The 72089-nt window shown below is 34.0% G+C and overlaps 5 protein-coding genes across 10 annotated transcripts; 3 read left to right on the top strand and 2 right to left on the bottom strand.

The window, feature by feature from the left end:
* Window positions 1-11086: 11086 nt before the first annotated feature.
* On the top strand, window positions 11087-17366 carry LOC120190442 (cation-chloride cotransporter 1-like). Of its 2 annotated transcripts, XM_039193521.1 has the most exons (13): window positions 11088-11377; window positions 11461-11610; window positions 11768-11846; window positions 12404-12495; window positions 13321-13435; window positions 13637-13737; window positions 13898-13959; window positions 14116-14340; window positions 14587-14701; window positions 15045-15239; window positions 15366-15766; window positions 15877-16038; window positions 16172-17366. In XM_039193521.1, exons 1-13 carry the CDS (start codon window positions 11220-11222, stop codon window positions 17260-17262), a joined length of 2946 nt encoding a protein of 981 aa, XP_039049452.1. In that variant the 5' UTR covers window positions 11088-11219; the 3' UTR covers window positions 17263-17366. The 2 variants fall into 2 exon arrangements, with proteins under 2 accessions (XP_039049453.1, XP_039049452.1); XM_039193522.1 differs by lacking the exon at window positions 15877-16038 and having other exon boundaries at window positions 11087-11377.
* Window positions 17367-19580: 2214 nt separating this feature from the next.
* On the bottom strand, window positions 19581-23231 carry LOC120190255 (KH domain-containing protein At1g09660/At1g09670-like). 3 transcript variants are annotated; one of them, XM_039193355.1, is made up of 8 exons: window positions 23104-23231; window positions 22859-22983; window positions 22417-22502; window positions 21654-21793; window positions 21317-21451; window positions 21126-21242; window positions 20223-20309; window positions 19581-20077 (listed from the first exon to the last, which is right to left on the bottom strand). In XM_039193355.1, the coding sequence occupies exons 2-8, from the start codon at window positions 22960-22962 to the stop codon at window positions 19919-19921; spliced, it is 828 nt and encodes a 275-aa protein (XP_039049286.1). In that variant the 5' UTR covers window positions 22963-22983; window positions 23104-23231; the 3' UTR covers window positions 19581-19918. The 3 variants fall into 3 exon arrangements, with proteins under 3 accessions (XP_039049286.1, XP_039049284.1, XP_039049285.1); XM_039193353.1 differs by having other exon boundaries at window positions 20166-20309; XM_039193354.1 differs by having other exon boundaries at window positions 20166-20309; window positions 22859-22986; window positions 23104-23230.
* A 2338-nt stretch (window positions 23232-25569) lies between these two features.
* On the top strand, window positions 25570-33197 carry LOC120190026 (embryogenesis-associated protein EMB8-like). Its single transcript, XM_039193156.1, has 14 exons — window positions 25570-25869; window positions 25991-26077; window positions 26173-26234; window positions 26325-26431; window positions 26523-26612; window positions 26738-26860; window positions 27409-27486; window positions 28034-28119; window positions 28206-28254; window positions 28466-28522; window positions 28590-28720; window positions 29070-29153; window positions 30216-30285; window positions 32880-33197. The coding sequence occupies exons 1-14, from the start codon at window positions 25598-25600 to the stop codon at window positions 33195-33197; spliced, it is 1614 nt and encodes a 537-aa protein (XP_039049087.1). The 5' UTR covers window positions 25570-25597.
* A 1819-nt stretch (window positions 33198-35016) lies between these two features.
* Window positions 35017-39300, top strand: LOC120190059 (ATP phosphoribosyltransferase 2, chloroplastic-like). The gene is made up of 12 exons (XM_039193185.1): window positions 35017-35389; window positions 35639-35698; window positions 35799-35912; window positions 36242-36307; window positions 36392-36499; window positions 36630-36713; window positions 37005-37106; window positions 37239-37352; window positions 37443-37523; window positions 37668-37787; window positions 38872-39105; window positions 39267-39300. The coding sequence occupies exons 1-11, from the start codon at window positions 35144-35146 to the stop codon at window positions 38965-38967; spliced, it is 1191 nt and encodes a 396-aa protein (XP_039049116.1). The 5' UTR covers window positions 35017-35143; the 3' UTR covers window positions 38968-39105; window positions 39267-39300.
* Window positions 39301-40499: 1199 nt separating this feature from the next.
* On the bottom strand, window positions 40500-48576 carry LOC120189939. Of its 3 annotated transcripts, none has more exons than XM_039193071.1 (10): window positions 48464-48576; window positions 46874-47283; window positions 44113-46831; window positions 43942-44022; window positions 43174-43326; window positions 42901-43064; window positions 42053-42200; window positions 41812-41934; window positions 41240-41327; window positions 40500-40926 (listed from the first exon to the last, which is right to left on the bottom strand). In XM_039193071.1, the coding sequence occupies exons 2-10, from the start codon at window positions 47152-47154 to the stop codon at window positions 40724-40726; spliced, it is 3960 nt and encodes a 1319-aa protein (XP_039049002.1). In that variant the 5' UTR covers window positions 47155-47283; window positions 48464-48576; the 3' UTR covers window positions 40500-40723. The 3 variants fall into 3 exon arrangements, with proteins under 3 accessions (XP_039049002.1, XP_039049001.1, XP_039049000.1); XM_039193070.1 differs by having other exon boundaries at window positions 44113-45956; window positions 45987-47283; XM_039193069.1 differs by having other exon boundaries at window positions 44113-47283.
* Window positions 48577-72089: the final 23513 nt, after the last annotated feature.

Below are 72089 nucleotides of genomic sequence, written 5' to 3' on the forward strand. Positions count from 1 at the left end.
CGTTTTCCTGATGCATATAGAAACTTAGTGGAATTCTAAAAATATCAATCTGAAATGTCTGATTGGATCGGTTAGAAATCGATTATCTTCAATAAGATCTTATTATTGGAATCCGATCAAATTGCACAAGTTCATGTTATCCATATTGATAACTACAAAATGCATCTGAAAAATAATTGGATTCTCTAGTGTGTTCCTTATATTTTGAAAATTTATTTTATTGTTTTAACATGTGGTACACTGAAATCTATGTTTACTGTTTTATGGATGCACCGACTTAACGGTGATGGCTTATGGATTTGTATCATTATATAAATTGTATCTTGGAGATACAGGTTTGTAAAGTACAGCTCTGATCAAGCTGGAAAATTTTTATGGACCTAATGTGACTCTTAGGTAGGCTCTACGGCCTTGAGATCATTCTCGGGTAGGCCCTGCAGCCCTAAGATGTGTTCTTAGGTAGGCCTCACGGCCCCGAAATCTATCTTGGGTAGGCTCTCAGGCCTTAAGATGTTCCCTTAGGTTAACTCTTTGTAAGATGGTTTTAAAATACGAGTTTAAAAAGCTCCACTACAGTATGGTTTATGGGATTTTACTGAACTATCATTTGATTAGTGTACCTATTATGGTTTTCTCGTACTTATGGAACACACTAGGCATCCTATTTGACCTCATGAAAACGTGATAGTATGAAAGGTTTCTTATGAACTGAGATTCATGGCTTATACTCGATGAACTTTTAAAGGAACCCCAGATTATTCCGGCCACTGGTATACGCATGATTCAAAAAGGAAATTATGGCTTCCCATTTATCTGCATATCATGTAGCATCATCTGGTAGTTCTGTATTACTGAGCTTTCTGAAGCTCACTCTATTACTCAACATTGCAGGTTAAAAGAATTATACCAGTGCAGCTATCGACATCAGTAAGGGAGTTCTTCTGGCGTTGTTTTCAGAGTATGATACATGTGATTAAGGGGCATGTAATTTTATTTTTTTTATATACGAGTCTGAAAATCTATTTTATTTCTTAATACTAATAAATGATTTTATACGTTACATGTTTTAAGAAAAGTTTTAAATTTTCCGCTATTTTTATAGTGGGTTGCTCCGGTGGCCCTAATGTGACACTCCAGATCGGATCGGGTTACCCGCATCGGTCTGAGGGGGTTACAAAAGAAGTACCAAAGAATAAGGTCGAGAAGAAAATTAGGTGATGTGGGTTCTGCAGCAGTCAAGGACATAACAAACTAACATGTCCTCAAGTCAAACTCAGTTTGGAAACAAGCACACATCCTACATCAACTGATTTTTTCGAAGACGAATGGAATGGTTATTCAGTCCCGCACATGATGAAAATTATGTTAGTGACATCTGGAATAATGCAGATGATCTCCATATATCGTAAGTATCAACATGTATAAGAAATATGTACAACAACCTATTGCTAACTTTTGTCATTTCATAAAAATTACATTCAGATACAACAACCTATTGTTGACTTTTCACATCTCATGCATAATTACTCCTACTATGTATAAGAAACATATATAACAACCTAGTGCTAACTTTTCTTATCTCATACATAATTACATTTAGATACAAAATTATAAATTGAATACAAAATTTCCCTTACATTGACATCATCGCTTCCTTTTGTTATTCATGTGTCTGATGGCAGCTCTTGTCACATGCTCTCTTTGTTTATTTTGATCATGACTTACAAGATCGTTTAATATTTGTATACGATCTCATTCTCCAACAATCTATATTCAAATTGTCAATACGTTAACTACTACAAACCATAACATTGAATCTACAACTTTTAACAATTTAACCGCAAATTAATTTTTCATTCCACTTATAAAATCACCAGCTGCCCCTATAGAACCGATCGATTTCATCCGCATAATCACATATATGTCGCAATAATATTTGTTACGAAATTTGAATACCACACATGTCAATTATGAAACCTGCATAAATTGCGCTTTCTATTTATGATAACATCTCATACCCATTCAATTGCTCATTCATCTTATGCTCCACAAATTTGAATTGTTTCAATAGAACCTTTCCTAGAGAGCCAAATGCTTCTACCCAAATACGTTCCTTATTATATCTATCTAACATTGTTATCTGCATTAGAAAATATCAAGTTATAATCTAAACAAATTAGGCATTATAATTTACATAATTTCCTTTCATATATACCAATCTCTTAGCAACCTTCACTATCTGTTTGGCCGCTGGAGATGAAAATAGACTATCATATACCGTTACAACATGTTCTACCATATCCAACACCAACAAATACCAATGAAAACCCTCGTAGTTTATTGTGATCAGGATCTGCAATAAATTTCACACCCAATTTGAAAAAATTCAACATTATATATCAAAAAAACATCATTTGCAATTCATATGGTGTCTTACCTTGTCACGCTCGGTGAATTTCACATAGTCATCTAATATGGAAACCTAAAAGCTCACAATATCAGCAACAGTTACGTTATCGTTGGCATCCAATGCATGTTGCTGCATTTACATGACAATCATTATTAATTTACCGTCTATAACACTACTTTTCAACATTTGTTAATTTAACTCACAGCTAAGTGGTATGGAAGGTAGCAAATCTTCCCAAGTAACTTTTTCGACTTCTAAACTAATGTCCACTCGACCAAATGAATAACCTAAGAAAAATAATTAAACAATCAGAACATATTCACTCACTAGGTTTTAACATTTTTTTACTTTTTACTTACCGCACCGCCAACCCATTCCATAGGCTTCAACGTTGCAACGTCAGATACACTAGCAAATTGATCTCCCATTGAGATTACAACATGTCTGTATGAAGCATTAGGATTAATATTTTGCAGTGACATAATTAATATCACTCACAAAGCAATATATTTCACTTACGATGATTCTAACCCACTATTCCATAAATAATCACACATTGCAGCCTCGTAACCACCAATTCCGCTTGAAATTTCCGCTTTTTCAACCTACAATTTTGCATACAATTTTTTGTCACAACAACATAATAAAAATCAAATTAAGTTTTCTTTTATTCAGCTTACCTTCTGCTTCTTCTTTTTCGGTGCAGGACATTCTGAATCCAAATCTGCATCAATAACACTCTCCGGTGCATAAATCACATCCATCACTTTCCTCCTAACTTCCTCCATCTTTTCTTCTTCCTCCATCTTTTCTTCTTCATATTTTTTCAATTCATCGTATTTCTCCTCTACATAACTCTTCATCTATTTTATTTCACCCTTCATTTTTTCCTCTTCATCCAAGTTTTTCTCAACCACTCCCTTCACCCCGTAAGTTCACCCCTCAAATCCACAACTTCCTTCACCACTCCATCAATTTTTCCACCCATCACCATCTTAACTTCACATTTCAACTCCAAAACTTTTTTCACAACTCCATCTATTTTTCCACCCACTTCCCCCTTAAGCCTCTCCATTGCCTCTTCTAATCTTCATTGTATTTGTGAAATATCAAAAAGGAATTTTTTTACATCCGCCAACTCAGACATCAAAACGTCGAATTTACTTTGTTTTCCCTTACCGTCATCCCCTCTACTACCATCTCTTCTTCCTCCTCTACTACCTCCACTACATCCACTTCATCCTCTGTCGCCTCTGCCTCCTTGCCAATAACCTTCAAAATTAAATTACAACATTAATACATTGATTATATTATTAATATTATTTAATTACATTTATTACCCTTTTTTTCTTCCTCGATCTATCCAACTTCAACTTCGCCATCACTCTAACCACATCTTCCTTCCCCCATGTACGGATGTATGCCACTCTATTTCTTTCATATACGATACGCTATTACAGCCTGACCAAAAATCGAACAGTGCAACCTACAATTATAATAAAATTTATCATTTTATATAATAACTATACTAGCATTTTATTTTAAAAAAAACAAAAATGTTATTCAACTCATTTACCTCTAAGATTGCTATGCACCCTTTGAGGTATCTCTGGCTACCCTTTTGAAAGCTAATTATTGATTCAATCAATCTCGAATGGACATATTCGGCCCAATTGAATTCACCATTCAAGCCTTCATCGCAAATCAACTTCATATTGTCCTTGTTCGTTGACGTATCACCCGTTGGACAAAGAAAGATTCTGATAAGTTACAATAGAACTCGGGCCTTCAGGTCATCCCCCTTGTAAGATCCACTTTTGATTTCCTCTTCAAGTTCAGCATATATCACCTTGTGCTTTAAATCATATTTGGAGGCAAGTGCTTTCCAGTTCTTACTCTTAGTGACTTCTACAACATTTTTACCTTCATTTTCTACCCCAAGACGGTTGCAGCATATGGGACCCCAACGAAAATGAATAATCACCATATTTAGCAATACATTGTTGGACATCGAATTGCTCCATCAAGGATCGACACAATTCCCTCCAAATAGGTCGATCCCTTACTCATATCAACTATCCAAGCCCCATTTCTTCCAGCACATTCAACTGATCCTTCTCCTTAAGGTGTTCAATTAATGAATTCACCTTTTTTATGCTGCACCTTGTCGACACTTCCAACATTTTTTAACAATATATAATGTTATTGTTCTTATATATCTTGGTATCAACGTATTTACAAGTTTAATAAATACCTTCTTTTCATGTTCTTTCCTCAATGCTTTGTATTCTTCACTATCCATCTTTGACTGTGTGATGTAAGGTTCCTTTTCAGCATCACTCATCGACTTCCATTTCACCAACACATCATTTTTCACCTAATATTAAGTATAAACGTTTCTTAATCAATACATTAATGCTAAATAATACTCAATGTCAATTTCATTTTACATATTGGACCGATGTGTTTGCCAACTTCCTTCATCCTTTGGGATTCGGTCATACTATCAACATTTAAAATTTGTAATCAATTTAAAGTTCTTAAATACTTTAATCCAATTATCATTTCAACAATAATAACAAAAAACATTGGTACTTACTAGAAGTACATATATTCACCCTTTGGTTGCTTTCGACTCTCAGCCTTAATTTCAAAGTCATCTTCGCCACCAACAATTGCAAGATCCTTTGACTTCATTTTTCCTTCATATATCAGTTTACGCAAATCAAATCAAATACTAGTTACATACACTTTATTCAATATACAAATATTGATAACTACTCTTGTAGTAAAATGGTTTCCTTTAAAAGAATTTGAATGGCCACTACAACAAGTGTTGGCACATTTATACAACCTACAATATCATTTTCTACCTATAATATTATATACATGTATCCATATTTATTTTCTACCTATAATATTATATAATCGATCTCAAATCCTTCTTGGCTTCGATTCGAAATCCCCAAACCAAACCCCAATACCCTAATCTCTATTTACTTCAAACGAATGGGAACACTCAATACTCCAAGTATCGGCACAGTTTGTAATATCCCGAAATCCGGGTCAGTGACTAAAATAAGAATTTTTGAAATTTGGTGATAAAAGTAAAATAGTTAAATAGTTTAATGACTTATTGGAAATATAGTTAAAGGTTGTTTGGTAATTATTGAATGAATTAAAGGGCAAATTGGTCATTTGAAAAAAAGGAAGATATTTTCCCCTTTTATAAGAATGAATCACGTGGGGGGGGGAAAGAAAGAGTTATCTGGAAACTCTCTTCTTCTTCTTCTTCTTTCTCCCGTATCTCTAAGCTCAAAGGTAAGTTTCTGATTTCTTGATTATTTGTTGATTTAAAGGTTGGGTTATGATCACTAAATGATAATTAAGCTTAAGGAAAGCTTAATTTGTTCATAAACAACAAGATGAAAGATATAGGAGAGATTAAAGATTTTGAGTTCTTGAATCAAATCTTGGAATAGAGATCATTACTCATATTGGAAGACAAATTTGACTTGTCATCAACTTAATTAAAGGATATGAAGTGTCAGAATTCGATTTAAAACATGTTGGAAATTGAGTGAAATTCTTAAATTTTATATGGAGAATTGGATTTCTAAGTTTTAAAGGTATCAAATGGATAATAATTAGTTTAAGTAAGTGTATGCAAGTTAGGGATATAAAAGGAGGTGAAATATAACGTGTAGAGAAGATTATAAAGAGATTTTTGTGCTTAAAATGACATTTCTGGACTATGTGCATCGATGCACATTCAATGTGCATCGATGCATCAATGATAAATCCCAGAAATTGTTCAAGGTGTATCGATGCACTAATTTAAAATACAAACATTGAATGCCATCAGTGCATCAATGCATAAGGAGTGCATCGATGCACCCCCTTAAATATAAACATCGAATAGGATTTATGCATCGATGCATGGTGTGGTGCATCGATGCATGCCTTCATTAAAAGATGAAATTAGCTTTTCCCTTAGTCTAAGCAGTGGTAGATTATAGTACATCGATTGGATGCTGATAGTATAAATATATGAATGTGTAGATATTGATCGAGAGAAAGTTCCAGAATGATTGAAAGATTAGAATTGATCCAGAAAAGAAAGAAAGCCATAGGAGTAATTGATAGCAAGTGAGGCCAAGGTGAGTGCATATTAGATTGTATATGATATAAAATGGAAATAAGACTTGCGACAAGTCTATTTCCTATAGTGTTATGCATAAATTCATGAACATTAACAGGTGTTTGTTATGAATTATATGTTGTTGTAGGTATGATATGACTTGTATGAATATATCTTTATATAATGAATAATATGTATAGATGATATATGAATATAAGAGATTAAGTGAATGAACATAGATGATATGCATGATTATATAAGAATAAGATATGATATATATGTTTATGAGAAACCATGCAAGTGATATGAACTATGTGAAATATGATACAAAGTGATGTGATTATATGGTCACAAGAGATAAGAGACAGGTGAAAGTGAACTATGTGATTATATGAATATGTGACATGATATATATTATTAATGCCCATGTTATATGTAAAGAGAACTAGAGGTATAGTTGGCATGCCAAGAGTTGAGGGTCTACGTGGTCCTTCAGGACATATATGTATCCTTTGGAACATTTACAGGGTCTTTTGAGACAGATTTGATCCACTGGAATATATATATGGTTCTTAAGGAGTGGTCCTTCGGGACAAATACAGTACATAGGTCCTTCGGGACAAATCTCATAGCCCCTAGTGGGACCCCACACGAGCTGTGGTGACAGCATAGTGCACAACCTCCATAGACTCACATATCTACAGTTCTCAGAAATGTACATGGGCTAGACAAAGATATAACAATAAATATATTACATGTGAAGAATATGTTTTTGTGATATATGTTGATATGTGTATTGCACGAATCATATGATAATATGTGTATTATTTGGTTACACGAAGCTTACGTTGGTTAAAAAGGTTAGGTTCAAGAGGATATGATCAACACATATAAATGATAATAATATGGATAGTAAAATAAGATTAATGAAGTAAATGATGAGTGTATATTTGATTATACGTAATGTGATATTGTTTTGTGTGATAGCATAGTATGATATGTTCATGCATGGTTAAGAAGTTAGAGTTTCTGTTATAAGTTTAATGCCTCACTAAGTCATAGACTTAGCATGTGAGTGTTTCACACGTAGGTTCTGGAAAGCAAAGTGAGAAGCTAAGAAGAGCAAGACAGGTCAGCATTTTCCTTACAAAGTTTCAGATCAGAAAATAGACGATTTAAATGTGTTTGGTTACTCTGAACATAGTTGGCATGTACTAATTGATTGAGTTGAATATGCTTTGATCGATCTTGGTTATTTTGGTCAATTTGTGTAAATAAACAGCTTTTATTTTAATGAAAGTTTTAAATTTTCTTTGAATTTTGTCAAGAGTAAAAGTTTGAAAAGTCAATGTGACACCCCAGACTCGTATTAGGGTCGGATACGGGTTGAGGGTGTTACACAGTTATACAACCTATAATATCATTTTCTACCTATAATATTTAATAAAAGTATGAATATTTCTATTTTACCTAGAATATCACTTTCTACCTGTAATCGGTCACAAATGTTTCTTTACCTCGAAAACACCAAACAACATATACAAACCCTATTTCTGATTACTGTAATAATAAATAACTAGAGTTTCGACAACATACTTTTCGATTCGACTGCAACAACAAACAAACAAACTTCGCTTTAGAAACGCCTTCTGAAATGCAGCAACAATTACGCTTCGATTTCAAAAACTCATCCGTGTTCTATCTATTTTCAGAGGAAATTTAGCTATGCCCTTTATATTTTCACCGAATATGTTATTTATATTTAATCGATACAATTACCCAAGTGTCGATACTTTTATGTTAGGTGTCGATACTTTCGATAGGATATTTACCTATTTCTTTAAAAGTATCGATAATTTATTACGTGTACTTATTAAAGTATCTACACTTTTAACATATCCGGTAGCGCTTAACCGGTTTTGTCATATTTTTACCTATTATATTGTTATGGATCGATACATTTTTATAAAGATCGACACTTTATAGGCGGTATTATTGCTTCTCTTTTAAATTACAAAAGTGTCGATACTTATATTAAAGTATCGATACTTTCAACATATTCGGTAGCGTTTTACCCGTTTTGTCATTTCGAAATCGGTTTTGTCATATTTTTACAAGTTATATTGTTATGGATCGATACATTTTTACAAAGTATCAACACTTTATAGGCGCTATATCTGCTTCTTTTTTAAATTCCAAAAGTGTTGATACTTTAAAGTATCGACACTTTCAACATATTCGATAGCTCTTTACCGGTTTTGTCATATTTTTACATGTTATATTGTTATGGATTGATACATTTTTATAAAGTATCGACACTTTATAGGCGCTATTACTGCTTCTCTTTTAAATTCCAAAAGTGTCGATACTTATATTAAAGTATCGACACTTTTAACATATCAGGTAGCTCTTTACCGATTTTATCATTTCGAGATCGGTTTTGTCATATTTTTACATGTTATATTGTTATGGATCGATATATTTTTTTAAAGTATCGACACTTTACAAGCGCTATTATTGCTTCTCTTTTAAATTACAAAAGTGTCGATACTTATTTCAATCTAATTGATACTTTCAACATATCCGGTACCACTTAATCGGTTTTGTCATAATGAAATTGGTTTTGTCATATTTTAACCTATTATATTACTATGGATCAATATATTTTTTATTTGTATCGACACAAACCGACAAGCTAAGTTTGCCGGTTGCCAAATTATTTAATATTTCTTCATGATTTACACCTACAACATTATTATTACTCAATATTTCCGATAGCGCTAAACCTTATTTGTTAAATATCTTTTCATGTGTCCAGTAACACTATATATTAGCAGTATATTAACCCGTCTTTCCTGAGACAACCCCTTATTTTTACCTGCTTTATTTTAGACTTTGTTATTGCCACTGATAGGCCTGTAAATGAACTGAACGTTCAGCAAACTGTTCATGAACTGTGCGGCGGGAAGTTCGTTTATGTGCGTTTATTTATTAAATGTATGAATATGAACAAGATTTTGTGTTCGTTTAATTAAATGAACGAACACGAACATAAGTCTCGTTCGTTCATTTACGTTTGTGAACGTTCGGTTATGTTCGCTTATGTTCTTTCATTTATGTTTAACTCAATCTTCTTAAATCAATTTTGATGACCAATTTGTAAGTATCTTAAAAATATTAATTAATCTGATATTCTAATGACCAACTCCATAATTAATCCAATTTTATTTGGATATTAAATCCAATATGTTAACCCGTGAGGCACCTCGCACCTATATTCATTTCCTCCCTTTTTTCCCAAACTCTAGTGTTCACTAGAGAGTGGAGACGATCGGTGAAAGCTTCAAAACAAGTTATATTATAGTGCAATCTGAAGTTTTACAGGTTTGTTTTCATCTATTTCTCTGTTTTATTTGGCTTAATAGTTTATATGTAAAATTATTGCGGGTATCTTCACATCTAAAACTCAAGAAAACATCGCACTTCTTTCTAGAAATAGATGGGAAAATAAAGGTAACAATCGGAAGTATATGAGCATTGGTAAAGAGAAAAATATATAGAATTTGTCAAAAAAATAAAACAAAGGGTTCTATGCAATTTTTGAAAAAGAGTATAATAGCGGAAGTAATGGGTTTTCCAGAAAGAACCCATTAATAAGTAGAAAATACACTTTGACAATGAACTTTTGTTTTCATAGTTCTTGTGTGACCTTTAGTTGTAAAATAGACTTTAGGTACGTTAAAATTTTGAATGGTGGTTTAGCAATAATATCAGTTACGATATGTAGCATCGGAGGGATTTCGGATCTATGTTATTGCCTTGCAGTCCAATTTGTACCGTTCGAAATATTCATGATGTTAAATTTTTTACTCTGCCAATGGAAACCATTATTAACAAATCTCATTAAAGTCTGATATTGATGTCACAAAAATTTTAGCCGGCGAATTTATTAGAATAACGTAGTGGAAAATGATTGTTCATATGTAATCTTGGACAACTAAGATAAATGTTATAGCGTTAAATTAAAGTCGTGTGAATCATTTAATATCTTTAAAAGATCGATCGAAATATCTGATATCTTCAAACATTTCATCACTGCTAATCAGCTCTTACGCTATTTATCACTGTAGATTTGGTTGATTTGCATTGTCGACTATTTTTCATAAAAGAACAATGGAAGGTAGGGTCTCCAACGTTTATGTTCGTTTATGTTCGTGTTCGTTTATATTCGTGTTCGTTTATGTTCGTGTTCGTTTATTTGTTAAATGAATGAACATGAACAAGTTATATTCCTTAATGAACGAACATGAACAAAAAAAATCGTCTATGTTCATTTTCATTTATGTTCGTACATACCTCCGTTTGTGTGCATTCGATTCGTTTGCAGGCTAGCCACTGAAGTTCCAATTTAACGCATAAATATTTTACCTCACTTTAAAATACTTGAAAATGAAGTTTCCTCTTAGTTTCCGTAGTTTGTTTCTTCACATTTAAATAATTTTTCAAAGAAAGCCTCCATCCCCATCCCCTTAAAACACAAATTAATCACAGATCTGCTGCTGCTGCATTGCTCCTAGTTTATATCTTTTCATCATTGCCCATTTCACTTTTGGATCTCAATAAAACGAATTAGATCTGCAGTATATACTCCCAAATTAAAATCCAAAAATGGACAACGGAGATCTAGAAGGTGGCGGCGGAGACTTGCCCTTTCATGGAAAAGGCGGCGGCAAATATAGCCCGGTGGTGCCTCATGATCGCGCCGTTCTCGAGATGTCCTCCATGGAGCCTGGATCTTCCTCCTCCGATCCCAAATCTTCTGTCAAGTAATTCTCCCTTCTCTTTCTCTTTGGCCGAGAGTGTTTTTTCCTTCTTTAATCATATTCGATAATCATCTATATATTGGCAGGAAAAATAATGTAGGAACGCTAGGGAACTTGGATTCCGATGGAAGGGAAGGCTCGAATGCCGAAAATGGTGGAGCCAATGGTATCTACCGGGAAAATAAGTTGGAATTGTTTGGTTTTGATTCTCTTGTGAGTATTCTTGGTCTCAAAAGGTAAGTTTTCATTAATGCTTACTTTCTCATTTTTTGCTCAATAATTAGATGATGTTTGCTTCATTACTAATAGATAATTTTCGATTGCTGGACAACTTTACATTACACCTGAATTTTTTAACTTATGATTATTATCTGTTTTTGACTTGTTTTCCAGTATGACAGGAGAGCAAATTCCTGCAGTCTCCAGCCCTAGAGATGGTGAAGATGTTTCCATTACCAGTGGTCAACCAAAGGTAAGTGCTGCTTTTACTTTACCATGATTGATTACGGCTATACTGCCCTTCTTCTTTGGCATTATGTTTCATCAACTTCAATGTTGTTTTGTTGAGTGAGAGAATATAATTATAAGACATGGATAAAATAAGGGATATATTGAAGAATATGGTATAGTATGCCATTACCCTGTTATTAGTCTTTGAGCTTTTCTGTTTCATGGTATGATGAAAGAACGATAAGATACTAATTTAATCTCCTTCCTGCTAGGCATATATGTGAATCTTGTCCAAGTTCAAAACAAGTTAATGGAGTATTTAAAAAATAATTTATGTCGGTTGTTGAAGCTACGAACTGATGCCCATGTTTAATTTCCTTGAATTTGTCATTTATGTTTGACTCGGTTGAAATGCTAGCAAGTATTGATAAACTTTGTTTATGTGCACCAGCTTTATGAAATACTATGCAACGTATCAGATTATTTTTTGTTTCCTTGTCCTCTTTCTTAACTAAACATAAGAAACTGTTCTTTTTATCCTACTCATGCTGTTCCATGTTTTGTGCATATATTATGCAGCCTTCTGATGTGAAAATGGGTACAATGATGGGGGTATTTGTCCCATGCCTGCAAAGTATTTTGGGTATTATCTACTATATCCGTTTTTCTTGGTAAGTCTTATATCTTTTGATGTTTATTTTTTAATGTGTACCCATTATTATGTCTTGTTATGTATGTTTGTCACATGCTAGAACCCTCATACTGCCTCAGGCACAAGGCGCGAAAGTGAAAAATAAAGAACTAGCCTAAGTGATGTAAAGCACAATTTATGTATGTGCAAGTCTTGTATTGTGTGTTTGTATGTACATATATATGCGTATATAACACTTATAGTAAACTTTATGTATATAAACCTTAAGAGGTACAATAAACTCAAAAGTATGGTCTAGTTTATCTACAAAACAGCTATTTTTTATTGGTCAATATGCATGATTTCCTTATGGTCCATGTCTGTTGTTGAATACTCAAATATTGAGAAGTATAGAGTTTGATACTATCCTTTTCTTACAAAGAAATTAAAAAGAATTTTGACTAGGCGGGCTTTTTCCTTTCCCATTGCCTTATAAAAGGGCGTGCCCAGGCACACTAGACGTGCCTGATCAAATGGGCTTCATCCAGAAGGATCTGGGCCACTTGTATTCTCTAATGCTAAAACTCAAGGTGCAGGCGTGCCAAAATGCACACCTTGACAACACTGATGTGCACAAGTGTATGTACTAAATTAAATTGAATGCATGCTTTGTTTCTAATCAGTGGTGCTGGTTTTAAATTTAAGCTGAGCTTCTTTTGCAAGAAAATGAATTTCACAAAACATTGTGTTGTTTTTTTATTAATGCTGTAAGAAAAGGGCTTTATGCCCTTGAAATGGAACTAATGAAGTAAAATAGCTAAAATTTGATCATTTTTGTGCTAAGGTTCATTTATGTGAATTGCAGGATTGTTGGCATGGGCGGCATTGGCGAGTCACTTCTGCTGGTATCACTTTGTGGTCTGTGTACTTTCTTGACAGGAATATCATTGAGTGCTATTGCAACCAATGGTGCTATGAAGGTATACATTCTTTATAATTATATGTATCTTTGACAGTCATTTTAAGTTCTCATGTGACTGATATTTTAGAGATTGTGATGTCTTAAGCCAATAATCTACTTTGGAGTTGGATTCTATTGTTGTGTTACCTTGTTTTTGGAGATTTCTTTCACTAAATAATTGTGCGGTGAATTTAGTGATTTTCTTGTTGATTACTGCTAGGGTGGTGGTCCATATTATCTCATTGGTCGTGCCCTTGGTCCTGAGGTTGGAGTTAGCATCGGATTATGTTTCTTTCTTGGCAATGCAGTCGCGGGAGCTCTGTGAGTGTATCTTCTTGTCCTTTGCTTTTTTTATTATACTATTTTCTGTATAGCTCACAGTGAATTTTGCTACCTTGATAGGATAATGTGTTATGTATTTAACAACATTCAACTCATGCTAATACTAGTATCTTCCTTGTGCTTTTGGTTTTTGTTGTAGTTACGTTTTGGGAGCTGTAGAAACCTTTCTAAAAGCTCTTCCTTCTGCTGGAATTTTTAGCGGTATGGATTGATTACTATCAACAGCACAATTGGTAGTAACTTGGTTCTTTACCATATGTAGTGGTTGTTGGTAGCAATTGTCATGGTATAGATTTAAATCTGTTGGAAAGAATTTTGTACCAATTCATTTCTAATATTGTCTTGCCTGCAATGCAGAGACCACTACAAAGGTCAATGGCACGGTGTCGGAACCTATACAAAGTATAAGTACACACGACTTGCAAATTTATGGGATTGTTGTGACTATTATACTTTGCTTTATTGTGTTTGGTGGGGTGAAAATGATCAATAGGGTTGCACCTGCTTTCCTTTTACCTGTTTTATTCTCAATATTTTGCATATTCATCGGGATTTTTACGGCGAGAAAGGATGATCCTTCATGTGAGTGCTCTCTCTCTCTCCCCCCCCCCCTTTCCTTCTCATTTTTGCCACCGAAAAGTTGTAAAGGTGGTACGGTATGTCTGAACATAACAGTGTCACATTGGTTGTTGCAAGCCATATGCCATTGCTCAGAATCAATCTGAATTTTCTCCTTTGTTGCATGTGCATGTTTCCTTGTCATTTTCTTTCCTTTACCTGGATTTATGTGGATATGTGAAACATTGTTGCTTTTGATGCTTGATACAGCTGGAGTTACGGGCTTGAGTATAGAAAGCTTTAAAGATAACTGGAGTTCAGATTATCAGAATACAAACAGTGCTGGTATCCCTGATGCTGAAGGAGATGTGCACTGGAACTTCCAGTAAGAATCTTTAAGGCTCCTAGCATTGTAATTATTAGAGTTAAATTTTGATAAGGTTCTTGCATTGTGATAGTTCATGATCAAAGGCTGAGATTCTACATCTGGAGGACTATTTTTAGATAAACTTTCACCAACAAGCACACTTTCACCTAATTGTATTGGAATTTGTATGATATTGGAGGTCCAAAATTTCTCTCCCTCCACCTTTCTAACTATCAAAAGAAAAGAAATGATGTTCCCCTACTATTTAGTGCTGATATTCATTAACCAAGATTTATCTGAAGCCTGATGTAATGGATTTTTTTTTTGGAGTTTCTAACTCCTTATTTGTATGTTTCTTCAGTGCTTTGGTCGGTCTCTTTTTTCCAGCTGTAACAGGAATCATGGCTGGTTCAAATCGATCTGCCTCACTTAAAGACACCCAGCGTTCTATACCGATTGGGACGTTGGCTGCCACACTTACCACTACTGGTCTCTATTTAGTTTCTGTCTTACTTTTTGGAGCTGTTGCCACCAGAGACAAGCTTTTGACTGACAGGTATCATATTTTCTAGTCTCACACAAATTCTCCTTTGACTCTGCTGGTAATGTTTCCCATGTGCATTCTTTTATTTAGGATTTAAGGTTTAGGTATTCTTGTAATGCTCAACCACTTTTGATGCAGGCTACTTACAGCTACAATTGCTTGGCCTTTTCCTGCTATCATTCATATTGGAATTATTCTTTCAACTTTAGGTGCAGCACTTCAAAGCTTGACTGGTGCCCCTCGCCTCCTTGCAGCAATAAGCAATGATGATATTCTTCCTGTTCTCAATTACTTCAAAGTTGCAGACGGGAGTGAGCCTTATATGGCTACCCTCTTTACTGCCTTTATCTGTATGGGTTGTGTGATTATTGGGAATTTGGATCTTATCACACCAACTGTAACCATGTTTTTCCTTCTGTGCTATTCTGGTGTGAACTTGTCCTGTTTCCTTCTGGACCTTCTAGATGCTCCCAGTTGGCGTCCTCGATGGAAATTTCACCACTGGAGCTTCTCTCTCCTTGGAGCATCACTTTGTATAGGTATGCTTCATTGTGTTCAAGCAATCTTGTATTTAACATTTTGTGCCCCATATAGATGGAAAAATATTTGCATGGGAAACTGAGGGTCACAACTGTTCTGTTTGCCGCAGTGATTATGTTCTTGATCTCATGGTCATTTACTGTAGTGTCTCTGGCTCTTGCCAGCCTCATATATTACTATGTGAGCATTAAAGGAAAAGCTGGGGACTGGGGAGATGGTTTCAAAAGTGCCTATTTTCAGCTAGCCCTTCGCAGTCTAAGATCTCTGGGAGGTATGTCATATATTATGCATCTTTACCAATTGCATTTCTGCGTCTATATGCACGCTCTCGCTCTACTTGTATTTTATACATATTGACATGAGTGCTGCCTCGTGTTCCTGTTGACCTATCATTTTGTTTGCAGCTAACCAAGTTCATCCAAAGAATTGGTATCCCATTCCTCTTGTATTCTGCCGGCCTTGGGGTAAGCTGCCAGAGAATGTACCTTGCCATCCAAAACTTGCCGACTTTGCCAACTGCATGAAGAAGAAGGGTCGTGGAATGTCCATATTTATCAATATACTGGATGGAGACTATCATGAACGTGCTGAAGATGCCAAGGCTGCCTGCAAGCAACTTGATAACTACATTAATTTCAAGAACTGTGAAGGTGTTGCAGAAATAGTTGTGGCGCCTAATATGACTGAAGGCTTCCGTGGAATTGTACAGACTATGGGTCTCGGCAACCTTAAGCCCAATGTTGTAGTGATGCGATATCCAGAAATATGGCGTCGTGAGAACCTACAAGAAATCCCAGCCATATTTGTTGGTATAATCAATGACTGCGTTGTTGCAAATAAGGCAGTTGTCATTGTCAAGGGCCTTGATGAATGGCCCAATGAGTATCAAAGGCAATATGGTACCATTGATTTGTATTGGATTGTGAGAGATGGCGGTCTCATGCTTCTTCTGTCGCAACTTCTTCTTACAAAAGAGAGCTTTGAGAGTTGTAAGATTCAGGTCTTCTGCATTGCGGAAGAGGATACAGATGCAGAGGGCCTCAAGGCTGATGTGAAGAAGTTCCTATACGATCTTCGGATGCAGGCTGAAGTGATTGTTATAACGATAAAGTCATGGGATGTGCAACTGGAGGGTGGATCTCAACCAGACGAGTCAATGGAGGCACTTACTGCTGCTCAGAAACGGGTGGCTGATTACTTGGCAGAGATAAAGGAAACAGCAAAGAAAGAAGGGACCCCATTGATGGCTGATGGAAAGCCTGTAATTGTGAATGAGCAACAAGTAGAGAAGTTCCTTTATACAACATTGAAGTTGAATTCAACGATCTTAAAATATTCTAGAATGGCCGCAGTTGTGCTCGTAAGCTTACCGCCACCTCCAATCAGCCACCCAGCTTACTGCTACATGGAATACATGGATTTGTTGGTCGATAATGTGCCCAGACTTTTGATGGTAAGAGGGTACCGTAGAGATGTTGTAACTTTATTCACATAGTTTCTGGTTGATTATTGAATCGAGACTGTAATTGTGTTACTGTGCATATAGGCGTTGCCTTTTATTCCATCTTGTCAAAATGTTACTTTCATTCTTTTTCGGCCTTCCTGGCCAATGTCATTTTGTTATTTTATTTACTCTTTTATTTTATTTTTCTTAAAAAACATTTTGCGAAAAGTATCGAGTTTAGTGGAAAATAGGATGGTGGCGGACGGTGCAACAGGAGACATAGGAGTCGGGAGAAGACTATATCCATGCACAATAGATTATTTTATCACTGGGAACTGGGAAGTCGTTTAAGAGTTGGGGAAACTGTGTAAAAGTTCTCAGTGAGATTCCAAGCCGTTTCCATGGATATGAAGTCGATCCATTGCTCGGTTAAGGATGGGCATGAATTGGGATGAGTAGGTTTTTCGGTTAACTTGGTCTGACCCAAAATATACACCTGAAACCTGACCCGACCTGGTTTAAGAGTGATTTCACCCAACATTAACTCGATTAATCTTTTTAGATAAAATCCGAATCCAATTCGAACTCGAAGCAAATATATTTATAAAAAACTATTATTTTTATTCAATAAAAATAGGGATTTGATTAAAAATAATAATATGGAGAGGAGTATTATTACAATTATCTCCAACTATGCAAGGTATAATTATATTTTTTTCAGGTCGGATATTTTCATCCTAAAGTCGAATTCAATCTTACCAGACCCGAACCTGAAACTTTCTTTTTTTTTAAATCCGACCCAATAAGATAAGGTCGGAACCCGTCGGGATCAGGTCGGAACCCGTCGGGTTCAGGTCTTGTGCCCATCCCTATGCTCGATATGTATTGTCTTGGAAATTGATGCTAATATTGCAAAATGGTTGTATCCAAGACTTGGTTATGGTGTTTACCTTCCTCCAGTAAGTTCTACTCTCTTTTCTTCCCCATGTTCTTGGGTCATTTTAACTAAGCTTTATATGCTGGGGTCATACTTTTAGTATTGTTTCTTTTTAATTATACGGCAACAGACCCCATTTTAGTATTGGACTAAGGCAACTAAGTCATCTAAATAAAAACTTTGAGAAAAAAGAAAATGGCGATGATTACATATATTGTTCTTTTTAAGGAGGGTAAGACTATCTGGTGCACACTTAATATGGTTGTGTTTTTTCTGTGCATAATTTCTGTAAATGAATTGGTGCGAGCAGTAGAAGCATATGTGAATTTGGTGCAAACCATGCCATTGAATTGATAAATCAAGTTGGCATGCGTTAGTAACAGTCTTCTTAACGCTTGTTTTTAGTCTGATGATGTCATTTTGCACTGAATTTGTATTTTTGCTGGCCGAGGAAGCTGGTATTGCTGCACTGAAGAGCTCGCTTGGTGCTTTGAGCACTCATCTTGCTTTCAACACATTTCTTGTTGGGCATTTAGTCACCCTTGCTGATGTTATCATGATACGCAACCTCTTAAAAGTAGAATGACTTATTGTGTTGTAATATAAGCTGATGTTATCTTGACACGCAACCTCCTAAAAGTAGAATGACTTATTGTGTTGTAATATAAGTCGTCGTCTTAAAAGTAATTTCGTCTGAATTGGTATAATTACTATAATGGATATTGTCCTATCAGTTAACACATCTTTCTAAATTTCGTATACCCAAAGGGAGGAAGTGAAGCTCGTTTGTGTTGCTCTCTTCAACAAAAACATTTTCGAGAAGAATACCAATTAAGGAGAGAGACTATCCCTTTTATAGTAGTAGAAAAATAAAATTTTCAGATGACAACTATTCACTCCATAACCCGCTTCCCAAATTCACTCTCACTATTTACATTTCTCACAATCTCTATTTGGGTTTCTCCGAAATCATGAGCAAGAGTTTTAACTCAGGGTTCTTTCATGTTGAATGGTACTTCTGAACCATGCTTAATCAACCAAATGTCAAGAAGGTTCTTGGTGAAGTGAAGCAGGCTGTGGCTGTCTGTGACATCTAGGACCAAGTACAAAAGGAACGGGTGACTCAGATAATTGAAGATTGTGAGCCTTTGGATGGCGAAACTCTCCTGGATGCCAAGTGCTTTCAATGATAAATTAAGGAGGCAATTCTCATTTGTATCATTGTTTATTATATTACAAATCATCAATGCCAAAGATTCACCAGTTTGCATTGCATGTTCCACTATGCCCTGCAATCAGGCAGCCATGAATTCCTGAAATAACCATTTTTTAAGGCACCATTGCCGTTTGTTCAATGAATAGAAGCATAACCGGTACATTTAAACCATTCATGTTACACAGGTAGAGGCATGTGAAATAAACGAGAGATACAGAGATAATACTTACTATTAAGAAAAAAGACAATACAATGATTGTATCTTATAATGAAGGGAGCACGCATATGTAGAAATATACATAAAATATTGTAAGATTGTCAGAACAAAGAATGTTGGAGCACATCAGAAGCAGAAGGAACGTGGCTAAAAGTAATTAGGGGAAATGTTATTTTAACTAATGAAGTAGAGACATCAAACCTTAAGGGGAATGAATGATACATGAAAGAACAGGGATCTCATTGGAGATTGCCCAAAACTCAGAGTTCGACTTACATCTTCCTAACTCGGCCTCCCCAAGTTATGGCTATGATTTCAATTGATCATATGTCCACCGTCATCTTCCAGTCTTAGCCCGCTTCATTCCTGCACTGTTAAAGGGTGACATACTAGGGCTCATGCTTGGGCTCATACTCGGGCTCTCTTCCCTTAAGGTACCATTTAGCAAAGCCAACTCCCTAAGCTGCTGTTTCTTATAGCTATCTAAGGATTCATCCTGAAAATGTTGGAACGGAGGGATTAGAGAATAGAAATGGAAGGGTAACATAAAATATCACAAATTGCTTTCTGTTCATAAATCATACCACAGGTTTCAGAAGGTTTTTTAGTATTGCAACAGCATACTCCAAACGAGAATTTATCATGTCCTCGGGAAATTCAGCCTCCACCAACACATGCAGTGGCTCATTAAGGTGTTCGTATCCGGGTTTATCTTTCAGCTTCTCCTCCTATAGAAAAGTCAGCAGCCTGTTGTGAGAATTTAACACAAGTAAAGCAGAAAAGAAAGGGAAAACTTTATCTATATTTAAGCTGAAAATGTCAAAACTTGCTTATGCATCATTCTATTTGACAAGTTAGTTTATTTAGTAAAGGTGATCACTGCATTGATTGCTAACGATAGATACTACAACAATGTAAACGATTGAGGTTTCATTTGTTTGATGCTTTTACTTTTCGCTTTTGTTGTAATAGAAAAGTCAAGCTTGGAATACATGTGAACTAAAAATGAGTGATAAACAGCAAAAGGCCTTAATGGAACTCAAATAAACATGATACCAATATTGGATGCAAAGTACATCAAATGCAATCGGAGATGCAAATTACCAGAAAATGTGAAACTAGATGAGCAATTTTCAAAATCGCCTACAATTTCAATTTCCAGCATAGCACGAACCAAGTGATCTCGGTGGTTAAGGGGTTTGTTGTTACCCCTTGAGATCCCGAGATCGAGCACCGCGTATGCCAAGGGTATGAACGTTCATTGTCAAACGGTTGAAAGTCTCTGAACAAATATCACCTTGTATTCACCCCACAACATTGATTAAGAGGGAAAATATGGGGGAAAACAGGATATCATACTCCTAAGCCTAGCTAGACAACCAACCACACTCTAGTGTTCAAGAGAAAGTATATAAATACTTACATAGTTCCATTAGAATAAGAATCTGTACAAATGGCTGAGCAAGAAGTAGCTCAAGACTTAACTACACGGTTTTACCAAAATTACATGTTGGAAAAAAAGGAATTAAAATGATTGACTATACCTTTACAGAATCCTTGACAGAACCCTTGCCTCTTATGTACACCCTACACTCTGTCATGGCTTCAACTCTCTTTAAGGAGTTCCCTCGTGGTCCTAAGATTCGGCCAACAAAGTTAAACTGCAAGAACAGAGTCAGAACTATTATCTTAAAAAAGAAGAAAACTAAAACTTACAATTTTCCAGATAACTTACACTTGGATATTTATCCACAGGTACATCAAGTCTAACAACTCTCTTTACAATTGGTGTTGTAGGAGCTCTTGGCAAACCAGGCCAACCCATTGATGCAGCTTGAACTGGAGCAACTCGTTGCATGTGTCCATTTTCCTAAAAGAAGATACCACATTAATGGAATTTCATCTTCCTTTCATTTAACATTAATGAGAAGCACATTATTAAGCCCAAGAATAAATCACATTGGCGGACAAGGATATTGAATTTTTTTAAACTGATAAGCAATTGCAAAGTTTTATATAAAAGTTATTTTTAAAAACAATTTGGAATGCTTATAACCATTAAACAGTATTACCTCTGTTTGCATTACAGACCATCCCTCCAAGTCCATCGGTCTCCCGCTGGGATGTTGACCCAATAACCTGAAAGGACTATCATGCTCAAATCTCTCATGATCCACAAAACTAGGAGTAAGACCCGAGACCCTTCTGATCTCTGCAGTTAAATAAGAAAAAAAAACCTGATATATTGTCAAAACTACCTTAGTGGTAAATGTGGACATTTGGGGTTTATTTGTGGCATAGGCTACATGTTTTGGCAGAACTCTCTGAAGGAATGCTATCCAGTATGGTTATTTTAATTTTTAAAAGCACATAGAACCATCAAGTCTAAGAACACTTCGACCTGTAATAATTTAACATCACATGTTGCTAGTTTAGGATTATAAAGGTCAACTTCAGCTAGGTGGACAGTTAGTATTACGATATTACTTGTTTACAGTTTCAGTTCAATTTCATTGCAAATCGCTGTGTTTATTTCATCATGAGTGGTTTATTCTTGGAAGGAACTAACCAACAGTGCACTCATAATGATAAATCTATGATAAAATCTAGCAGAATGAAATTTATATTAATTAGAATAATAATATAATGTAGGTTTAGGCACAAGATTTTTACATCCTTGATAAATACCGGTACAGATAGCTTTACTTTGAGAGTTCTGTTCATTCAACAACAACAACAAAAAAACAACCACGACCAGTTTCCGATGATGCAAATGAGAACTGCTAATGAGTCATCTATTGCAGAAAAATGAAAAGAAAAAGAAAATTCAATAACCTTGATTAAGAAGCCTGGTACATAGAGGCAGTACTTGTGTAAAAGGTATCAACTTCTGTTTCTCTGCCGATAATTCAGCTAAATATCTGCCATCGTTAACTTGATTGTGAGGTAATATTGAATATAACGATGATACAGTAAGATAAAAACAGTATGTAAAGCACACGCATAAAAAATATGAGCATCAACCTGAGGAAAAACATAACCATCAATTAAACTTAAAACAATCAATCATACAAAAACAATATAAAAACAGGAATAAAAAAAACTTAAGTTTTCCATTGAACCAACTTCAAGAACCCATGTCAATCGGAACAAAGAAAGCACTAATACTTGGACCAATAAAAAAATCCCATCAGATCTTGGAGTGAAACTTCCCCAAAAGAACAAAAGGAAATATTAGATTGATTAAGTATTTTTGGTTACAAAAGAAAAATCTAACCTTTCACGATCCGTAGAAAGAGAAGAAGTCCTATGAGGGGAAGCCGGGACTCCAGATGGCGGATACTGAAAGTAACTCCCTGGTGGGATCCTCTCCCCCATCATATAAATCACCTTCCGTTATTCCTGCTTCATTCGTTCAATATATATATATATATATATATATATATATATATATATCTTATAAATCAAGAATCCAACGTATAAAACAAACACAGTGATTGAAGAAGAAAAACCCAGACTTACTTTGATAAAAGGAAAGTGGCAGATGGAGAATGCTAAGCAAAGGAGTAAATAGGGACAGAGATGCAAAGTCTGCTGCCCTTCTTTTTTTATGTGGAGCAGAGTGTCAATCAAAGAGAGACTAAAGCCCTACTCCCAACAACACTAAATGATGCTTCGTGGTGCTCCATAAGCAGCTCCATTTATACCCTCTCAATCTTTTACTGCACCCATTGTTTTTATTTTTCACTTTGTTTTTTTACAAAACCTTTTTATTGTTTCGTCGTGAAACATGTGAATTAAAATGTTAGGATTTAATCCTTTTGTTTATTTGTCATTCTCAAAATGATGTTAATTGTGACATAAAAAAATCTTACAAAATCTTCCGGGGTTGGTGTGTGTATATAAAAGTTACTTGCCATTGATTTCTTTACCTTATTAAAATTGGCTTGATATAAAAAAAAAGTTTTTCTAATATACACATTTTTTTCTCATTTAGATGTTTAAATTTTTATTATATCAATTCAGGTGTCTAACATTATAAATGTTATCATTTTAAATGTCTCGACTATTAAAACAACTCGTACATATGTCATATTCAAGTAATTTTAAAATTAAAAAAACTTAAAAATATTATTATATTTAAAAAAACTTAATTTCTCTAAAATTATCAAATAACCTCAATTCCCTAAAAATTCCTAAAATCAACATTAAAATCCCTAATTCTGACCCCAACCTTACCTCTTTTGTCGACCACGACTGACGACACCATCTTTGTCATCTCCATTGTCTGACGTTGACATCTTTTTTGTCAAAATGATCGTCGAGGTCATGTAGTGTAGTGATTTAGGGTTTATCATGACATATTTGTTCTTTGTTGGGTAGGGTTCGACGATTGTTTTTTTGGTGGTTGTTCGTTGAGTAACTGGTCGTCGGTGGAGGTGTGGTCGAGTGGAGATTCGATCGACGATAATGGCGGCGGGCGGCGTGGGTTTAGGGATTGAAATTAAGATTTTTAATGTTTTGGATTTTTTTAGATATAAGCTAATTTTGGAGGTTTTTTTTCAAAGAATATATATAATTTTAAAGCTTTTTATTTTAAAAAAATTAAAATTCTATAAATGTGACACGTGTCAGATAATGAAAATTTTCAATGATTGTTACATATTAGACGCTTAAAATGATAACGCTTATAACGTTAAACACATGGATTGACCAAAAAAGTTTAGGTAAAAAAATATATAATTAGAACACTTTTTTGTATTAATCCTTAAAATTTTAATTAATCTTTTTCAATTTTAAAAACTTACTTTATGATGTTAAAAGTCTTCGATTTTTATGGAAAATTAATTAAATTCTTAAAAGAAACATAAATAATTTATGGTATCAATTCATTTTTTTTATTAATAACCATTTATTGATTTTTACAATTATTTTATTATTTTATATCATGTATGGGATCATCATATATCACATAGGAGAATTCAGATGAATAATTGAGGTGTTAGTTGACACTTAAAATAAAAATTTACAATTTATTTTAAATTATAAAAATATTTTTTAAAATTATAAATTTGTGAATATTTTTTTATAAAATATTAAGCCTAAAAAATAATCCCCGCCCTTTAATTTAGATCATTAATATAATATGATTGTCATCAATTTCACAACTAGATTCAATTAATATATTATCTTAATCTAAAATTCAAAGTCAATATTTTTTCCATTGTAATCATTGGTCATAAAATAATACATTTTGAATTAAATGATAAAGAATTTGATGTTACTTAGATAAAATCTTACGTTCATATATTACAAAGAATATATATATATATAGGAGAAATTTGTCTCACCCTTTATTTAAGAATTTGACTTTGTTCAATTTCATATATAATCGATATCTATGTAATTATTGAATACCTAAAATTTAAAATTTATTGTCATGATTCATTTTCAATTGTCAATTTTATAGATTTACGAGTAAGAATCAGATTCACAATATAATAACAGAAACGAACTCTGAAATTTTAAAATTATCAAAATTAAATGACAGAAATCATCACATAATAGCCAATGACAAAATAAAATTTTTTTATTATCATGTCAGAATTTAAAAAATTATATTAATATTCTTTTAAATTCTTTTTATGTAAATTTATAAATTATTTTTTAAAATAAAATTATTATTAAAAACATTGAAAATTTTTAAAATAAATTTTTAAAATAAATTTTTAATTATAATTGAGAAATTAAATGAGATAATAATATGTCATATTTTTCTTTTGACAACTGTTAACAAAATCAAAATTTTAATATTTATTTTATAATTTTAAAAATTTAATATTATAAAAATTAGTTTAATATAATTTAATTATATTTTTAATATTAACACATATATTATCTTTGTTAGGATTTCTTTCCGATGAATAGATAAATGGATTTTTTCTTCTTCCATATCCATTTCCATTTTCACTCTCGATTTATTTCTCAAAATCACTTTGTCACTTGTGCCCCGGCAATGACAATGGATTTCGAAACGTTGGCGGCAAAGCCCTCCGTCGCCTCACCTTACGATCTTCTCTTCCAAGCGCTTACTTTAATTCCTACCTCACATTATTTCGTTGTCGCTCTCTTTATTTCCCTCGCATTTATGTACAGTTTTCTGGAGATTCATTTTCTTCACCATTTACGCACTCTTTTCAGAGGCGACCATGTTACTTTGACGTACAACTCTTGCTCCCACCTCTGCCAATCGCTCGTTTCCAACTGTACGATTCTTCGCGGGAGGTAAATATGATAATTATTTCCTTCTATATCTAGATCTTTCCATCAGTACGTTAAAGAATCGAATTTAAAGCTTTCATTCCTTGTTTGTTTTTATCTGTAATTTGTGAAATGATGGAGCAGATACTCGGCCAACTCCATGGCTTTCTAGTCCTCATCTTCAGACAGCTTTCTTGAGTCTTTTTGGAAAGGCTCCTTCAGTTGCTTATAGACGGTTAGTTCAATTCTTTAACGATTTTCTTTTGCTTCACTATTTCCAACCTTGTTGTTTGGATAAATAATAACGTACTAAGTGTTTATTATTCTTAGACAATTGTTCATTGCTTTGGATGGTGGAACGATTACTCTGGACTGGCTAACTTATTCTGATAGTAAGTATTTTTTTTTCTTATCCGCGTGATTTTATTTTGTTTATTTTTAGATTTTCGATATGGCCTTACTTTCGATATTATGAATTACAGTCGCGGAGGGTAGCTCCCGCGTGATTGATAATTCAACTGCTATAAAACGTGATAAAACACCGATCGTGATTGTGATTCCTGGTTTAACCAGCGATTCTTCTTCTCCTGTAAGTTCAATTCATTCTTTTTTTTTCTTTCCATGTTTATCTCATTTGTTTACTTTAAAGTACTTAAAGAAGTTTGGCATATTGTGGACAGTATGCGAAATATCTTGCATTCAACATGGCAAGAAACGGTTGGAATGTTGCTGTAAGCAACCATCGTGGGCTGGGAGGTGTATCACTCACTGTGAGTTTGTTGTGGGACCTTTTTTGCTTATATTCTTCTATTCATCTAGTTCTTGTGAGAAATTAACATCTTCACATTTGTGAACTCCAGTAGCTTATACGGGTTTTTTTAACATTTATTTTCAGTCTGATTGCTTTTATAACGCTGGATGGACAGAGGATCTGCGGAAAATCATTGACCATATTCATTGTGAATATCCTGAAGCTCCTTTATTTTCTGTTGGAACTAGCATTGGCGCCAATATTTTGGTGAATTAATTTTTCCAGTGCTTTGGTTTTTATGTTATCGGCCATCATAAAATTGGTTAAGTTTTAGAACTTGAATGTCATTTTCAAAAGTTTCCTTGGAAGTGATAATGCTTTTAATCATCATTTCGCTAACTGCTCCAGCTTTGAGCATGTAGCAGTTAGAATTGATATTACTTAAAACCCTTACATTAATGTTTATCTTTTTGTTGGTGTGCTCCTAGCAGGTTAAATAAAAGAAATGTCAATTATGATCTTGAGTTGAATTTTGATTCCCTGTTTGAAAGATGAGTTAATCCATTTTATAAGTAACATTATAGTTATCCCTCTTGATGCTGTCTAGATAGCAGTGAACCTTTTTTTTTTCTGTACAAACAATTGTGTTTAAGATCCATCCTGTTCATAGGAATGTCTTTTTCCAGTTTGACAAATTGTTTTACATGTTGGCAAATTCTCATAAATTTTTATTTCCGCATATAGGGTTGTTATATATATTGTTTGCAAAGCCAAATTTACGTTTTCTCCTCACTAAGACCGAGTTCCACTTTCAGGTTAAATATCTTGGAGAGGATGGGACTAACACTCTTCTTGACGGTGCTGCAGCTATATGCTCCCCTTGGGACCTCTTGGTTAGTATCTCTGTCTATCATACCACCAAATTTCTTATCTCTATTCGATCAGCAATTTTCAGTTTTAGAGGGTTGGGGCTATACTTTTCTTTCACCTTTGACCCTTCCTCATTTCTCTTTGTTAGATTCTATCACACGAATGACAGGACATATTTTTCCTTAAAATGGAGGGGGAGGGGGGGAAGAGGATAATCAAGAACTATTAATAATAAGAAAACCTGGCTTTTGATAGGATCCCTGTGTTGGGGTAACTGCTCCTTAAAACCCTTGATAAACAGGGAAAGTTAACAGCTATTTGATTGATTTGGTGCCACATGGTCTAACCATGAAACCAAGTAATTCCTTTCACTGGTTATCAAATGAAAAGATGCTGCATCATTTGAGCTTAAATGTCAACATTTCTTATTGCAGATATAAAGGTAGAACCTTCTACTGCTGCCACTAACTATTGTGAAGTTTATCAAGGATGGCTGAAGTGGCAGCAGTATGATCACTTTCTGGTTAAATCTCTGTTACTTAGGGTATGTTCTAAATTGCTTCTCCGCAGATATGTGACAGATTCATCAACCGTCGACCCATGCAGAAGATATATGACAGAGTCCTAACACTTGGCCTGCAAGGTTATGCACAAATGTATGTCTGTATTACTTCATTTACAGTATCAGATCACTTGTTTTAGAGTTAGTCTTTACATGATTATACTTTGAGCTTTCATACAGGCATCGGTCTATCTTATCTCGTCTTGCAGATTGGGAACGCATTAAAAAGGTATTCAAAATTTTGTTAATCTATAAATAAAAAGCAACCTAGTCGAGCACATAACTGAATTCTTTTAGAGGGATAATACTAATAATATCTTGCACTAAATCAAGAAATGTCTCATCTAGCATTTTCTTTTCATTAGTCCTAACATATCTGATTTTTTCCCCTTTTCATAATGAAAGATCTCCTAATTGATCTCTCTATTCTGTTCTCACAGTCAAGTTCTGTTAGGGACTTTGATAACCATGCTACCCGTGTTCTTGGAAAGTTTGAGGTACAATATTATTATTTCATCTTCTTTCCGTATTTCCAATTACTAATAAGGTCAGCTTGTGTTCTAGACCGTGGATACATTTTATAGGCGGTCAAGCAGCATTAATTATGTAGAACACGTGTCGGTTCCTCTCCTCTGCATCAGTGCTTTAGATGATCCAGTGTGTACCAGCGAAGTTATTCCATGGGACGAATGTAGGTAGGAATTCACCTTTGATGATATACCTCTCTATAAAAGCCTTTTCCCATTTCACTTGGGGCACTTAGCCGAATAAACAGTTTATCTATTTCCCGTGGAGTCAAATAACAGCTATTTGATTCCTTGTTGTAATTGTAGATTTATACGTTCTAAATTATAGTTCAACTATAATATCCTACTTAGTTAAGCATCACATATTAGGTTGAATGGGTACTTTATGGGCTACATGAATGTGAGGGTAGACAGCAGACTTTGTTTTTTCTGATATCAGTGTCTTACTAGTATCAGGTGACAACATTAGACTTTATGGCCCTCTTTTAAGCTAACCTTTAGTTTGATTTATTTATGGGGTCAATGAAAATATTATCCTAGCTACTACGCAACATGGAGGACATCTGGCTTTTTATGAGGGGATAACAGCATCAAGCTTATGGTAATTAATCTTTTTTCTCCCATGATAGTAATAATTGACATTTCCCACAATATATAAATTTATTTTTTTACAGGCATAATTACAAAAAATACGTCTAACGTTTGATTAAATAGTCATTTTGACCCATTCCTTTTCTTTAAACATTTTAACTTCCAACATTTCATTTTAAAACAAAAAGCGCCTACATTCACAAGAAATTTCCCTCCTTGTTTGAGGGGATAATGTTTTATGTAATTGTTTAATGTTTTACATATTTATATAAAATTTTAAGAAATTCATAATAAATGTCAACAATCTCTAGAGCTGAGATTAAAAGCTCTCAGTTGACACCTTCTCTCTTCACTAGGTTGTGGTTTCAATACCAACAAAATTCCCTTTCCCCTCCCTAATAGGAATTGTTAAGAAACAAATCATAATAAATTCACAAATATCGTTTACAGACAACATACTCATTCGTTTACAGATATGTATGGTGACTTGTTTTCTGTTTCATACTTCAAGGACATTACAACAGTGATTCCTTCAGAGATGAAAACATATCAGAAGTCAAAGGACATACAATGAAAAAGACGAGAACTAGTGTGTCTTTGTTTTCAAGAAGGGTTAAAATCTATATTGCCCCGACTCTTTATTTTTCTTAAACCACTCGTGTCGTGTAGATATGAGGATATGTTCTCCAAGAATCCTCCAAATATATGGAAAACGTAGAAAAATCTAACGAAAACATACCCGCATCAGACACTTGTATCCGAATCTGAACAACGTAAGTTCAAATATGGAGTTATGGTGTAAGGCTAGATCCAGAGAACCAAACATTTGATTGATAATCTCGGCGTCATGTAGGGGCATGACATTAAAGAGAATGACGGATAATTATTAAAATTAAAAAATTACTGTTTATGATTGTCATTGAGCGCCTAATGAGACATGTTATATGTTCTTGCATATTTTTGTCTTTTTTTTATATAATTTTCTTCAGATACTTGCAGCTGTGTGTGATTATCTTGCGAGTTGTAATATAAAGCTCATGTTGTTCCGATTCTCTTATTCGTGTCGTTGCAGGTGGGTAAGAGCTGTTGATGAGTTCTTTGGTGTTCTGAGCACAAACCCATATATAAAAGAAAGTCGGAAGGTAATAGCTTCAGTATTTTCGTTTTATAGGTGTAATCTCAAAAAAAAAAAAGGAGTAATTTCCCTTTTATTATTCACATCAATTATATATGTATATATACAAGTGTAGAGACTCACTAGGTAACATTTTTAATTAATCTTTTAATACCCAAAATTTAGCTTATAAACTAGTTACACTTCTCTTCAAGCTGCAATATATATATTAATCATGTCTAACTTGTTACATAGATAATTAATCCAGTTTCCGTTAAACGTATTTATAAGAATATCACCTAATTGATCTCTAATTTTCACATAATTTGTAGTAATCAAATCATGTTGGTTCTTTTCATGAATAAAATGATAATCAATCTTAATATACTTTGTTTGTAAATGAAAGACCATAATAGAAGCTATATGAAGTGCAATTTGTTATCTGACCATAGCTTTGCAGGAACTCAGACCTTAATTCCTACTTCATTAAGGAGTTCATATATATTCATATGACTGGATATAATAAACTCATATTAAAGATAAACGTAAGGTTGCTAACAGAAATCATATTAAAAGATACTTGTGGTAAACTCAGAACAAATAACAAAGAAAATGATGTAGGATAAGAGAGTTTAAACTCAATAACACTTGATGTTGATCTATCGACTAAGGCAACAAGAGTAATAGACTTATGAGGTTGAAAGAAAGTAAATTGGAATTCCTGTCATGTTATCTGTAGCACTAGAATCAATGACTTATTTTGTAGAGGTGGAAATAAGACATGTATTAGATTTACCTGACTTATTAAGGACAGTGACAACATTAGATGATTGATTCACATTTTCTTGAGGGTAAATCAATTTAGCATACTCATCCAAAGATATTGTAAGAATTTGCGAATGTTTCAGCACTAGATGCAATATTAGAAGATAGAGCTTTCTTAGATTGCAACTTCTTACAATCACGCTTGATGTGTATTGGTTTATGAAATTTTTTGCATATAAGTTCCCCATGCTCTAGTCCACGAACTCTAGTATTTTTATCAGAGTTGTTAGATCCCGACGCCATGCTCCTATTTTTGTCATCACTCTTGTAATATTTTCATCCTGAGTCAGCGCCATTAAGGAAAACACTAGGAGATTGAGTAGACATGACAAACAATGAATTCTCAATGCGGAGAATCCTTCGAAAAACATCTTCTAGACTAGAAAGGACTTGAGATTTGGCAGTCTTAAATTGAGGCGGAAGATTGGTTAGAAAGCTCATAACAACTATCTTCTCTTGTTGGTTCCGTTGCATCTCTTCATCAGCACCGAAAGAGAGTAACATATCGAGCTCTTCATATGTTTTCTTGAAGTCCATAAAATAACTGGTGGGAGATCTATCTTCTTTATATGTCCTGTAAAAATTCTTGCAAACATCATAGATATGAGAGAAGTTTCCTTTACCAGAATATGGTAACTGTAAGTAGTTCATCAATTCTTTCACTGTCCTACAATGAGTAACCAGACTCACCACCTCAATATCATTAGAGTTAGGAATTTGGATATACAAGCGAGCATCTTCTCTCATCCAAGACCATTTAGAATAATCCGTAGGTAGATCATCAGTCAAATGATCATCCATAAAAATACTGAGCGATACAATTCAATAATATGGTTTCAATCAAGAAAATTGAGTCCATTTAACTTATGGTCGGTGATTTTTGAGACCACTGGAATCATATCAGAAATAAGTCCAATATGTGTATCAGCCATAAGTGCTAGAAAAAAATAAGTGAATATTGTACCCATAAAAGAAAAATTGTGTCTTTATTTGAACAAATATACATAACTACACCCTATATTATGATAGAGAAATAAGAATTCCTCCAACGAAAGAAGTTGTAAGAACTGAAATTCTCTTATAGTAGCTGAGTATATGATTTTAATGAAAGGCGGTCCAACAAGGTTAATATTCTGCTACCTATTGTTCTGCCTGAATCGACCTCTCTTAGGTTGCAAAAGTCTGCATAGAAGGTAGTATAGTCTCAAAACAATAGCTGATCAGGATTTCATCTTTTCCATCAGAATTCCATGTTTAATAGAAGAATTGCCGTCATTAAGTTCTATAAGAGGAACTGGATCCTTATGTATGATTCTGTTAAATAACTCTACTAAAAAGGATTAAAAATTATATTTATATATATGTGGAAAATAGGTAGGATGAAAACAGGTGGCTTGGGTTAAATTTTTAGTCTATCCAAACCCGACTTAAAATTGAAGTCCTCCACCTGACCCGATTTGATCCGGGTTTAGGACTTTAACTCAATCCGAAACCCAATATAATATTTTAGGTTAAAACCCGCATCCAATCCAACTTGCCGATCCGACCTAAATATATATAAATTATTTTTATTAGCTAAATATATAAAATATCATTATAATATTATGTCGGGTCGAATTGGATTTTTTCCACCCTATCCGATTCCTCTCTTAAAAAAACCTGACATGATCTTACATGAATTTTCAAAGTAAAAACCTGATCAGATCGAAACCCCGTCTGATTGGGTAAAATGGACATCCCTAAAAAGAGGTTTGTGTTTTTTTAAGAAATTGATTCGACTTTTACGTTTTATTCCAGCGGGCACTGCCGTGTTCAATTGATGAAGGGCTTCATATGAATGTTATGGGAGATGGATCGGTGACAACAATGGGCAGTGAATCAGAAAGGTTGTCTTCGTCAAATGAGCACGCCACCAAGGATGAAGAAACAAATTCAGAGGAGGATAAGCAATCTTCAAATGCCACTGTGCAAGGACTTGTCGACAAGCTTTCCCTGCGAAGGATGCAATCGATGTGGTTGCTAGCACAGATTGTCATCATAACAATTGGTCCGTTTGTGGGATCTCTTATTCTCTCGGTTCTCAAGAGAAGATTCAAAACACTGTTTAGAAAATAGTATTTGCTTGTATTGCATGAGAGTTTTCTCAATCATGAACACAATCGTTAATAAAGATACTAGCTACATCTGAACAACTAGTGTGCGTATGTGTAACCTATTAAGAAATATTAGTGTTAGGATTGTAAATGAGACGAGACAGATTGCGAGTTACTCGAGATCGACTCGGTTAAGGTTGGGTAAATACTCGGATCGAATGGACTCGAACCGAACTCGAGCTCGACTCGAATTCTTAACGAACCAAAACGAGCTACTTGATACTCGACTCGAAAAGCTCGTGAGCAGCTCGAAAATATAATATATTAAGATTTTATTTTTAAAAAAATTAATTAATAATAATATTAACATTTATGTGTTGATTTTTTAAAAAAATACAATAAGGCTTTCACGTATTTAATGTTCAGGTTCGAGTTTGAGGATTCAATCTTGTTAAGTTTAAGATTTTTTTTCTTCATTTCGAGACTTTTCGAGCTGCTCACGAGCTTCAGTTCAAGATTTCGAGTTCGAGTCGATCTTAAAAATGCGAGTTTTCAAGTCGAGTTCCATTTCAAAATTTTCGAGTCGAGTCGAGCTCAGCAATACTCGAACGCGACTCGACTCGTTTACACCCCTAATTAGTACCCATTCATCCATTTGCAGTGTTGTATCCAACAGGAAACCAGAAGGTCTGAACTATAAGCTATGTGAAATCAGCTCACCAATTATATCAACTAATAGAGGTTAACTTAAGATTTTACGTCAAAGATGCGAATCTTTAAGAGTTTATAAAGGCATAATGCCAAGTTCAGCCTCAAATGTTTATGAATATAGTTATTTTGACGCTTATTCTATTTTTGAAGCATTTTAACCCCTAACATATAACATAATAATCACTTTGTCCCTTGTTTTTTATGGGACATTTTAGCCCTCAACATTTCATTTTAGGTTATGAAAAGCTCATATTTTAGAGCGATAATCTTGTGTTAACTAATGATTTTTATCTATAGAGGGAGATTTTTGCTCCAAAGTGAAATATTAGAGGTTAAAATATTTAAAAATTGAATAAGGGCTAAAATGACAATTTTAGTATACGTTTGTGACTATTTTTGGCATTATGCGGGTTAAAAATATAAGTGTACAAAATTATAAAATTTCAAAGAATACAAAATTTAATCATCAATATAAAATACAAAAAAATATGAACTATATGAAAAACAAAAAGTTGATTTTTAGAGATAAATTATTTTAATTCAATTAAATAAATTAAAGATTAAATTTTAATTGAATTAAATTTAGGATTAAATTGATGATTAAATGTATAATTATATTATTTTTTTAATAGCCACATTTTCTCCCTAAAATTTTAACAGCAAATGTTTGATTGATACACTTAAATAGTTAAATGATTTGATTGACAAAATTAAAAAAGTAGTGGTAAAAAAAACAATAATTAAGTGGTTATAGTTATAGTTCATATAATTAAAAGAGACAATTAGGAATGACTAAGGTTGGGTCGGGTTTTTGGTCAACCCGACCCGACTTACCCGATAAATATATCCTCTATCTAACTCTGACCCGACTCTAATTTTATAGTATAAATTTGATCCGAGCTGATATGATCAGATATAAAATAAAGATTTAATTAAAAATAATAATAGAGAGGAGATATTATAATTACCTCGAGACAATAGTTTACCTGATTAAACATATTATTTGCTCACCGGTTCCTTTACCCTGGGTCAGTGGTGATCGGTGAAGTGCATCAAACAGAATATATCGGGCCGCATCCAATCATACCCCTCCCTCCTACAGTCGATCATTTGAGACCACCAAACAAAAAAGTATCTGAAAAGCATCTTCCTTCCTTTTGCGGCGGCTGGTTTCTTTGTGGCACGAATCGTCATTGTTTCTTCAAATAATTTCAAAAACCGACAGTTAGGGTTTTTATTTTGGCCAGCCATTGTAAGATGCTTCTTTCGCAGCCTTATTTCCAGCAATGCGCCACCGCATATATACCCGCCTTCTCAATCTCATGTCCTCACTCATTCTACGTATCGGTTTCTAAACGTAGCTTCATATCTTGTTGCTCCTCGCAGCTCCAAACGGCTGTCGTTAACGGAACACTCGATAGTAAAATAGCTGAAAGGGATGAAATTCGTCTCGGCTTGCCTAGCAAAGGTCGCATGGCTGCTGACACTCTCGATCTACTCAAGGTACTGCTTCCTTCACCAGAAAATGAAGTTTTGCGTATTATTTTCCTTTTTGTTAATAGTTTAGAAAGTTTATTTAATTTTATTGGATGCAAAATCTAATAATGTCAGAGAAAATTAGAAGTTCTAACTTTTGTAAGTAATAAAATTTGTACATAATTTCAATCATTATGTTTGAATGTGTGCTACACTTTAATCACTTTTTTGTTTGAAATTAATGTTCCGATGAATCCTTTCAATCTTCTGCAAAAGGATTGCCAATTGTCAGTTAAGCAAGTCAATCCGAGGCAGTATGTTGCGCAAATACCTCAGGTCTGTGTCATCTTTCTATCTCACAGTTTGTATTCTCCTTGGCATCTGCATCTCATTTATGTATGGTCGATATTCGATTCTTAATGTGTTCTTCTCCCAGCTTTCCAATGTAGAAGTCTGGTTTCAGCGGCCCAAAGACATTGTCCGCAAATTGCTATCTGGAGATTTAGATCTTGGTATCGTGGGGCTTGATACTGTCAGTGAATATGGACAAGTAAGTTTTGATGTATAGGATACTGTTTGATTGCGGCCATCCTTTGTAGTGTTTTGCAATTTTGAAAATGTCACTAGTAATTGAATTATCCAACTTAGTGCAGTGCTTATGTAATATGTAAAATTCCTGCCTTTAAATGTCGAATTTAAAATTAGAACTATCGTTTACATGTTATTGTTTCAGTTGTGAAAATGTCACTAGTTATTGAGTTTGGTTGTAATGTGGTTTATTCTAATACTGCATTTATCCTTATATATTCCTATAAGTAAAAAGAGTTGCTCTCAGAAAAATATGCAGGTTAAAGTCTTGTTCTTTCGATACTTTATCAGGGTAATGAAGATCTTATTATTGTTCATGATGCCCTTGACTACGGTGACTGTCGTTTATCCCTTGCAGTAAGTGTTCTTTTTAACAACTATATATTGAGCTGGGCCTTTCTGATATCCCTGTCAGTGATGGTTTGTATTTTGGTTTTTCAGATTCCCAAATATGGGATCTTTGAGAATATCGATTCACTGAGGAAACTAGCTGAGATGCCTCAGTGGAACATTGAGAAACCTTTAAGAGTTTCTACTGGCTTCACTTATGTATGACATGCACTTCACTGATTTTTGTAAATTATGTCTTCCAGACTTTCTGTCTCATACACTCATTTGAAGTAACTTATTGAAAGAATGTTTATATTTGAATTTAATTTCCTATTGTCTTTTTGTACAGCTTGGTCCTAAATTTATGAAAGAAAATGGACTGAGGCATGTGACATTTTCAACTGCTGATGGAGCCTTAGAGGCTGCTCCTGCTGTAAGAATTAAGTTCTTCCCAAGTACCTGTAATATAGGTTTTTCTTTTGAAGTTTTTTCTTATATGTATTAGTTTAAATGTACCTTCCAATGTTCTACCCACCTGTTGTGTCCTTTCAGTCTTTCACCCTGTTGATATATTGATTGGACAAAATGTTGTTTTCTTATTGAAGGTAGTGAATTTAAAAGGGAACACTAGTAATTCTAGATAAAGACAAAGCAATCTGGAAAACTATTCCTTTTTTGTTTGTATGATGTTTATAGAAATCATTTCTCTTTGTTTTAAATATAGATGGGAATAGCTGATGCAATTTTGGACCTTGTTAGTAGTGGGACAACACTTACGGAAAACAATTTGAAAGAAATTGAAGGTGGAGTTGTATTGGAAAGCCAGGTAACAAGATCTTTGTCTTTTCTTGTTCATGCAAAGTTCAAGCGAGTGATCTTATAGTCTATAGAGTATGCAATTTGAAAAGGATTTGCTTTTAGAGTTTGTTGCTTGATCTCAAGATCCATTTGACATCAGGCTGTCCTTGTTGCAAGCCGAAAGGCATTAATCCAGCGGAAAGGTGCACTGGACACGACACATGAGATTCTTGAAAGATTTGAGGCTCATTTGAGGGCTCTCGGTCAGTTCACGGTGCGCGAATTAATTCAGGATTCCAGTCTTGTGGATTTCTTTCCTTTTCTTCCCAGTATTCTTCCTGTCTATAAGTTTTTCTTATGGTAGGTAACTGCAAATATGAGGGGCAGTAGTGCAGAGGAAGTGGCTGAGCGAGTTTTGAGCCAACCATCTTTAGCTGGGTTGCAGGTGAAGTTTGAAAGGACGTTGTTCTCAATACTTACTTTTGGAATGAACTTGAAGTCATTGCAAATTTTTACTTGAAATAATTGAAGGTTTTCTTAATGCAACTGCTAATTCTAAGAAGGCTCAAAAAATTATTAATATTTGCAGGGGCCCACAGTATGTCCCGTGTTTTGTAAGTGTGATGGAAAAGTAGCTGCTGACTACTATGCCATAGTGATATGTGTAGCGAAGAAAGCTCTGTACAAGTCTGTGCAACAGTTGAGAGCGGTGAGTCATGATGAATGATGATAAAGGCAACCTAAATGCTATGGACACTGATTTAAGTGCTTGCTCTATTTGGAACACTACTTTATCTCTAACCCAATTTGCATATGAAGTTTAATCCAAGTCTAGATCTATATTCTAATTAGAACACTTCATCTTGTGTTTTTGGAAATTCTAAAATAAAATCTCAAATTAAGCTAATTTAAGGCAAAAGTAAAACTGTAGTAATTAAGCAAAAAGATTACAAATTCAGCTAATATTTTTTTCGTAAATTTTAATTTTCTGTGTAATTACAATAAGTATTAGGAGGCTGTAATATTTTACGTAATTTGATAAATTTTTATGAAATTTGACAATTACGCAAATTATTACAAAAGTTATAATGATTTATGTAATTTGATAATCATTTATGTAATTGTCTTTAACTTAGCCTCATTTTAATGTTTTCATTGTAGAAGTCCTCATGTTTTTCCTTGCTTCTAAAAGCATTTCCTACTTATTGATTTATGTAATTTGATAATCTTTTATGTAATTGTCTTAACTTAGCCATAATCAATGCTCAATGCTTAGGTATTGATACCAACATCAGCTACTGTGATTTTCAGCCTAAAATTGAGAATTTGACTAGGGTATCTATACCCTAGGGCTGAGTATCGATACCTAACCTCTAGAGTATTAATTATTTGGTCCGTAATTGGTTTGGTAATCTTGTATGTAACCCGGAATAAGCATGTTTAACCTGAAAGTATGCTCGGATGATATTGTGTATAATGAACTTTATGTGTCATGTATGAGTATATAGTGATGTTTGATCGAATCAGCTCACATTGATTATCAATGTGGTGCTTCGGATTCGGCTAGGATTCTCGGGCCAAGTTTAGGGTGTCACAATTAGCTTTCAAGGAGTTGGGCATATAATTTGGTCCCCAAAATAATGAAAATAAACTTGTATTTATTTAATAAGTGATCAGTTTTTAGGTGCAGCCATACATGCTAGGATATGTGTAGATATTACAGCCTCCCCTACCCTAAAAGGATTTAACTGATGCTCATCCTGGTCACTGAATTTGAATATTGTTTGGTTCAGATCGGAGGCAGTGGGGTGCTAATATCGCCACTGACCTACATTTTTGATGAAGAGACCCCGAGATGGAGAGAACTTCTTTCAAAGCTTAGCATGTAGTCCTTTGGGATTGATGCATGGGTGATTTACTTGCATTTCATATAAAAGCTGAATAACTTTTGAAATCTCAAAGTATCAAGGGGGGGTTGAAGAATTACTTTTGGCGATAGATGGGACCTCCTAAGTTTTGTCATGGCGGTGCATACTGTTACGGTCCCTTTTACTGCATTTCTTTAGTCAGAAGTGTGTTTATTTTGGAAATCTTCCTCATTGTAACCCTGAATGTTTTCCGTTTTGATTGTGCACGAGGACTGAAAATTGTTTGCAACTTTAGTAGTTTGTCCCTTGATGAAATGCAGTCACGTGATGGATGTAAACTGTTGGTTTCCATGTCATCTAGATTTTTCATTTTTCTTAAAATTTCATATTTGACAATTGTACTTGAACACTATTTAATAATGGTATGAAAGTATGATTGAATTTAGTATCAGCAGAGGCGAAGGATCCTGAGGTTGTTGTTGGGTTGTTCTCTTGATCACTTATGACTTGCAGCTTTGTTATGATTCCATGTAGTGGATTGCGAACTTCGACCTGGGTTCCAACTGTAGGCATTGTTGGCAACCTCTGAAATGGCTGGACTTTGCCATCCTTGTTACTTGGTGATCACAAGCTCCACTTTATGCCAGTATATGAAATTCAGGCAACTCTTTGTTCTTCTCGATGCCTCCGGTCTTTTTTAATAATCTTAAGACTTATTATTATTGCTAGAAGTGTTTCTAAAAGGCTAGCTTGAAGGTTTGTGTATTAAAAATGGCTCATATGAAGTGGGCACAAAAAGAACAAACAATTGTCGCCCTAAAATAATGCGATGACCATATTCGATTTTGAATTCCAACTCGAATGCCTCCGTTTTCAGTCTACTATTGTGTAGCATGATTTTTCTTTATATTTCGAAAATTTGTGATGCAAAACGCTTATCCAGCAGACAGAACTTCGCGATTTCTAATCACTACTTTAGTATTTTTGCAAAGCATTTTTAACCAGGAAACCGTCGTCATTTGTTAAATTGTACCAAACGTGTGCTCTTGGGAGTTTGGACGTAAATAGTGAAGTATACTCCCACCAGACAATATAATCATCTTCAGAAAACATATATCATCAATATTAAACCAATTATTACGAATTTTATAATGTTTTATATAACACCACATAAATAGTATTATCAAGTAATCATCATGCCTAGTCATCAACTGAATTATTACTCAATTGAAACGGAAAAAATAAAACTGGATCAATCCATTTATGATTCGAGCTTCCAATGTCGGTAGCAGTGACTAATTCCTCACTGCTGCGCTCTCCATATAAATAAATGATTAATCATGAAATATGTACACTCTCATTAGTGAAGATGACCACATGATTGGTTAAAGGACGCTTTTGGCATGTATCTAAAATTATACATGCATGTAATGTAATACATGATTTTGGAATATATTGTGCATTGAATACATGTTCATATTCATATAACTGAACTATCACCCTAATCAATACATGTATGTATATATATAACAGAAAGACATTTGTATTGAACATTGTTTACAAGCAAGCACCAAAACCAAGTTTGTATCCCCACAGTTATTCACAGTGAGGCGAATAATAATAGCTTTACATATAAACATATTTGACTTCCAAGCACAATAATATCATATCTCAGTCTCCCTTACTCTTTCATATAAAACAATACACTAGCGTTTTTGGAGTATATAAATCAAAGCAGACTTATCATAATCATTGATGAGTGTGTGCATCAGAAGTTTTACTTAGATGCTTGGTTCAACGGCTGATGACCCTGTGGTTTTGTCTGGCTTGCTGATGACATGATGCGCAAGCGTCTAGCAATCTCCGTGAATGATGGTCGAACCACAGGATCCGGAGCCCAACACTGCTCCATTAGTAACTTCCATTCAGGGTCACAGTTGCTTGGTACAGGTGGCCTCAGAGTGTTGCTAACAATGCCTCCTGCACGGAGATGAGGTAATCAAACCACAGGCTACCCATGTTAATATATTCAATCAACCATGAATAAAAGGCGGGAACATTCTCGATATTATAGATTATTACATAGACCGACCCCAGAAAAAGTATATGGACGTAAACTATCAATGTGACATAGTAAATTTAGCAGCAGAAGGTTAATGAAAATAATAGAAAAATCAAGTCAGCAATAAAATAATGATGGTAAGGTCAGAAAATACGGAAAAAGAAATGAGACGTCTGACAAAGCAAAAGCACATGTAGCCAAAAAAAAAAAACTTCAACTGAGATTTCATACCTATTATTGCTCCATAATGCATATTGGCATAAGGTTCCTCCCCAGTAAGAATCTCCCATAGAACAATGCCAAATGAGAACACATCGACCTGCAAATGACAAAATCCAGGTAAGTAATATTTGCATAAAGACCATTTGATCCTTGCTTAACGGGTCATGGAGGTGGACCTTTTAGGAAGAAACCTAGATTTGAACCTTGGATCTATTGTGTACATTTTATACAAATAAATTGCACAAAAAAATCTTAAAGATTAAATTGAGAAAATTGGGTGGGGGGTATTAGGTCTGAAAAATGTTCAGAGACAACAAATCCAAGCGTCTCATTTCTTTATAACTGACAAACAGAAAACTACAACTTGAGCCAGTAAGTACCGTTGAATTCTAGATGATGAAGAGTATAACCCACTTGTTATAAGTCATCCAAAATAATATTAGAAACAGAATCATTGCGAGGCAAGCACTTCGATGAAGCATATATATTTTGATGCCAGCATGTAAAGGATTGCAGTAAAGCAAGATCTGAACCAAGACCTTTAACAAACTTTATCTAAGCTCTGAACAAAATCATCTTACCTTTTCAGAAACCTTACTACTACTGCCATTCAAAAGCTCTGGGGCCATCCATGGAAGAGTTCCCCTCACACCACCAGTAACCAAGGTATTCCTTTTTATCTTTGACAGCCCGAAGTCCCCAACCTGCACACACATCATCATATTTTGTAACTTAGGTTACATCAATATCTACCTAACAAAAAATAAGAGATGCAAAATGTAAAGTTTATAAGTTTATAAATGAAAATGTCATTCAAATTACCTTGCAAATTGGCCGCATAGGGTCTTTCAAGTTGACAAGCAAGTTGTCACATTTTAAATCAAAATGCACAATGTTCTTTGAATGTAAATATTCCATCCCAAATGCTGCATCCATGGCAATAATGACCCGCTTACGACGATCAAGTTGCCTACACAATTACAGAACTTATGAAGTAAAACAAAATATATAATTGAAATTTCTAGAGTGATGAAAGTAACGGTGTTGCTCAAACTCAGGCACGGGTGTCGGACTTGAGTATGTGTCTAGATGTCCAACTTGCCAATTCAGTTAAACTCGAGACACAGGGATACAGCACAAAAGGATCCGGGAGGACATGGGTAAGGAGGTTCGTTTTATATGTGCATAAGTATAATATATGTATATATAAATCAGTTTTTGATATATACATTATTGTTTTTAATTTATTTAATTTCTTCTGACCTATTATTAATTGTAAATAAATAATAAAAATAAACATAATCTAAAATATATTAGTTTATTGTTTGAATTGGATTTAATTAACAATCTTTTGGGCTTCAAACCCAAATTAAGAGGTTTTAACATTCTACTTTTTTCACTGTACTTTTTTCTTTATTTTTTGCTTTTTATACTACTTTGCCCCTCAAAAACCAAGATTTCAAGCTATTCTAATCTCTCCCTTTCCGTTCTCTTCTCCTGCTGCTGCTTCTTTCATTTTCTGTTCTTCTCACCCCATCACCCCGAGTCCAAAAAATCTGATCCATACCCCAAACGCTTATCCTTGTCGTGTTGAACCAGGCGGTCATTTACGCGAGTCTGAGCAACAGAGGAAAACAGCACATTCTAATAACTATATTTAAAAATATTACCTGTCTTTGCAAAGCAAAACATGTCTAAGAGAGCCATTCACCATAAACTCTGTGACAGTGGCTAGTGTTCCTCCAGGTCCATCCTGCACCACACCATAAAAGGCCACCACATTGGGGTGGTGAAGTTTCGAAAGGATGTCAGCTTCACGCCAGAACTCGACAGTCTGAAAAACATTCAAGACTGACTGTTGTTAATGATATGAGACGAAGTGGAAAAAGTATAAATCTCCAATCATGATTCAGAAAATGCCAAGAAACAACAAGAAAACTAACCAATCTCTCTTGCTCAGATGAACGACCAGTGAAACAGATTTTTTTTATCCGCTTGATGGCAACATCTGTTCCTCTCCATTTTCCATGATATACAGTGCCAAATGTACCTGAACCCAACTCCCTTAGCTCTTCCAGATCTTCGTTTTTAATGATCTGCCATGGAATTTGATGAAATTAGCCTCCATGAAGTTAGAAATAGTGACCAAATTAGTTGAATAATACTGAGACTAGGGGGCACAAAATGCAGAACAGTTCAACCAAGAAGCATATTTTTTTTTTTATAGGAATGGCAGGCCTCGATAAAAACCCCCTTTATGATGAATAACATTTTTCTCCCATGTTTGCAGTCAATTAACCAGCATAAATTGAGATGAGGAGGAGATAGAAACAGATATCATCCATGAATGCCGTCTGAGGTGACATAATTGCCAGCATGCTGGCTAAGGTAAGGAAACAAAGACCATTTTTAGAAAAAAAATGTATGCTGACAATCAGCGTTTAACATCTAGAAAATAATCATTAGCAGCCGCATTGGTTCCATTGGTAATGAGGTTCTAGAAAATGGTAGGAATGGCTTGGTTGTGGATGGATAAAAGAACTACTGGCTTAACAGAAGCTTTCTGTTGAAGATTTAAACATAAACATACATGCAAATAATCGGGCGAAGCTTTCTTAAAGTTGGAAAATTTAGAAAACATAAAAGAAAATTTAAAATTCACCAGCTCTTTCAGTACTAGGACATCAGATAATCTAGAATTAAAGATATACCTGCAATGTGCTTAAATCAATATCTCCACCAGAATGATCCCCAGGAGGTACACCAGTATCCCGAATATCCAATTTTCCATCCTTGGAAACAGAAAAAAGTCAGAAAACGGACAAAAGCAAGAATTATCTTCAGATGCTAAGGATATAAATCATATCAACAGGCACTAGTACCTCAAACTCAGATTCAGGTACTTGATGGTTTTGCCCAACTCGTCTACTTTCATCACCCTTGACTGGAGACTTATTGTATTCTGAGCTTATATCCAAGTTATTAGTAGCAGCAGCAGAAGTCAACTCTTGTCTAATGTCCTCATCAAAATTGATGTCCGGCTTCCTTTGAGCCAAGGCAACAGCACCAGTAGATTTCAAAGGTGGATAGCTATAATCAATTGGTGCCCCACCTTCAATATTTGTAAGCGGAGACGAGAAACCCAGATGATCCTGATCCATGAGGGAAACATCCTTTCTAGCAAACTCATCTTGAGCCAAATTACGGAAGTATGACCAATGCTTAGGTTCATGATTCTCCATGTTTAAGCTCAGTCCAGCTCCATCACCAGGGAATGGACTGATACCATAGAGGTTCTGAGACATTCTAACTTTTGAGAATATATCAGACAGAAGGTCACGGGGAAACCGGTCGTTAATATCAATAAGTATGTCTCCATGCTCAGAGGCATTTACAGAAGGAGTAGGCTGTACATTGGAAGTTGCTCCAATTGGGTTCTCTGCCCAGACCAAAGGTTTGCCATGCCCCTGAGAATGATTTCCTGTATTCTTGTTTTCATCCATCTCAATTTGCTCAAAATCAGACGGGCTGAAAGATGGATCTTCAAGGTGCTTAACAGAAGTTCTTTGACCTCCTGAGGAATGATTTAACCCAGCTGCTTCTTCATCAGCAGTGGTCTTAACTGAGACTTGTTTCAATTCAGATTTCTCCTTGGTTGACTCAAGTACCTCCTCAGAAATATTAGAGGTGATTTTATCAGCAAAACCTTTATACCTTTCAAATTCAGCAAGCCCATCCATAACAGTTTGCGGATTTTTAGATCCTGGATTTGCAGATGTGACAGATTGATCAGCTTGAGGAGACAAATTCCCATCATGAATCATATCAACTGCTTCTCTAATTATTCGGGAAGAATCAGAATGTGCTTGAGTCATTAGAAACTGTGACCCAAAAGAATCATCAGACTTAGATAAACGGTTCATTTCAGCCTGCTCCCGGGGGATTCTCTCTGAATGAAACACTCGATGAATCACAGATCCTTCAAGGCATATAAAGTCATTTGGATCAGCCTCGGAACCACCAGCACCAGATGTAAAAGGACCACTAGATGGGCAAGAGTGGTCATCTTCAACATTCTTTCTCCCTTCACTTACAACTTCAGGGGCCACTAAATTCTGCACAGCTTCCTGGTTCTTTTTGAAATTTTTTGCAGGCAACAAAGATGAGCCAATGTCTGCAACTGAAATGGTCACAGATGCTTCCTCACTAGAAATATGGTTTGCAACAGAACTTCCATATGTATTTGAAGGGACATTGTAATCTTTCTCTGACATCCGAATTTTTTCAGTTTCACTGATCTTAGGGAGGGATGCATCTCTTTTCATTTTTGGCTCCTTCATTAGTGGAGCTTTGTCTAGAGACCGCACTTTTTCAGGTTCAGTTATTTTTGAGGCAGAGCTATCTCTTTTCAGTTTCACCTCTTTAATAGATGCTTCCAGATCTTGCACTTGAAAGCCCATATCAGCTAAAGCCACCTGGGGGTTTACATGCCCATGGACTGGCACTGAAGCTAAATTTTCACCAGGCATCACATAGTTAGAGGGTTGATAACCATAACCATACTGCAATGGAGGAGACAAAGGAACATTACTCTTCCCATCTACCAGGGGAGTGGAATACAACCGTTGGCTAGCTTCTCCATGACGCATTTTTTGCTCTAAATATGGCTGTGAACTAGATTCATAAGCACTAGATGAACTCACCAAAACTGATTGAGAAGATTGGAGGGTTGGTGAAGGTACACAAGAAGTTAGGACTGCAGATGAAGGTGCATGAGAAGATTGGACCATTGATGAAGAAGCTGCATTAGAAGATTGGACTGTGGATGCAAGTGCATTAGCTGTCAAAGAAGTAGAACTAGAAGCAGCTGCTTCAGCCATAGTCCGACTAGCCTCACTTACAACATTCAAACCAAGTAATTCATCCAAATTGTTCTCAGAAGCACTTGCTGCAATTGAGTTTTTTCTAGATCCTAGGTCCATGCCATTCACGGCAACAACATATTGCATCTCAGAATCATCTTCTACACTCCCCATGCCATATTGAGAATACTCCAAATCACTACTAGAGAAAAGGAATATCCTGGGTTTCTGCAGTCCTCCATCTTCTAGCACATTACATTCCTCCATCATGTTCTGCAGATCATCATCACAAGATACAGAAACCAATGCATCAAGATCCTCTCCCGGCAACTGATACTTTATCATATGGGCTTGGTTATAAATTGCGAACATTTTTTGAACAAACTCTTGAAAGGAAATATCCCTGCTTAATCGAATCATACGTGTTTCCCCCCCAACATATCTAAGTTTCTTATCACAGGGACGTGGTAAAATTTTACCACCAAAGCTACAGAGGAACTTCATCTTAGTTGATGAGCTGAGTGAAGTATTTCTGGATTCATAACCTCGATGTCCCTGACTAATGTCATTTCTTGAAGAGGATTGAGAAATTGATCGCATGGAATCATAATAGCTCTTGTCTTCATGCACGTAAGGGGCCTTTCTCTCAAGCTCCTGGGGACGGGGGTTTTCTACTGTGTTAAGCATAGAGATATCATAGCCACTTTCTGAACCTGTATGAGAAACTCCTATAATGCTTTTTAGATCCATATAAAGTGGTCCACTGTTGGGATCACCATAAGCATTCTGAACAAAATGTTGCCTGGGATTTACCCTTTCCCGCATAAATTCCAGAGCAAACTCCTCACCTGTTTGAATAGAGTAATTCAAAACTGGTCTTGCTCCTGCCGACATATTATAATCAGGAGGTCGGATGTTAGTATTTATATTACTAGATGGATCATGAAAAAATCTCTGGTTTGCAGCCTCGAGAGTTTCATTTCCAACATCAATATTATTGTATCGAATTTGTTCATGATTCTTCTGTTGATCCATTATGCCTTTTCCTAGATTTCTCTCCATTTGGATAAAACTTTCAAGGCAAAAAAGCCAGGGCAATATGCCATGATTATCACAAGTAATGCAATATCAGTACATGCATTCTGCCATAGCCAACAGCAAAGTTAGCATTCCAAAGACCTTTACTTGAACCTGCAAGATTGTATGGGCATTCACCATCAGTTATCGAGAGAATAGCACACAACTCAATTCAATCTTTAGAAAATTGACAGCTTAAAATCACTTGCACCATTTTATATTGAGAAATAGCACTCCATTCCATTACAATTACAAAAGACACTTTTTTATAATGAAACTGTCTAAGCTAATAATCACCTGTCCATTAAAAGAATAAAACAGTGAAACCAACTTGTTTAAAAGATAATAGCCATACAAGAAAGATCAATCAACCAGTGCTTTATTATATTGATGAGGATAAACAAAATTAAACCCAAACCACAAAACAGAAAATGCACCATAGTTTTGAAGATAAATGAACCTAGGCTAATTGTTTTTGGGAGAGAGAATAATTCTATTAATTAAATCATACCATATACTTAGCATCAATACCCTAAATTTAATTGGCAACCTCATAAGAGTATTTTTGAAGTTTTTTTTTCCCTTTGGATTCTCAATTTTAACAACTTTCAATAAAGCTATTATCGCAATTAGAGAACAGAATGGAAGCCATAATATACATTTCAACCAAATATTACATATGAGGCTTTGGGGGAAAAGTTAAACAAAAGAAAGTGAAGATACAAAGCAGTAATTATAATGCATCTAATGCAAATCTAGAACCCTAAACATGAATTCTAAATAGCGCTCCAAATCCCAATATAAGCATGCAAAGTAGATGGTGCATGCCCCAGAAAAATGCTTAAATCAACCCACAAAGCGTGATCCCAAACAAGGCAGATCCAAATTGAAAACTGAGTTACTTAAATCAGTGATAAAAACAACTTAACAGTTATTTACGAGATTGAAATGGTAATATCGAAATTAAACATTAATAAGAGCAGTGCATTGAGGGTGCGCAGCTAATCGAACCCAAAGGCTGATTTTTTTTTAAATATCGAACTCAATATATAATCTCCAATCACTCCACTGATCACAACACTGTAAAGAGATAAGCATCAAAACATGTAAAAAGAGGCTAGGTAAACGTTAAACATGGGTACAAAATAAAACCCAAAATTCATCACAAAATCGAAGTTCAAAATAGAATCGGAAAGAAACCCATAAACAGATTGAGGGTAAAAATCTTCACTAGATCCTCAGACTAATTCATTTTCTGTTTTATTATCTAAAAATATGTAGTATATGTGTGTACCTGAAGAAGAGGGGAAAGCTGTGAAGTTCAAAGCAGCAAAGGAGAAGAAGATTATTGACTTTCTCTCTCTAAAATTCTCTTAATTTTCTCCGTCGAAAATAGTGAGATTGGAGAGCCGCTTGTCTCCCTCTATCATTTGCTTTGCTTCCTCTTTTAATTTCCATAATGTTGCTTTTAATTTTATTATTAATGGCTAAATTTTGCCTGTTTACGACTTTTTTGACACGGCAGGCAAACCTTTATTTAACTGGATAAATTAGCATTTAGTCATTTATTTATTTTCATAGTTTTATTTTAATTATTTAATTATTTTTTAAATCATATTTATTGTTACATTTTTGTTTCTCTTCGGTCATCATTCGTTAAAAAATTAAATGAAATTTTTATTGTGAATTTTTTTCCTGTAATTGTGATATTATATTACCTTATGATGACACATTAACATTGTTATTAATTTTTAATAGAGTCGATTAAAACATAATGTTAAAAATGATTTTAAAATAAAATAATTTGATGACCAAAACAGAATCTTACAGACTAAATACGTAGTTTATCCTTATTTAATTTACCATAGAAATGTCCGCATTTTGGCCCTCGACGCACGGGGGTGACAACGTAGACAACACGAAGCAGTTGTTGTGCGTGTTGTGGAGTTGATGCGATTGAAATTGATGAGTGGTGTCCGCAGAACTTTATAACTATTGTAACTAAGGCTGGCAATGGATCAGAGATGGGTCGGGTGGCGCTTCATCCGCCCCATCACCCGAGGTCCAAATCTCCATCTACAACATCCATCACCCACAAAAAATTTCATCCATATCCGCTCCATCCATCATCTGCTGGTGGAGCGGGTGAGAAATGGATGATACTATGAACAAAACCTATTTTTACATCCTAAGCTCAAATTCTTCTAACATTCATAGAAACCAAACATTGATACTCAAACATTCATAGAAACCAAAACATGAACAATAAATTTTCATCAAATTCAAACAAAAACAAAATGGAACACAATTTATATAGTCTTGTGCACTATGTTTGTGATATATTTTCAAGTGAATAGATGCATCATGTATAGTATTGTACACCAAATATAATCTTCAAATCTTCATCAACAAACTATCACTTCTCAAAAGTTCTCTCTATCCTAGTATCAATAGGGATAAACCAATATTAAAAAAATTAGACATATTTTCAATGGGATAAAAATCAGAATTAAGAGAATAAGAATATTTACAATCATCCGTTTTTTTAATATATATATATATATATATATATATATATGGATGGATGGATATATTAATGGGTGGATGGATGCTGCGGGTGATGGGTCAAAAAAAATTTCATCCATATCCGACCCAACCCATCACCCGATCCATCCATCACCCGTCAATCATCTGTTTCACAGTATGTTTTCATTCATTTATTCGGGGCGGGTGGGTGGATAATCCACTTACCCATGAATAATTGCCAGCCCTAATTGTAACTACTAAATTTAGTTTTTTTTAAATAAAAAATTTGTAATAAATTAGTTATTGAATTGAAAAGGATTGTGGCTTTATGGGCTACTTTTCCGTTGGCTGAAATCTAATGGGCTACCACGTACACCACATGTTCACATTGCACAAATCTCACTCTTATTTGGTTTTTGCTGCCTAGATCTAGACCCTTGTGTTAGTTTCTACTGCCTAGACCTAGACCTTTGTGTTAGTTTTTTTTTATTAATCTAGATGATTATAAGGTGGTATTTGTTTTAAAGATTTTTCATCATTTGATAATGAAAAGCCCAAACATCATTGTCGTCTTTGGTGCTTAAACTTGTGACCTCTAGGGATAACAACCATCCCTTTAACCACTAAAGTGACTTAATTTGTGCCTTCTGTTAGTTTCTGCTACAAGCTAAAAGAACACATTTTTAATCATCTATTAAATATTCTAGGTGGTTACAAGGGTGTTATTCTCCTTAAAGATCTTAAAGTTCGAGTATTTGCATTTGCAAGGTGTGTGTTATCAATGACTAAAAAATATTTTGAACATATACTACTTTCTACTAAAAACACACATTTTCGGGAAAAAACCCAACTAAGTCGATTCCACTACATTTTTAAGAGTATATTATATATATTTCTCATGTTATAATATTTTATAAGTATTACAAATTTTGTACTCGAGTATGTATAACAAAACAAGAAATTATAATAGAGTTGTATATTTTAACAAACAATACAAAATATATGAAATCTCATATGACTTAAAACTTGATATATATATATATTAAAATCTAATGTATCTGAAAACACTCTTTAATATCCCTACAAAATCATCTCTGCAACATAAATCTAAAAGTTGCAGAAATCTCCAAAATGATTATATTTTAACAAAATATTTTTTTATCATAATTTTAAAGGTTAATACATATTACATATTTATAGAGTCAAATATTTGTTCACCAAAAAGAATAATTTTATAAGACTTCTTGCTTGAAATAAGTATTTACTTATTAAATAAACTTAATTATCAAATAATATTTAACTGCTAGAATTACAATAACATCCAACTTAATTACAAATTAGAAATTGAGTCAATGTCTAACACTTCATTAATCTATTGCAATGAAAACAAAATAAGACTTGACACACTCATTAAGGATTTACTATCGCTCGAAGTGTTTAGAATGATACAACACTCAAGTCATAACAATGAAAATAAGTTTACCATAAGCTTACAAATATATCACGTCTCCATTATTAAATTAGGACCGATAGATCAAATGGTCTTTTTCTTCTTATTGTAATTAAGCTTAGAAAAATATACGACGAGAATGAAATTTCATCTTATTAATTAAAAGATTTCGTACTCTCCTTACCTGAAAATGTCTTTATTCTTTTAACTCAAGTTATAATGAAATTTCTAATGAAAAAGATAATCATGAAGAGAAGAAATTTTTTTATTGTTGAGCACGAGTAATGTCATGTGTGGTGGAAAAATGGTTGAGTCCATCCATTGTTCTTATTGTTTGGTTCTCAATATTAAAAAATATATATTTTCTTTATAATCATTCATAACTCTCCTTCATTATAATCTTATCTAAAAATAAAATAATAAAATGAGTTACCTCCTCCTATGAAGCGCATTTCTTTAGTGTCTTTGGCTAGACATTGCAGCTCATTCATTATCCTGCATCAAATAATTTCTCCTCCGTCGCAAGTGATTTTAGCCAATGATGAGTTTATTGTGAGGGTGTGTTCTCCTTTTCTTATTCTTACAACTATAATTTTCTGTATTACCAAATTCATCTTCGTATGTCATTTTAAAGACTTTTTGCATCAATGGATCTATAACATATAAAGAAAATAATGAACATGCATTATTTGGATATTTCATGACATCATAAATATTAAATTTAATTTCGTTATCAAATTTCATTATAAGGGTATCATCATGTGCATTAATTATCGTTTTTTATGTTTTTAAGAATGAACTCCTTAATAAAAATAAATTAGGGTTAGAGAAATCATTATTTTTCATATGCATAACGTAAAAATATGCAAATAATACAAGTTCATTAACTTGAACAATTATGTCTTCTAGAATACCAATGGAGTACACATTAAATCAATCAATTAGTTAAATGATAACACCTGTTTTTTTAATATGATCTGTAACGACCAAAAAATATCGAGTCAATATTTAAGAGTTGGCTCGAGCTTAGAAAATTATAATTCAACGTGTATTTAGTTAATCCTAAGGTTTGTGTCTTTTAAGTGAGAATTTGAGCCCAATTGAGATTTCTAAATGATGAATTTGAATGTGGGAGGAACTTGGATGGACTAAAGATTTATTTTTTTCATAGGGGAAATGAAATTTGATTCATGATTTTTAATATAAGACCAAAATGCAGCGCGTGATAGGACAAAAAGACCTTGTATGACCTCACTCGCATTCCCTCATTCCCTACTCCATTTCTTTTTCCAATCCATCCTGGAGTATTGGTGTTAGTGAAGTGATTTTGAAGGTAAGAATCATCATCATCATCCTCATTTCTTAATCTTCAATGTGTGATGTTAATATTCATATAATAGGGTTCATAGAGCATTTAAGGTTTTAGAGTGGTTCATGTTTTTTAGGGATTCATGGAGGTTTGAGAGTTGTGAGTTGGTATTTTACCATCCATTTTGTATTGTCTTATTGGGAAACAAGTAGGGGAGCCTTCCTGCCACACCCCAATTTAGGGGTTAAAATTAAGAAATTATAAAATATTGATTTTAATTTGGTATTTTGGGAGAAATTGAGGATTAAATTGTAAAATTTCAAAGTTGGTAGACTATTTTAGGAATCGTAGGAAATTCAGTGACCCAGTCCTGAATTTACCCAATTTTCTTTAGGTATGAATTATAACCCCTCCCGTATGTTTTCTGCAGATTTTTCCTCATTTTCTTCTTCCGGTCAACCCACTTTGAGCTCCAATCTATTCACAGTCCGGTAAGCGTTCGACGAACCGAAACCACCATCGTGTTCGTTGTCGACCGAAGAACAAAACCCCTCAAACCTTTCGTCGTGAATCAACTTCGTTTTTCATAAATCTTAATTGGAACTATCGTCGGTTTTCACTCAATTTTTGTTGGTCTTTCGTCGATTCAAGTCATTCCGGCCACCCGTTTTCGACACCTCCTGCACCATCGTGTTCCTTGCATCATTTCGAGTCCACCGGTGTGCTCTGTGTCTCCGTCGTCGCTAGTGCGTGGAGGGGTGAGGAAGTCAAAGTTTCCGACGTTTCGGAATCAAGCTCTCCACCGTTCAAAATTGTGAACCGAGCTTGGTAAGTGTCTCAAAATGCCATAAAATATTTTTAGAAAATTTTCGGGAATTTTTCGGACACCGTAGCACTGTTCACACGCCGCCCCTGCACGTGGGGGAGCTTCAGAAACTGTTGGGGCAGTTTGACCCAATTTTGACCCGACCCGTTTGACCCGGTTTGACCCGACCTGACCCAACCTGTTGACCGTGACCGCTGACTTTGACCAAAAATTTAAAAATTTTGAAAAGTCATAATTTATGATTTTCGACGTCCTGAATCCGATGTCTGTTTTGCCAAATTCGAACCCGATAAGCTGTTTTTGACTGATTAATCACCTAATTTGATTCGTTTTTCGTAATTAAGCTCCGTTTTTAATGAAATTTCAGTTGATAAGCATCAAAGGAATTATTGGAAGTTGATTTCAAGATCGAGGGAGTTCGAATGGAATTTATATGGTCGATCAGTATGACACGGAAATCGAGGTAATACATTACTACCTTTTCATGCTTTATGAAACATGTTGGTATTGATAAATGTATGAATAGATATGTTTGGTTTTATCTGAATAGTTTATTAATTTTTACACTCGATACGAATGCGGTAGAAAGTATGTAACTAAATATGGCTCAGATGACTATTATAAGAAATTGGAGGACAATTGAAATTAAATTACAAGTTCTAGGATTAATTGATAAAGGAATCAACCATGGATATATAGATTATAGTTTATCTCATTAAAGGTACTAGGATGATAAATTATGAATACTTCAATTAGGTAAAATTACGAAAATACCCTTATGTTGTAATAAGGACGAGAATTGACTCTGGAAGTTGGATAAGAAATTTTAAAGACATATTGATATGATGAAACAATGATGTGTACAAAAAATATTGGTTTTTCTTAGGAAATCTGGATAACCGATTTCTAAATCCAAGATGGCTTGTTCAAGATACTAGAAGTTTTGTTAAGGAATAATTTAAAGTTTAGTGATTATCCGGGAAAGCGATTAACCCCAGAATCTCTAAATTATAATTATCATTGTTAAGAGTTTTAATAGTGAAATTATCTGGTTAGAAAATTACGAAAATGCCCTTGAGAGGTAAAAATAGTCATAGTTGACCATGAACGAGAAAGTACTTGTCGCAATCGGTTTTCGCCTGGGCACGAAATGTTTCTTGGCGGAAAAGTGGGTGAATAAATAAATGGTTTTTATTGAAATGTTTTTGAGCCGCCATCGAACCTTTTGCGTTAGGTAGGTCGAATACCTAAAAAATCATCTTTTAAAATAGTTTTTAAAAAAAACTATTTAAAAGATAAACCAGTATGCGTATAACCAAAAATTCATTATTTTCAATAATAAAAAGGGATTCGTGGTCGGTTACGTTTGGGGAAGGATTAACACCCCCATAACGCCCAAAATTGGTACCCGTCGATTATATATTATCTCTATCAGTGGAAATTTACAAAATCGAATATAAATTTAATTTATGATTCTATTATTCCAGATTCAATCGCATAATTTTATTTAACAGAAAATTCTAAAGAAAAATAGAAAATATTCTAATATTTCCAATCGAAGAGAAACTATTCCCTAAAATATTTTAGGACGAATATTTCTCTTTCCTACCGAAATAATAAGAATGTGATAATTCTTCCCAAGAAATAATATTAAAATAATTTGATATAACCAAAAATAAAATAAGTATATTTTTTTAGGTTTTTATAAGCAGTGTATTTATTTATTTTAAAATATCAGAATAAGACATCTAGTTACTTTAAGACTGTTCTTTCTTAATATTTAAAAAAAATATTATTCTTTAATTAATTTATAAAATTGGTCAAATTAATTAGCATAAAGCATTAAAAAATAATTTAATGAGTACATTATCACACAATTTATGTAGAAATTACAAAAATCAAAGTTTAGGAATTACGAAGGTTAGAGTTTTGAAATTGAATTTAAAAAAAATTCTTACAAGTAATAATTTACTAACCAGAAACAAATTAAATATTAGTTTTATTAAAACTACTAACAAATAATTCAAAGGTTTTGGTTCCACTAGTAAAAGTGTAGGAAAAAATGTGCGTAATGGGAACAAAATTTGACATGCAATTATTAATGTCCAGACTAATCATGTCAGCTTTATATCAATTTCAAAAATATATTATTATCACCATTTATGTCCACTGACTCTTAGCACTTTGTTTCTTATTACTATTATTTTTAATTACTCAATATTTGTATTTTAGTTTAACTATTAATATGTATTATTAGGATACATATATTCATGTAATTAAAATAAAAATAAAATAAAGAATAATAATTAAAGTAATAAATTTAAAATATTTAAACATAAAAGGTAATAATAGAAATAAAATAAAATTACAACTAAATAATAACCAAAAATAATAATATAAGATTAAATAAAAAATATATATAAATTATTGTTCTTAAAGGCAATTGAGTTTAAAATATACATTCTCTATATCTTTCATTATTTGCTTTGCGTGCATAGTGTAGTCTTGACTCTTGTACAGAGAAATTTTTGAAAAGTCTTATATCAAACATAAAAAATTTGAATAAAAATCCACTTGAAGATTAAAAAACAAAAAGGTCTTTCCAAAGTGTAAAGTTCTCACTTTCAACAAGAATCACCTACAATATCTAATTTTAAACAAGTATATTCATTTAGTAATTTTATACGTATAAGTATAAATGTTATAAAATATAAATGTTATTAATATAAGTTAACCATAATTAATTCGAGACTAAAATATAAAGTATCAGTATATAAGGGACTAAATATTTAATTTTGCCTAAAATATATAAACATATAGGTATGGACTAAAATAAAATGTGAAAACAAAATTAAAATGCATGGAAAATGATTAGGTGACCAAATTGCAAAGCATAAAACATTGCAAAGACCACGGGCATGATTTACCCGATCCATAATTTACGCAAAGGCCCTTCTCCAAAACTACGTCATTTGGAAAGGGGTATTTATACCCAAATTCGGCCTTTAGAGGCCATTTCTCTTCTCATTTCCAATTTTCCTTTTCTCTCTAAAAAGAGAGAAGGATGAGATGCTCTAGCATCTCTCTAAAAAAAGCCTCGTCGGAGGGAAGTGATCACCGCCGACCACCAATAACCACCATCTACAGTCTCTAAACGGTGGCCAGGGTTTACAAAAATACACCAAATCGACCTTCTATTTACCCTAAACTCATATCTAAGCCCACTTTGTCCTAAAAGTGAATCAATCAGGCTATATCTGAATTTTTTACCTTCAAAATCCCAACGTTCTGATGATGTGTGGAAGCTCCTTTGACCTTGGTAAGCCATTTTATTCTTTCTTTTGCTTATTTTCGAATGGTTATCGTTGATTGTTGTGTTGCTTGGCTCTCTGTCCTCTTTTTTTGCAAGACTGGTGGATGGCCTTTTATAGGCCTCATCGATGTTGCTCTCAAACCGGTCACAAAAGTGGCCCACAGTGAGTCACCAAAGCTATGGTGGTGACTCACCATAAGGCAACGATGTGTGCGGCTGGCCGAGCATCTTCTAGAGGCTTTGGTGTTGTGGCAACGAATCATTGGAAAACATAGAGGCGGAGTGGTTGGCGTAGAAGCGGCGGAGTAGTTGGAGGGACATGGTGGTGCCGAAATCTCCCTAGGGTTGGTAAACCCTAGAGTTTCTATTGGGCTTAATCTGGACCGTTGGATCGTGCCAGATCCAACGGTGGAAAGGAGCTGGCGGCTAGGAGCTAATGATGAAAACCCTAGAAGCATTGGGCCTTATCGGATTTAGGCCTGGATTGGGTTTGTTGGGCTTCTTTTGTAATTTGGGCTCCGAGTGATTATATTTGGACCTGTAAATTTTTTTTGTAATTATTATTTAATAATAATAATAATAATAATAATAATAATAATAATAATAATAATGTATGTGAAAAAAACTTAGTGTTTACAGCTGCCCTTCTTTGCTCATTCTTATGTTAACAAGAATATAACAAAGACGAAAAAACAATAAGATTTTGTCCAATTGACTTCATATTTTGATAAGAAATCCGCTTTATTTAAGGGAAATCAAACTGGTGTATGACACTGTTCCTTCGTGATGAGGATATTTGGTCATTTTTAGAAATAAATAGTGATAACACAGTTCCTTCGTGATGAGGACGTCTGGTTATCTAAGGATGAAGCGACTCCTTCGTGATGAGAAGTTCTGATCGGTGGATGACATTGTTCCTTCGTGATGAGGACATCTGGTCATATTTAAAGATATTTGAGATAACACAGTTCCTTCGTGATGAGGACATCTGACTATCTAAGAATGATGTTGCTCCTTCGTGATGAGGAGTTCTGATCAATGAATGACATTGTTCCTTCGTGATGTGGACGTCTGGCCATCTTTAAATATATTTGAGATAACACAATTCTTTCGTGATGATGACGTCTGGTTATATAAGGATGATGTTTCCTAAAGTATCAAAAAATGATGCATTTATGAATATCATGATCCTATTTATGCCTAAAATATATGCAATGATGCAATTTTAGTGCATTTTCTTTTTCGAATAAGGACCCTCTCTCATTGGCCATCTTTTGACTTATTTCATTTTGGGTACAGCAAACAAGGCTGGTTTACTTCAACTGAATATCTTGATCTCATCTTTACTCAGATATAGTCTTTTTTTTCTTCTTGAAGCTCGCTAGTACCAATGATCAACTATTCCATATGTGACAAATATTTTGGAACATCTTCATACGATTAAAACTTTCTAGGTGCTTCAAATTTTATTTTCCATGTATCAATGTCATTATACAAGCTTGAAAGTTGAAATCATTATCAATTTCAGAAAACCTGCATTTTAAAAAAACTTTTTGTACAAAAATACACCATGATTTTATGTACTTCAAGTTAAACTACATATTTTAAATTTTCAAAGCAAAATGCTTGCAAAAATGAGAGTTAACAAGAAAAGTCTCTTTTTATTTATACAAATGTAAAGAGTTTTTAAATAATTACATGACAAACTTTTATTAAAAAATGTACAAGAAAAAGTAGTAGGCATCTTCACATATCAATAGCATAAATACTTCTGAACTGGCATGCCGCAAAGTGATTCAAGTATAGCTTCTGTCAAAAGGATTTTGAGAATCGTGATAATACCTAAGGATGTAAAATCTCTTCTTGGCTATCAAATCTCCAGATGTTATGCATCCTTAACAAAGAATCCAAGATTTCAAACATGAATCTTGAATTATAACACTCAAGCCGCCCTTTACGGGTTTTCAACTTGGGACCTCCTTTGGTTTTAAGATATCCTTTTCAGATTTTCATCTTGAACCCTCCTTTTTTCAATTAGGCAAAATACTTTTTAACCGCATCGAAATTCACTGGGTGGGGTAATTCTGGCCCGTCCATCTCAGTGAGAACTAGAGCTCCTCCAGAAAAGGCTTTCTTTACAATATAAGGTCCTTCCCAATTTGACATCCATTTTCCTCGGGAATTCTTTTGAATAGGTAAGGTCTTTCTAAGTACGAGATCTCCTTCGTAAAATTCTCGGAGGTGAACTTTTTTATCATGTGCTCGTATCATCTGCTTTTGGTACATCTGACCATGAAAAATAACTTTCAATCTCTTTTCTTCAATTAAATTTAACTGGTTATATCTAGGGATGGGCATGGGTCAGGTTGGGTCAGGTTTTGGGTCCACACGACCCGACCAGAGAAGAAGGGTATCTCCACCCGCGACCCGACCCGACGAAATTTGAGTTTTCACCCGACCCGATGGACAATTTAAAAACCCGACCCAACCCGACCTGAATTTTTTTTATTTAATAAAAAACCAATCCAGCTAGCATAATCAGTTTACCTTCAGTATATTTATTACTGATGTTGCAATTCTTGTCAATGAAGCTTGAAGCAGTCAATTTAATAATTGCTACCAAGAATTTCAAGAAGATGAGCCCAACAAAGTTCCCAGTATTAGACTTGCTTCACAAGAGGTGTTGAATCATGTTAAGTTGATCAAACAAAAAGGTAATCCGAAACTTTTCAAATAAGCATTCCCTAAAATGAAATGAAAAAAATACCATGGCAAGGCAAAACTACTTTCTCCAGCAAAGAGATCAAACAAAGATTAAAGCGCATAAGCACGATTAAACAAAAGGGCATTATATATAGAATCAGATCAAATATTAAAGTGGTAGGATTTTTTCTGCCCAGAAACAGATCTCGTCAAAGAAGGAACCAACGAAGATGTAAAGTGAAAGTTAAAGTAGAGAGACAGAGAGGGCTTGTAGAAATCCACTTAATTGAACCTAAAATAGCATATAAGTGTAGATTAACACTTAATTGAACCTAAAACAACATATAATTAAACTCAGAAATGGAGCTCGTCAAAGAAGGAACCAACGAGGATGTAAAGTGAGTCGCTGCGTTTGCATCGGTGGCTCTGACCTCTGTGTTAAGTGTTTGAAACTGTTGAAGGCTGAAGGAGATGCTCGGGTAGTCGGGTAGGTAAAAGGACATTAGGGAAAGTCAAAAAAATAAAAAAAAATTAATAATTATTCATTTACTATTCGGGTCGGATTATTTTAGCCCTCAACCTGACTCCAAAAATTTCAATGAAAAACCCGACCCAAACCCAATTTTTTTTTTAAATCTGACTCGATCGGGTTGGGTCGGAACCCGTCGGGTTTGGGTTCCATGCCCATCCCTAGTTATATCTGGCTTGTACCCATTCTGCTTAATTTAGTTTTATCTCTGATAAAACTCGAAGTGAAGGAATTTCTACCTCAATAGGTAGGACAACTTCCATTCCATAAGCTAAAAAAAATGAAGTTTCCCGAGTCGCTGTTCGTATTGAAGTTCTATAAGCCAACAAAGCAAATGGTAGTTTCTCATGCCAATCTTTATAAGTTTCAGTCATCTTCTCTATAAGCCTCTTGATATTCTTATTAGCTGCCTCAACTGCTCCATTCATCTTTGGGCGATAGGTAGTGGAATTATGATGCTTTATTTTGAATTGCTCACAAACTGATTTCATTATCTTGTTGTTTAAATTCAAAGCATTGTCAGAAATAATCCTTTCTGGTAGACCATGTAACATCCGCAATATCGGGTTAGTGACCAAATTGTAAAGTTTCAGAATTTGGTGACTAAAGTATAAGAATGAAATAGTTCAATGATTATTGGATATATATGATGAAGGTTATTTAGTAATTATTAAAGGAAATAAAGGGAAAAAGGGTTAATTGACCAAGAAATGAATTAAAAATGGGATTATAAATGCACGTGGAAAGGGAGAGAATTCTCCAGAGTTCTCTTCTCCTTTCTTCTTCTTCTTCACGTGGAAGCCAAGAGCCAAAGGTAAGTTTAATTTCAGTTGGCCAATTCTTGAGTTTTAAGCTTAGTTTTGATTCTTTGGGTATTAAATAAGATTAAGGAAAGCTTATATAGGATTTAAACAATAAGATAAAGAAATTAAGAAGGAATTTGTAATATGAGTTTTAAGATGAAATTTTGATATGGTATGGTTGTTGAAGTTTTATGGATGAATTTGACTTGTCATCAATCTAATTAAGCGATTTGGAGTGATAGAATTGGATTTAGAACATATAGAAAATTTGGTATGATTCTTGAATTACATATGGAAGATAGGATTTTGAGGTTTAAGATAAAATAAATGAATATAGATTGGTTTAAGTATGTGTACTAGAGTTAAGAATGAAAAAGGGGATGATATATGAAGTGTTGAGCTGAAAATGAAGTGATTTTCGAGCTAAAAATATGATTTCTGGGCAAGGGGAATCGGTACCCATTCAAGGGGAACCGATACCCCTTCAAACGAACAAAAAATTTCCAGAATGTCATGAGGGAATCGATACCCCCTTAGTAGGGAACCGATTCCCCCTAAAGGAAAATTGTGAATATGAGTTTAATAAGTTCGTTTAAGTTGCTAGTATCCAATTACAAGGTGTAGGTATCTAATGATTGCCTCAAAATGTACATTTATGTAGATTCTGCGTGTAAAGCAATTCCGGAACATTTGGAAAGTAAGATCGATCAAGGGAAAGATAAGAGATTGGAATTGACTAGTGAGGCCAAGGTGAGTGTATACTAGTGACATGTAGTGTTTAATGGAAATAAGACTTGCGATGAGTCTATTTCCTAGAGTAATATGCATGAAGTCATGGACATGATTGTATGTTGGTTATAACTATATGTGATTATATGTACTACATTGATTGTATGTATGCATGACTAAAGATAATAATATGCTTTGTATATGCTATATGATTTATGTAAGATTTTATTATGTAATAATGGAAGAACATGGAATAAGTTATATGATAGAGTTATAAGAAATGAAATTAACATGAGAGAATAAGATAATCAAGTATAAGTCATATGATATGGTATAAGTGATTATACGAGAAATGTTAGGAGACTCTAAGAGAATAGTATGAATTCGAGGGCATAAATAAGGATACATAAGTTATATAGAGAAGATTGATAAATTAAAGGAAACTATGGTTTATGTATTAAAGTGAAGAGCTACAAAGTTTTATTAAAGAGTATTGTGGAAGTCATGAGAAATTGAACTAAATAAATAGATGTTTATTAAGAGTCATAGGAGAACAAATATATGTAATATGATAATGAAATATAAGACTATGTGGATACATGGTTATGAGATAAAATATGTAATAATAGGAAAATATGATGAAAGTGAGTTTATAAGAAGTGATATGAACTAGGTAAACATGGGTAACAGTATATGCATAATGGAAACATGAGTTGGACAAGTACATAGTGGTATGATTTATTATGAGAATTAGTATAATGGAGCTATATGAAAAGAATATAATGAATATATGAAATTGAATTAAGTAAAGAGATTAAATTAGTACCTAAATAAAAATACTATTAAATGGTATATGTTTAGAAATACGACATAATTTATAATCTAAGGGAACACAAAGAAATGGAGCATAAGGTAGATAATATGATATCTGTTATTATATATCTATATGATATATGTCATCAGGTAATATGAAAGGACTCTGAAAATTGATATAAGCTATGAGAAAGTATTATAGGTGTTCCTATGTGTTATATGAAGCATATATGATCATATGTGAACAAGATATGATATGTATGTTTATATGAATATCTGAGAAATGATCTAAGCTATATGATATGATATATGTGATTATGTGCACTTTGGGATATATGTTATATGATATGGATCTATGGAACTACGTGAGAAAGTATATAAGCTATGCGACATGTAAATGTGACTCATATGAAAATGTTCTATGAGTAATTGAACTATGTGTTATGTAAAATGATAAGTATAAAAGAAAATGCCCATGTTATGTGTCTTGAGAGCTAGGGGTATAGTTGGCATGCCAAGAGTTGAGGGTCTACGCGGTCCTTCGGGACATATATGTATTCTTTGGAACATGTGTGAAGTCTGGTGAGACACATACTTGATCCTTGGCATATGTATATGATTCTTAAGGAATGATATGTGGTCCTTCGGGACATATATGTATTCTTTGGAACATGTGTGAAGTCTGGTGAGACACATACTTGATCCCTAGTATATGTATATGATTCTTAAGGAATGATATGTAGTCCTTATGGACATTATTATATGGCACTACGGTGCAATTCTACGCGGCACTCCGGTGCAATTCTACGTGGCACTTCGGTACAATTATATGAGCTGTGGTGACAGCATAGTGCACAACCTCTATAGACTCACATATCTATAGTTCTCACATGTGTACATGGGCTTTGAAAGGAGAACATAATTTGATATAATGATATTTGTATTTCTCGTGACATGGTAGAAGTGCATATATGTCTTGGTGATATGAGAACAATGTATGTGATATATGTACATGATTTGTGATATGATGTGTGCATGATATGATATATGTATGATAGGGGTTATGGTATCTGTTATATAATATACATGAATATATGTTGATGTATATGTAAATGAGTTGTATAATTTGATAGCATAAAAGAGTCATGCATGATTAGTGGGTATGAATTCCATTAGATGTGTTTTCTTTATGCCTCACTAAGTCATCGACTTAGCGTGTGAGTGTTTCACACGTAGGTTACAGAAAGTGAATATGGAAGCTGAGAGGAGTAATACAGGTTAGCATCTGCCTTACAAGATTTCATATTAGAAAATAGATGAGTTAAATGATTTTTGTTATTTTGAATATAGTTGGCATGTACTAATTGATTGAGTTAAATATGCTCTGATCGATTTTGGTTATTGTGGTCAAATTACGTAACTAAACTGCTTTTACTTTAAGGAAAGTTTTAAATTTTCTTTGAATTTTGTCAAGAGTCAAAGTTTGAAAAGTCAATGTGACACCTCGGACTCGTATCTGGGTCGGGTACGGGTTGGGGGTGTTACAGACCATATCGACAAATGATTTCCTTTTTTAAGAATTTACAGACTGTGGTCTGAGTGACATTTGCATAAGAAGCCACTTCTACCCATTTGGTAAAATAGTCTATTGCTACCAAAATGAATTGATGACCATTTGAAGCTTTTGGAAAAATGTGTCCAATAACATCTATGCCCCACATAGAAAATGGTCATGGAGTTGTCATCACGTGCAATGGATGAGGAGGGGTATGCATCCTGTCTCCATAAATTTGACACTTATGACATTTTCGGGCATAATTGATACAATCAGTTTCCATAGTTGACCAATAGTACTCAAATCTCATAATTTTTCTAGCCATTGTATGCCCATTGGCATGAGTACCACATATTCCTTCATGCACCTCTTCAAGAATTATGTTGGCCTCTTTGGTGTCCACACATCTCAATAAGACTTGATCCAAGCTTTTCTTGTATAATATTTCACCATCGAGTACATACCCTGATGTCATTCTTCTGATAGTTCTTTTATCATTCTCGGTTGCCTGTTCAGGATAATTATGATATCTGATGTATTGCAAAATATCATAGTACCAGGGGTTCTTATCTTCTTTTTCTTTAATGTTAAAACAATGGGCTGGGTACTCATAAGCTTGCATTTCAATAGGCATCATGCTCGAATGCTCATCTACCTTGAATGTGGCTGCCAAAGAGGCCAAGGCATCTGCCATCTGGTTATCTTCTGTAGGGAGGTAATTGAATGTTACTTCTTCAAATTCTTCGATAAGTTCCACAATCAATTTACGATATTCTACAAGCTTGGGATCTTTTGTCTCCCATTCCCCCTGATTTGGTAAATTACTAGGGCTGAATCCCCATATAACTTAAGCATTTTTATCTTACGTTCAATGGCAGCTTTAAGACCCATAACACATGCCTCATATTCAGCCATATTGTTTGTGCAATCAAAATTGAGTCGGCTAGTAAAAGGATAATGTTCTCCATTTAGTGAAACTAATATTTCCCTAATTCAATGCCCTAAAGCATTCGAAGCACCATTAAAATTCAACTTCCAATATTCATTAGTGGATGTAGTTGATTCTTCCACTGAGATTGCCATTAAATCTTCATCTGGGAAATCAAAACTAATTGACTCATATTCTTGAGAAGTTCTACTTGCAATAAATTCAGCTATGTCACTTCCTTTTACTGTTTTTGACTTACATAATGGATATCAAATTCTGACAACAAGATCTGCCAACGAGCTAACCTTCCAGATAATGCAGGTATATTCATCATATACTTCAAAGGATCAAATCTAGATATGAGCCATGTGGTGTGATATAACATGTGATGCCTAAACCTTCGAGTGGCCCATACCAAAGCACAACACAATTTTTCAATTAGCGAGTATCTGGTTTCACAATCAGTGAACTTCTTACTGAGATAATAAATTGCCCTCTCTTTTTTCTCAGTTTGATCATGTTATCCTAATACAAACCCCATTGAATTTTTCCAAACCAATAAATAGAGAATTAAGGGTTTGCCTGGAATAGGTGGTACTAAGATTGGGGTATTTGACAAATATCTCTTAACTGCTTCAAAAGCTTCCTGACAATCTTCACTCCATGCCCCAGAATTATTCGTCCGAAGGAGATGAAAAATAGGATCACATTTCTCAGTTAACTGTGAGATGAATTGAGCTATATAATTCAATCTTCCCAAGAATCCTCGAACCTCTTTTTCTGTTTGTGTGGGTGGCAAATTTTGAATAGCTTTGACTTTATCTGGATCTATTTCAATTCCTTTCTTGCTCACGGCAAACCCCAAGAGCTTTCCAGATGTGTTAAGCTTCAACTGGTATTTCCTTAATCTTTGGAAAAGCTTTCTCAAATTCTTGATATGTTCATCCTCTGACTTGGCTTTGACAATCATATCATCGACATAAACTTCTATTTCTTTATGCATCATGTCATGAAATAATGTTACCATAGCCCTTTGATATGTTGCTCCTGCATTCTTCAGCCCAAATGGCATTACTTTATAACAAAATGTTCCCCATATGGTGACAAATGTTGTTTTTTCAATATCATCAGGGTATATTTTAATTTGATTGTAACCGGAGAAACCATCCATGAATGAGAACAAAGAATTTTTAGTAGTGTTATCCACCAATATGTCTATGTGTGGCTAAGGAAAATTATCATTCGGACTAGTTCTATTGAGATCTCGGTAGTCAATATACATACGAACTTTACCATTTTTCTTTAGTACAGGGACAATATTTGCCACCCACTCATGGTACTTGGCCACTTTAAGAAACCCAACATCAAATTGCTTTTTTACTTCTTCCTTAATTTTTAGTAGCATTTCGAGTTTCATTCTTCTCAGCTTTTGTTGAACAGGCTTATATTCTGGCTTTATTGGTAACTTGTGTACTACCATCTCTGTATCCAAACCTGGCATGTCTTCATATGACCAAGCAAATACATCATTATATTCTCGAAGCAAATTAATCAAATTCTGTCATGCTTTATCAGATAAAGTAGTGCCAATTTTCACGTTTTTATTATCCTCATCTGATCCCAAATTCAAGGTCTCAGTATGTTCCTCATGAGGTAGAATTTGCTTATCCTCTTTTTCCACCATTTTTAATAGCTCGGAAGGTAAGTCACATCTCTCATCATTATCACAACCCTCAACTTCCCCTTGACACATGGGCTGCTCAAAATCAAATTCCGTGTCAGTGTCATCAAGATCCATATTATTGATATGTGAGTTCCTGAAAGGAAAATGAACAAGAGTATATATACATATAATCATAATAATGCATAGAAAATATTTGCCAAGTGAAATTAACTGGAATGCATCTTTTATTGAAAAAGAAAAACACATACTTTAACACTTTACACAAAATCAACTATTGCTCCAGGGTATAAGCAATAGAGGAAGTTCTAGTGTTTGATCAATACCTTCTAATCATGTCATGATCATGCAATGTAAACAAAAGTAATTAATACAAATAAGTTAGAGCACAATAAAATGTATCTACAAAATATATAATAAAATGATTAGTACCAATTAATGGAAATAAAAGATTCTATTTATCACGATATTTATATATAAATTCTAACCTTATGCTTTCTAGTTCCATGTTTTGTTTGGAAAAATTAACCTAACCGCATGATTTCTAGTTCTCATACATTTATTAAAAAAATTAAAAGAAAAGTTAGAGCTTATTTCTCCTTTGTGTACACCTACGGACAGAGTTTCAGTATTGTCTTAGATTGGGTGAATTTCTATGATTTATTATATGCAAGATTTCGGCTCTAAGAGTAAAGGTACTTGAATTGTCATTGTTGGTTACCCCTTAGGCTACCAAACCCTCAATCCTAATCCATTACAGACTTAAGCGGATCGAGTTCAATTCGAGGGATACATTTCTCTATGTCTAACACGGAGAATAAATTCTCACGAAGACATAGAGCATATGAACCCCGAAAACTACTTGCTAGGTCTGACACGGAGAATAAATTCTCATGAAGACGTCACTTTCACTCCCACTTAAAAGGGAAAAGAGCTCGATTATAGAGCTTATGTTTATGCAATGCATGTATTGTGTACGAGGATAAACTCTCAAACCTTGTCAAACAACCATTAAAAATGAATCCTAATATCTGAAAATTAATCAAAAATAAAAGTTAGTATATAAAAATAAAATAATAAATAAAAAAATGAATTGAAAGAAATCAAAAGAATCGTAAATTAAATAAATATGAATTCTTAATTTCTAACTTATAGAGACAATATATAATCAATTTAAGGCTTGACCAGAGTCCCCAGCAGAGTCGTCAAGCTATAAAACTACTAACAAATAATTCAAAGGTTATGGTTCCCACTAGTAACAGTGTAGGAAAAAATGTGCGTAATGGGAACAAAATTTGACAACATGCAATTATTAATGTCCACTAACTAATCATGCCAGCTTTATATCAATTTCAAAAATATACTATCATCACCAATTATGTCCACTGAATCTTCGCACTTTGTTTCTTATTACTATTATTTTTAATTACTCAATATTTGTATTTTAGTTTAACTATTAATATGTATTATTAGGATACATATATTCATGTAATTAAAATAAAAATAAAATAAAGAATAATAATTAAAGTAATAAATTTAAAAAATTTAAACATAAAAGGTAATAATAGAAATAAAATAAAATTGCAACTAAATAATAACCAAAATAATAATATAGGATTAAATAATATATATATATAAATTATTGGTCTTAAAGGCAATTGAGTTTAAAATAGACATTCTCTGTATCTTCTATTATTTGCTTTGCGTGCATAGTGTAGTCTTGACTCTTGTACAAAGAAATTTTTGAAAAGCCTTATATCAAACATAAAAAATTTGAATAAAAATCCACTTGAAGATTAAAAAACAAAAAGGTCTTTCCAAAGTGTAAAGTTCTCACTTTCAAATCAACAAGAATCACCTACAATATCTAATTTTAAACAAGTATATTCATTTAGTAATTTTATACGTATAAGTATAAATATTATAAAATATAGATATTATTAATATAAGCTAACCATAATTAATTCGGGACTAAAATATAAAGTATCAGTATATAAGGGACTAAATATTTAATTTTACCTAAAATATATAAACATATAGGTATGGACTAAAATAAAATGTGAAAACAAAATAAAAAAACATGGAAAATGATTAGGTGACCAAATTGCAAAGCATATAACATTGCAAAGACCATGGGCATGATTTACCCGTTCCATAATTTACGCAAAGACCCTTCTCCAAAACTACGTCGTTTGGAGAGGGGTATTTATACCCAAATTCGGCCTTTAGAGGCCATTTTTCTTCTCATTTCCAATTTTCCTTCTCTCTCTAAAAAGAGAGAAGGATGAGATGCTCTAGCATCTCTCTAAAAAAACCTCGTCGGAGGGAAGTGATCACCGTCGGCCACCAATAACCACTATCTACAGTCACTGAACGGTGGTCGGGGTTTACAAAAATACACCAAATTGACCTTCTATTTACCCTAAACTCAGGTCTAAGCCCACTTGGTCGTAAAAATGAATCAATCAAGCTAGATCTGAATTTTTTACCTTTGAAATCTCAACGTTCTGATGATGTGTGGAAGCTCCTTCGACCTTGATAAGCCCTTTTCTTCTTTCCTTTGCTTATTTCTGAATGGTTATCGTTGATTGTTGCGTTTCTTAGCTCTCTATCCTCTTTTTTTGCAGGACTGGTGGATGGCCTTTTTATAGGCCTCATCGATGTTGCTCTCAAAGCTATCACAAAAGTGGCCCTCGGTGAGTCACCAAAGCTATAGTTGTGACTCACCATAGGGAAACGACGTGTGCAGCTGGCAGAGCATCTTCTAGAGGCTTCGGTGTTATGGCAACGAATCATTGGAGAACATAGCGGCGGAGTGGTTGGTGTAGAAACGACGGAGCAGTTGGAGGGACATGGTGGTGCCGAAATCTCCCTAGGGTTGGTGAACCATAGGGTTTTTGTTGGGCTTAATCTGGACCGTTGGATCGTGCTAGATCTAACGGTGGAAAGGTACTGGCAGCTAAGAGCTGATGATGAAAACCCTAGAAGTATTGGGCCTTCTCGTATTTGGGCCTGGATTGGGTCTGTTGGGCTTTCTTTGTAATTTGGGCTCTGGGTTATTGTATTTGGGCCAGTAAATTTATTTGTAATTATTATTTAATAATAATAATAATAATGTATATGACAAAAACTTAGTGTTTACAGTACTTTGAGGATTCATATTTAACTCGATAAATTATAGATTTCATTATTAATATCTTGTATTTGTATAGAAAATTTTTGGTAACTTGTTGTAACATCTAAGAAGGCACTTGACCCGAAAATCTCTGAGTTATGAATAAATATCTGAATAATAATTTATCGAGGGTGATATTTTGTCAGAATAGTTTGAATGGACTGATATAAATGATAAGTTTGAATTTAATAATAAGATCAGACGGAATGAATTATTGTAATATATTAGATCTATAAAATGACCAAAATACCCCTGGAATGGAAATGACTAAGAATATCACCAAAACTCAGGAATGATTGGATATCCTCGAGCTCTGAAATTAATGGAATAAAACTGAGTACCAGAATGACCAAAATACCCTTATGGTCTAGACTAAGTAGATGTTTTGGATTAATTAAGGAATCCAAGTAAATATGGGTCTTGTACTACCCTTAAAAGTTATGAAACACAACTTAAGTGAGCCGATCAACCTTAATGATATGTCAGTACCTGAACGACATAGATATTACTTGAATGCGTGTTCGTCTTCTCAAATTTGGCTTGATGATAATTTTGGAAGTATTCAGGTCAGCTCAACTCTAGATCGCATTTAGTACTAAGAATTGGATATTTGTTTGACAAATCAACCACGAAGACTGAACTGAACGAAAGTACAATATGTATCCGAAATTCAGAAAATGTCTAATTTACTTTAGAAAACTCTGAAGTAACTGAGATAGACTTGACTGTTAAATGAAATAAGTAACCTCAATGAATGAGGATTAAATAAGTGATTTGGATGAGTCTGGAAACGTTAATGAACATACATGATGTAATGTTCTTATGGGTCATGAACTACAAATCAAGTACGTCAGGATTTCATTATATCTTGGAAGCGTGGAAATGAAAAAAAAAGCATTAGGATATCTGTTAGTTTCCTTAAGATCTATTTAGTGATGATTCTGAAGATGATCTATGGACAAGAATTTTTGGTATTAAAGAGTAGATACCCTGGAAGGACAATGAATTGACCTGACGACAATCATTAGTTCTAGGAGTTGTTCATCTCGAGTTGTTCGATAATCCGATCAATCAGCATATATTGTAAAGGTTCTGAATCTTCTTTCTTCCTTATCAACTCAAACCACTCTGGGTATATCTGAAAATACAAGTAACTCATAAGTAAAGGATTCTGAATATGAGTCTGAGGTGTCACATTGACTTTTCAAAACTCTTTTCTTTACAAATCCACACCAAATTGTTTTACAAACCAATCAGAGCATCTTCAACTCAATCAATTAGTACATGCTAACTATATTCAAAATAACCGAATACATCAAAATCATCTATTTTCTGATCTGAAACGTTGTAAGGAAGATATTGACCTGTCTTGCTCCTTATAGCTTCTCTTCTCGTTCTGTAACCTACGTGTGAAACAATCACACGCTAAGTCTATGACTTAGTGAGGCATATAAACATATAATAGAAAAATCTAACTTATAATCATGCTTGAACAATTACTTCTATCATATCATACACTAACATATTTCTATTCATATATCAAATCCACACATGTACATATATGATTATCTTCTTTCTTATCATTATCCTATTATTATCATTAATACCTTTATCGTATTATCATATACTTATCATTTATACCCATCATATATCATTTCATAAGGAAATAGATTTAACATCATATAATTCATGTAATACAATTCATATAACTAAAAGCATATAACCTTTTATATAACCAATACACACATATACATATACCATTATCAATATATCATGCACTAACCAAGCAATACTCCAATACATGAATCTTGTAATTTATTCCATATAACAAATCACATGTACATATCACATTCAATATATCTGTTTAATCTTTTTATTAGCCCATGTATATATGTGAGAACTTAAGGTATGTGAGTACATTAAGGTTGTGCACTATTGTTGTCACCACAACTCGTATAAGTCCCACTGAGTGGCATATGAAATTTGTCCCGAAAGACCTATGTATTTGTCCCGAAGGACCGCGTAGACCCTCGACTCTTGGCATGCCAACTATACCTATAGCTCTCATATCATATAACATGGGCATGTTTCTTATGCTTCATATATTCATGTATTTACTTTCACATAGCTCATCACATAGACATGTATTCTCATATGTTCACATAATTTGGATCTCATATACATATAGTCACGTAGATCACTTTTGCATAACTTATATAAACTTTTCATGTCATTTCATTATCCTTATTATTATTCTTATCATAACCATTAACCCCTTTTTCTTACCATATACATATGATATACCATGAAACAAACATGCCATCATGTAATTTCTATAACATATTTCATATGGCCTCATATATCACATCACATAGATACATATTCAAATACTCATAGTTACATAGTACTTAAATTATTCCTATTTACATCATTCATGGTCATATAACTTCCATCACAAATTCACTTATTTTATCCCTTGTTCTCATATGTTCATATTTATCATATAACACATAACCTATGTCATATTTATAAACATATATCTTATACTATATGTGCATATCGTCATTTTATATTCAAATT

This window comes from Hibiscus syriacus, unplaced genomic scaffold, assembly GCF_006381635.1.
Source record: "Hibiscus syriacus cultivar Baekdansim isolate YM2019G1 unplaced genomic scaffold, ASM638163v2 tig00116962_pilon, whole genome shotgun sequence".
Classification (NCBI taxonomy): Eukaryota; Viridiplantae; Streptophyta; class Magnoliopsida; order Malvales; family Malvaceae; genus Hibiscus; species Hibiscus syriacus.

Coding starts and splice junctions, on each gene's coding strand:
- LOC120190442 (XM_039193521.1), top strand. CDS start 11,220: ATGGACAACGGAGATCTAGAAGGTGGCGGCGGAGACTTGCCCTTTCAT. Junction 11,847..12,403: donor TTACCAGTGGTCAACCAAAG/GTAAGTGCTGCT, acceptor TATATTATGCAG/CCTTCTGATGTGAAAATGGG. Junction 13,436..13,636: donor CAACCAATGGTGCTATGAAG/GTATACATTCTT, acceptor GATTACTGCTAG/GGTGGTGGTCCATATTATCT.
- LOC120190255 (XM_039193353.1), bottom strand. CDS start 22,962: ATGATGGGGGAGAGGATCCCACCAGGGAGTTACTTTCAGTATCCGCCA. Junction 21,452..21,653: donor GGTCTGTAATGCAAACAGAG/GTAATACTGTTT, acceptor ATCTTCTTTTAG/GAAAATGGACACATGCAACG. Junction 21,243..21,316: donor CTGTGGATAAATATCCAAGT/GTAAGTTATCTG, acceptor CTGTTCTTGCAG/TTTAACTTTGTTGGCCGAAT.
- LOC120190026 (XM_039193156.1), top strand. CDS start 25,598: ATGACAATGGATTTCGAAACGTTGGCGGCAAAGCCCTCCGTCGCCTCA. Junction 26,861..27,408: donor GCATTGGCGCCAATATTTTG/GTGAATTAATTT, acceptor TTCCACTTTCAG/GTTAAATATCTTGGAGAGGA. Junction 28,255..28,465: donor ATTGGGAACGCATTAAAAAG/GTATTCAAAATT, acceptor CTGTTCTCACAG/TCAAGTTCTGTTAGGGACTT.
- LOC120190059 (XM_039193185.1), top strand. CDS start 35,144: ATGCTTCTTTCGCAGCCTTATTTCCAGCAATGCGCCACCGCATATATA. Junction 35,390..35,638: donor ACACTCTCGATCTACTCAAG/GTACTGCTTCCT, acceptor CTTCTGCAAAAG/GATTGCCAATTGTCAGTTAA. Junction 36,714..37,004: donor CCTTAGAGGCTGCTCCTGCT/GTAAGAATTAAG, acceptor TTTTAAATATAG/ATGGGAATAGCTGATGCAAT.
- LOC120189939 (XM_039193069.1), bottom strand. CDS start 47,154: ATGGAGAGAAATCTAGGAAAAGGCATAATGGATCAACAGAAGAATCAT. Junction 44,023..44,112: donor TACCTGAATCTGAGTTTGAG/GTACTAGTGCCT, acceptor TCTGTTTCCAAG/GATGGAAAATTGGATATTCG. Junction 43,327..43,941: donor TTGATTTAAGCACATTGCAG/GTATATCTTTAA, acceptor ATTCCATGGCAG/ATCATTAAAAACGAAGATCT.